The sequence below is a fragment of the Apium graveolens genome, chromosome 8 (genome assembly GCF_009905375.1).
Source record: "Apium graveolens cultivar Ventura chromosome 8, ASM990537v1, whole genome shotgun sequence".
Classification (NCBI taxonomy): Eukaryota; Viridiplantae; Streptophyta; class Magnoliopsida; order Apiales; family Apiaceae; genus Apium; species Apium graveolens.
In genome coordinates, this window is record NC_133654.1 from 66883106 (window position 1) to 66955194 (window position 72089).

Sequence of the window (72089 nt, forward strand, 5' to 3'; positions counted from 1 at the left end):
TAGTCTAGTAAAAGTTGCTTCATCTAAAGGTTTAGTAAAAATGTCAGCTAACTGTTTTTCTGTTGAAACAAAAATAAGCTCAGTGGTACCATTTGCAGCATGTTCTCTAATAAAATGGTACCTTAATTCAATGTACTTTGTTCTAGAATGATTAACTGGATTAGCCACTATAGATATAGCATTAGTATTATCATACATGATTGGAATTTTGTGTAACACTAGGCCATAATCCATTAGCTGATTTCTAATCCAAAGCACTTGAGCACAACAAGTTCCAGCATCTATGTATTCAGCCTCAGCTGTGGAAGTTGACACAAATTGTTATTTCTTGCTATAACAGGATACAAGTCTTTATCCAAAGAATTGACAGCTTCCACTAGTACTCTTTCTGTCCACCCTGCATCCAGCAAAATCTGCATCTGTGTATCCAACAGCTTTAAAACCTGTTCCCTTAGGATACCATTATCCCAAGTTTGGAGTCCCATTTAGGTATCTGAAAATTCTCTTCACAACCATCAAATCTGATTCCTGTGGATTGGCTTGAAATCTTGCACACAGACATGTTGCAAACATAATGTCTGGTCTACAAGCAGTTAAATACATCAAAGATCCAATCATTCATTTATAACCTGAAATGTCTATGCTTTTTCCTTTCTTATCTTAATCCAACTTAGTAGCTGTAGACAAAGGTGTAGATACAGGTGAACAATCAACCATACCAAACTTCTTCAATAAATCCTTGACATACTTGGTTTGGCTGATAATAGAGTATATATTTATATATATATTAAAGGATTTTATTCACATATTTATATTGTTATATCATTAATTGGATATTATTAATTAGAGTTTATTGTTTTATGACAGGAAATAAAGAATTCCCAACTTTATATGGAATTGGGCTTGTTTGGACTTAAATCATAAAGAAATTCGGATTTATTGGGCTGCACGCACATACATCAATGTTTGGGTCGTAACTTGAGTTCTAGATATCAGAATTGGGCGATCTTACAGCCCATGCGAAGCTAACAGAATTATCTACGGTTTAGAAGTGGTTCAACATCAAGATCCAACTGGAGAAGCCCAGAATCAGGCCTGGAAGACAGCCTACGAATTTTACATCAGAATCCAATTAATTTTGGGAAAAGCATTAAAACTCTTTTATATATATTAAGTTTTATATATTGTATAGAGGACCATAACATATTGTATTAGAGAATAGAATAGAGATATCCGTTATTCTTGAGAGAGAAGGGAGAGAGGCAGCTAGAGAGCGAGATTGGGAGAAGGAGCGAAGGAATTCATCCGGATTTTAAAGGAACTCTTCAAGTAGTATTCTCTGTATTCAAATTCTTAATTCATATTTGTGGTTTTAATATATATTTGTTTTCTTCATATATCATGAGTAGCTAATCCCTTAATCCAAGAGTTGGGTAGTATTCTTTGACTTGTTGTGTTTATTTAGTTGTATTGTGATTTTCTTATGATTGTTAATCTGTCATTGAGGGCTTAACATAATTGAGGGAGTCGCGAACCTTTGATTGTATCTATAGAAATTATAACGAATCGGGAGAGGAGTTTTAATTCTAGTACATAATATGATAGACACAATTTAAGTATTGGATCAGGAGATTAATATGCAAATTATGAAACATGTAATCCTTGGTTTTTAATAGTCTATAATTGTAATTTGCATGACCATGGGAGTAGCGTTCAATGAATAGTTTTAGGCACTATAATCTACCTTGGGATAGGATTTTATAAACATCAGAAGGATTGTTTTTAACAAAACAAGAACGCAAATTAGACATTCATGATAGCCATTGAAGAACCCTTATTCTTGGATTGTTTCTTTCATATATCTTATATAACTTTTATTTGTTTATTAGATTAAATTAGTGGATAGTTAAAACACCCATAAAATTATTCTCCACACTTCTGAACTGTAAGAGATAAAAGACTTGAAATTGGTGTTGATATTAGTCCTTCCCCACACTTAGTATTTTGCACGTCCTCCTGCAAACTAATATAATATATTAGTAACTAGTACCACTTTCGTAAGGTGATCACGGTTGCATTTGGCATATGCAACAAGCCATTTAAACCCCAAGGTAGCCCTAGTGGACGAGTAAGGTCTCGTGAGGGCCTATAGTGAATGTACCCACAAAATTTTATCTAACCCATGTAATATGCAACTACATAAATGCAACTAAATATCTAAAATGCAAAGATCTCAACTATAATAGTTTATGTCAAGTCAGCAATAACTCTCAGCTCATGCAACAAGTTTAGACATATCAAGCTCACACACAATATCACAACATAGTTAACACAAGTACAGAGTGTGCATATGTGCTTAGCTTAACAAAATGCTCTCTAATGAACCAAGAACAAAGACAGACAAGTTTCAACATGACACGTCATATGAGTTAATAGCCCCAAGTTGAGTATTAGAATAGATATTAAACACTTCGTTACTTAGAACTAGCCATCGTTCAAGTTTAGCAAGGAATTTTCATGTCTTTCTTTATTACTATAAAACTACAACTATATGTACATACGATATTTTTTTACTGCTAAGTGAGTTACGACCGCCATAAGACTTTACAAGCTCGGTCTAAGGTTGGGTGGCTCCTCATTATAAGTGAGTTACGACCTCCATTAGACTTTGCCAACCATATTATACACACATATATTTAATGGTTAATTAACTATGCAATGGTCGAGATCCCTAAAGATTTATGCACTAATACCCATGTAGCGAGTGTTGGGTCAGCAATCCCAAACCATAAAAGGCTTCAGGTTACTAGGCACAAAGTCCCCTAAGACTTAATTACTCGAGTATTAATGAGCTCAACCTAGTCAATTATACCACTTTTTTGCGTGTTATTTATTACTACTCTCATACATATATATATATATATTATTTTATTTTTTAAAGACATTTACACCCCATAGCTTCCCCCAAACTTAAGCATTTACGTACTAAGCTCAAAAGGGAATAGTCAAAATTCTAATCACCAACAAGCGGCTACCCCTCAAGATATAAACATATCCAAGTCTCAGTTTAAGAGCGTAATAATAGTGTGATAAGAAATAAGCTCTGCACAAGTGAAACTACGCATGTAATATCTTTGACATGTGATCATAGCAAGACTTAGTCAAAAATAAGCTACATAAAGTATCATCATAGATCACCAACTTGGACTACTACTAATTTGAGATCGTGCTATGATATGAAATACAATGCAATGCAACTAGCATACAATGTCACTATATGATATAATACAATCTATATGATTTCTTTTATGTATAATGCAACTACTGAAAACACATCCTCATACTTAAATGAGTCAATATCTTCATGACATGCTAAACTAATAATTCTACAATATAAAAGAATGAAAGAAATAATCCCCCTATATATATGCTTGAAGTGTCTGATCCATGTCCAGCTCGATTGAGTCTATGCAAACTCGTAGCGCTTCTTTTGTTGATGTAGTTATGTTGCATGAGCATGCTAATAAACTGCACGAGCATGCCAATCCAGCGCGTGATCATGCCAATAGCATGCATGACCATGCTAAACCCTTAAAAACAAGTCGTGGGTTTCTTTTCCAGTTGCATGGTCATGCTGATGAAATTGTTGAGCATACTAAACCTCCAAAAAGAAGCCGTGAGTTTTTTTTCTACTGCATGAACATGCCAAAAATCTGCATGATCATGCCATTTTCTTAAAAATCAGCCGAGAGGTATAGGTTGTGCTGCATGACCATGTTGACATCCTGCATGATCATGTTGTTTGTCCATTCTTGTCCAAAATCATTCTAAACGCCTGAATCACTTCAAACAAACACATTAAAGCACCATGTGGGAGAAAAAAAAACAAAATCTAACTAAATATTATAATCTTGGGTTGCCTCCCAAGCATCGCTTTTTTTTAATGTCATTAGCTTGACTTGTACATACAACTAGCATTATCAATGTGGTGAAAAAGCAAATAAATGCACATATCTACGAATCAGTATTAACATTATGACGTGCAAATATATCTTAGATCCATAAAAATATAAGAGACTTTTTATGATCCACACTTTCTCAAGAGACTCAGAATAATCAAAGTAGCTAGAAAAGTCGTCAGAATAATCATCATAAGTACGACTCATAAACTCCTTCCAAATTGGATCCCTGTATTCCAAAGCAAGACTTTCAATTTCATCAATCTTAAATCCATCCTCAATTTTAATTGGACACTCATCAATTTTTATCTCGTCTACCAATTTATTAAGCTTAACAACATTCTCTAAATTTGGTAGAATTTCAATTGCATCCAAATTATCGTTATCACACATGGGACTCTCATTAACTAAATAAGTAGACTCATCAGACACAAAATTATCATCAATTGCTAAACAAGAATCATGGATCGTTGGAAAATTGACACAAGGAGGAACTTGAAGACAACCATCATGCATCACAAGTTGAACTTCCTTAATAAAGCTATTCCTTTTAGCATTCTTCTCGTACCAACCTATTGATTCTACTTCACATGGAATATCACCTTTATCAGCAATCTCAAAATTTGAGTCATCAAAGTGTTTAAGAAGTCCCAAAGAAAGTAACGAAGGATTAGAATGACTCAAACTTTCATCAACACCATTGCATACATATAAATCATCATGGTATTGATTATCAAAAGAATATGAAAAATCTGTGCTAGGAGGGTATGGAGCATAATATGAGTTGTAACAATCGAACGAGTTCACCTGATATGCATTAAAATTCTGAAAAGAATTAAAATTTTGATATCGTTCTTGATTGTTAATGAAGTCTTGAGCGTTATCCCAGCCAAAATTGTTGTACATGTTGTCTCCCAAACTCAAAATTGTACGTTGTCTACCTCAAAGAACCTGTAGACACACCAAAGAAAAACAAAAAGAAGGAAAAAAACTATATACGAAGATAAAATCCAAACTACAAGAAACAATTAACTCAAAATCAATATTGCTGCCTTCCCCGGCAGCGGCGCCAATTTGTTGAAGTGTATTTTTAGAAGTTCGTTCTCAGGAAAGGACTAATATCAACACCAATTTTAACTCTTTTATCTCTTACAGTTCAAAAGTGTGGAGAATAATTTTATGGGTGTTTTAACTATCCACTAATTTAATCTAATAAACAAATAAAAGTTATATAAGATATATGAAAGAAACAATCCAAGAATAAGGGTTCTTCAATGGCTATCATGAATGTCTAATTTGTGTTCTTGTTTTGTTAAAAACAATCCTTCTGATGTTTATAAAATCCTCTCCCAAGGTAGATTATAGTGCCTACAACTATCCATTGAATGCCACTCCCATGGTCATGCAAAGTACAATTATAGACTATTAAAAACCAAGGATTGCATGTTTCACAATTTGCTTATTAATCTTCTGATCCAATACTTAAATTGTGTCTATCATATCATGTACTAGAATTAAAACTCCTCTCCCGATTCGTTATAATTCCTATAGATACAATCAAAGGTTCGCGACTCCCTCAATTGTGAAGCCCTCAATGACAGATTAACAATCACAAGAAAATCACAATACAACTAAATAAACACAACAAGCCAAAACATACTACCCAACTCTTGGATTAAGGGTTTAGCTACTCATGATATATGAAGAAAACAAATATATATTAAAACCACAAATCATGAGTTAAGAATTTGAATACAGAGACTACAACTTGAAGAGTTCCTTTGAAATCCGGACGAATCCCTTCGCTCCTTCTCCCAATCTCGCTCTCTAGCTGCCTCTCTCCCTTCTCTCTCAAGAATAACGGATATCTCTATTATATTCTCTAATACAATATGTTATGGTCCTCTATACAATATATAAAACCTAATATATATATAAGAGTTTTAATGCTTTTTTCAAAATTAATTAGATTCTGATGTAAAATTCATAGGCTGTCTTCCAGGCCTGATTTTGGGCTTCTCCAGTTGGATTCTTGATGTTGGACCACTTCTAAACCGATTATCTATTAGCTTCGCATGGGATATAAGATCGCTCAATTCTGATATCTAGAACTCAAGTTACGGCCCAAACATTGATGTATGTGCGTGCAGCACAATAAATCCGAATTTCCTTATGATTTAAGTCCAAATAAGCCCAATTCCATATAAAGTTGGGAATTCTTTATTTCCTGTCATAAAACAATAAACTCTAATTAATAATATCCAATTAATGATATAATGATATAAATATGAGAATAAAATCCTTTAAAATATATATAAATATATACTCTATCAGCTGATGAAAATTTCATCACTTCTTTGACTGACTTGAAGTCTAAGAAAGTAACTTAGTTCTCCCATCATACGCATTTCATATTCACTATGCATGAGTTTTTAGAATCTTTGACATAGCTTTTTATTAGTAGAACCAAAAATGATATCATCCACATAGATCTGAACTAGGATCATATCATCATCATGCTGCTTGTAGAAGAGAGTATTATCTATTGTTTCTCTAGTAAATCCATATTTGAGCAAAAATTCTGACAGAGTGTCATACCATGCTCTAGGTGCTTGCTTTAATCCATATAGAGACTTGAGTAGCTTGTACACAAAGTTTGGAAATTCTGGATCTTCAAAGCCAGGTGGCTGTTGCACATAAACTTTTTCTTCCAACTCATCATTAAGGAATACACTCTTCATATCCATTCGATAGACCTTAAAATTTAAGTGTGAAGCAAATGCAAGAAAGATTCTTATTGCTCCAAGTCTTGCAACTAGAGCAAACGTTTCATCATAATCAATTCCTTCCTCCTATGAGTAGCCTTTTGTAACCAACCTTACTTTGTTTCTGGTGATAATTCCATTTTCATCCATTTTGTTCCTGAACACCTATTTTATTCCCATTACACTTTTGTTCTTTGATACAAGAACCAACTCCCAAACTTTGTTTCTTTCAAACTGATTTAGCTCCTCTTGCATAGCAGATATCCAATCAAGATCAAGTAGAGTTTCCTCAGTTTTCTTAGGCTCAAATTGTGAAAGAAAACATGCATGAAGACATTCATTTGCAGTTGCACTTCTTGTCCTCACTCCAACAGTTGGATCATCAATAATTGCTTCTCTTGTGTGACCCCTATCCCATTTTCTGGTGTGAGTTTGTTGACTTGAGTTTTCTGTATTTTCTTCACCATTGGCATGACTTGCAGAATCTTATCCTCTTTCTCCCCCTGAGTTTGTGCTATCAAGTTCAGGTGTTTGAGATGAGCTTCCATTTTCATGATTCACTTGTTCAGTTGACTCTTCATCCATTCTGTGATTTGTGTTGACTTCAGCTTCATCCTCAGAATCATTATCAGTGTTGAGATTTTCAAATTCAGGGCCTCGGCTTCATTTTCATCAAGGCATTTCAAGCCTGGACACTTGTCATCATCAAAAGTCACATATTTGTTTTCCATAATTTTCTTCTGTTCAAGCACATAGACTTTGTAGGCAATTCTCTCCAATTAATATCCCATAAAAATTGCTTCAAACACTTTAGAGTTAAATTTTCCCACATGTTCAGAGTTGTATTTTAAAACATAACACTTGCTTCTAAACACATAAAAATGCTTCACATTAGACTTTCTTTTAGATAAGATTGAGTAGGGTGATTTGCCAAGATTCTTGTTAATGAGATAACTGTTTTGAGTATAGCATGCAGTGTTGACAACTTCTTCCCAAAAACATGTTGGCAGTTTGGCATCTTACGGTATTGTTCTAGCAACCTCCACTAATGTTCTATTTTTCTTTTCAACAACACCATTCTGTTGAGGTGTCCTAGCTGCTGAGAATTCTTGAACAATAACCTTGTCTTTGCGGAATTCAGTTAAAGTTGCAATTCTGAATTGTGTGTCATTATCACTCCCCAATCTTTTCACATAATTCTGATCTTCAGCCTGCTTCTCAATCTTTTTGATGTGTTCAAGTATGATATGTGGAGTTTCATCCTTAGAGTGAATAAATTCTACTCATGTATATCTTGAGTAGTCATCCACCATCATAAGTGCGTATTTCTTTCTTGAAATTGACAAGACATTAATTGATTCAAATAAGTCCATGTGAATAAGTTGTAAAGGTGCACTTATAGAATTCACAGTTTTACTCTTGTGACTTGATTTCTTCATTTTTTTCCTTTTTGACAAGCCTTACAGACTTCATTTTGAGCAAACTCCAGATTTGGCATGTCTCTCATTAACTCCTTTTTGACTAGAGTATTGATTGCCATGTAGTTTAAGTGAGAAAGCTTTTTATACCACAGCTTTCTTTGTTCTTTAGATGCCTTGGTGTAGAAGCAACAAATTCCATCCTCATTTGCTGAGTCCAGGAATGCAACAAATAAGCTTCCTTTCCTTGCTCCTTTCAAAGAAGTTTCACCAGTCTTTTTGCTGATAATCAGACATTCGCCTTTATCAAATAAAATATTGAATCCTTTATCTGTAAATTGGCTGACACTCAGGAGATTCACCTCAAGACCAGCTACCAGTGCTACATATTCAATAACAACATTTCTAGAAACTATCTTGCCATACCCATTGTGAAACCTTTGTTGTTGTATCCAAAAGTCACTAATGGGTCAGCCATTTCCTTAAATTATGATAGCATGGCAATATCACCTGTCATATATCTTGAGCATCCACTGTCTATGATACATATGACCTTTTTCACTTTGCCCTGCACACAGTGAGGATTAAGTGTGTTTAGCAACCCAAGCAGTGTTGGGTACTTCTTCTTATTAACATATTTGGTAGAAGTGGAATTTGATGATTTAGAAATAATAGAGTTCATTGATTTATGTGCATTTTCCTTCTTAGCTGAGGACTCAATATTGATTTCCTTAAGATTTACTCTCGGCTTGTGGTAACTTATCATTACTTTCATATTGTAAGTTATGCAATCAAAGTTATCACAGAATGAGTAGAGATCATTAGCTTTTGCTTCATTATACTTGCATGCTTTCAATCTTGGCTCACTAACAGCCTTTTTACAAAGGTGAGTTAGATGATTTGTAGAGCCACATTTCTGACACTGTTTTCTAGGAGCATCTGTAAAAAATGCAAAGTTATTGCTTTTGTTTATTCCAACCTTCCCATTTCTGTTTTTCTTCTTCTTTCCTGCATTCTCAGTCTTAACTTCCTTGATTGGTTTCTTGGGAGTTTGGTTTACCATGGGCTTCATCTCAGTTTTAGAAGTTGGAGTTGTTTCTATGCATTTCCTCTCATTATGCTCATCAATAAGTTCTTGCTTTATGATCAACTTCTCTTCACTGAAATTTACTTCACATGATTTGAACAGTGGTGAATCAACCTTTCTCAACATAGTTGGGACATCTTCATTTACCGTTGCCTTTCTGTAATATATAAGTGACGATGTCAAAGATTACTGAAGATGACAACATCATCAGTGTTCCTGATTAAAGTGTGAAGCAAAGCTAAATGGACATCTAATCTAAGGAGAATAATAAACTATTACATTTCATAATCTTTTAAACTTGGGGTTAGTCTTATTAACATGCATGAATTTGTGTTAAGCAATCTTCTCACAAATTGGAGGAGATTGTTGTATAAGACTTGCATGTACTTTAACAAGACTAAGACAATTTGTCAATCCTAAGTAAGTTGTATTGTTATCTTAACTTGTATTTTATACTTGTAACATTTAAAGTCTGTAAAAATGCAAAGGAGCAGACTGGAGTCTTTTTCCTGAAACAGTATCAAGCCTAAGGATTCCATCTGGAAGAAGATCAAGAAGATCATGCCTCAGAAGAATTTTGAAGAAACTTGGAGTTGAATAAATCTGTTTGGATAAAAATACTCTAAGTCAAGATCTCTACAAGTCACAGATTTAGTGTTATAGAGAAGTCATTCGAGAACTCCAAATGACTTATCGAGAAGTCAGGAAAGCTACTAGAGAACTCAGAGAGATATCGACAAGTCAAGAAGACATGAAGATTGAAGATATCGACAAGACATTTCTTCACTAGAGAACTCAGAGTTATCGACAAGTCTATATTCATTAGAGAACTCTGAGTTATCGATAAGTCAAAGTCCACCAGAAAACTCAGAGATATCGATAAGTCAAAATTCACTAGAGAACTCTAAGTTATCGACAAGATAAAGTGAAGACATGATGCTGAGAGATCTCGACAAGCTAAAGTTTTATTCGAGAACTCAGAGACCTGTATAAGTCAAATTCACTAGAGCATTAGAGATCTCGATAAATCATTATACTTATCGAGATGTCAAGATCTCTATATGCCTAATTGGAGATCTCGAGTAAAATTCTCAAAGTACAAAATCACAGACCAGTTCAATATTCAAGATTAACAATCAACAAACAATCCAAACAGCTGGATTGACAAGTCTACAAAAAGCAGCTTGAAGAATGTGCAAGACCAATGGTGAAGATTAACTGACAGAGGAAGATTAAAATTATCACAGGATGTTAAAGATATGCTAAGCCAGAAATGAAAGATCTACTTTTCTATAAATAGAAATGACAAGTGACAGTTTAGAAAAACTAATAGCATGTCTTATTGTACACTGTGTAAACCAGCAGTTAACTGAATTATAAAGTTAACACTGATCCTTAGTCAGCAGTAACAATCTAGATAGAAAATCTTGTAACACTCTCAAGGAGAAACTAAGCTATTTATCAACAAAGAGCCTAGAAATTTTGTAGTAAAACATTCTTAATTTTAGTATAAATTTTAGTGAGTTTTGAAGATTTTTGTTCTTTATTTTCTGCAAGCTTAATTTCTGCATGAACACATTTTACTACAAAATTTAATTTACTTTATTCAACCATAAACATTCAAAAAAGCCCAAAAACAGTAAAACACCTTCACCCCCCCTCTGTGTGTTATTCATTTCCTAACAAGTGGTATCAGAGCAAAATCTGAAAGTAAATAGATTCAAGATCTTGGAAGAATGAATACACAGAAAACCAGTAGCATCAAAATTCCTACCTTTGATAAAGCTAACTACACTCTTTGGAAAAAGAAAATGATGTTGTTTATCAGGATGGTCAATCCACTCTACATTCAGATCCTCAAGAATGGGCCCTTCACTCCTATGGTTAGAGTTGAGGAATCTACAGATGGAGATATGGTTATTCCAGCTCATTATGCTCCCAAGGACCCTGCAGAATACTCTGAGCCTGAGAAAGAGAAAGTCTCCCTGGATAGTGGCTTGCAGTTAATCTTAATTGAGTCACTTGACAATGTAATGTATAACAACATTGTCAACTGTGACACTGCAAAACAGATCTGGGAAAAGATAGAGATATTCTGTGAGGGAACTGAAGAAGTTAGGTCAAATCAAAGAAGAATACTGATTTCACAGTATGAGGGTTTTATGGAAAAGCCAAAGGAATGTATAACAAATGTGTTTAAAAGGTTTAACAAGTTGATAAATGATTTGCAACTTCATGACAAATATTATGAAGCTGAAGAAGTGAACCTGAAGTTCTTGCTTACTCTCCCTGATCATTTGGAACAGAAAATCTCAGCAATCAGGGAAGGGAGAGACTTGAGTAGAATAACACTGGAAGTTTTGTATGGAATTCTTAAAACATATGAACTTGAAATGATTCGGAGAAAATCATTGAGATCTGGCCAATGACATGTTGTAGATGGCTCAAGTGCTTCAATTGTTAATGAAAGCTAAACATACTGATGAGCCAAGATCTCAAATTTCAGTTGCCTCAACAAGTGAGCAAAGAACAAATGATTCACATGAACAAGTCATTCTGGAATTGGAAAAAGATGATTTCTACACTCTTGAAGAACTGGATGAGCTAGATCAGTCAATGGCTTATTTGGCTAGAAAATTCTCTAACATTAGCAAGAATGGCTACAAAACTGGATCTGTTGACAATCTAAGATAAGGTGCTTCAATTGTGATGAACTAGGCCACTTTGCAACAGAATGCAGGAAACCCAAGAAAGAAAAGAAGGATAAAGCTTATCTTGAACTTGAAGCAAAGTATGAAGCTCTTCTGAAGAAACAGCAAAGCAAAGCTTATATTGCAGAGGGTAAAAGTTGGGATGACTCTGAAAATGATGAAGATGAAGAATTTGGAAATTATGCACTCATGGCCTTTGAGCAAGGAGAATCATCATCGTCTAAATTACAGGTTCAAACTCTTATCACCATTGATTTAAATGTTAATCAATATAAGGGAACTGTTGAAAAAATGAGCACATAAATATTTCACATCCACACAAGCATGGTTGCTGCTAATGAAGAAGTTAGCAGATTAACAAAGATAAATGAGAAGCTTGAAAGTGAGAAGCAAGAAACTGAATTGTTGTTGGTGGAGCTTGAAGCTTTAAAACAAGAAAAGGCATATCTAAAGAACAAGCTCAAGTGTGCAAATGAAATTGAAGCAGTGCTAAGGGAGAAGCTGGAAAAGAATGAAGTGAAGCTGAAATCTTTCAGAAATGCATCTGAACTGGTTGGACAGTACCATGAGAAAAACAAGTCATATGCAAACATTGCTATTGGTCTTGACTATAATGCTTTAATTGACAAAAAGAAGACTGTAGGTGACAAAGGGAAAGCAAAGAAAACTGAAAATACTCCAAACTTCTTTAAAGAGGTTAATGCACCTATATTCAAAGCATGTGAAGTCAACTTTAGTGAAGAAGAATTGATTATCAAGCAAGAAATTGCTGATGAGGATAAAGAGAAGAAAATTGAAGAATCAGTTCAGTCTTCCAATACTGAAGGGAAGCTCATGGACAAATAAAGTCCCAAGACTCCTGTTAAAGAAACCAAAACTGAAGATGCAAGAAAGAAAAAGAAAAATAGAAATGGAAAAATAGGGATAAACAAAAGCAACAATTTTGCTTATATTGCAGATGCTCCAAGAAAGAAATGTGAAAAATGTGGCTCTGTGAATCACCTAACTCACATTTGTAAAAAGGCAGTTAGCAAGCCAACTGAAGGAGCCTACAAATACAATGAAGCAAATACAAATGATCCTTATTCATTCTGTGACAAGTTTGATTGCATCTCTTGCAACTTGAAAGTGATAAAGAGTTGCCACAAAGTGAGAGTAGACCTTAAAGAGACAAAAATTGGGTCTACATCAGATAGGAAAAATGCACAACATTCCTTGAACTCTATTTTATCTGAAACTACTCATTCTACTTCTACTAAATTAGTTAACAAAAAGAAAGTACCCAACACTGCTTGGGTTGCTAAACACACTTAAAACACATTGTGTGTAGGGCAAAGTGAAGAAAGTCATCTGGATCATAGACAGTGCATGTTCCAGACATATGACAGGTGATAAAGCCCTGCTATCACAGTTTGAGGAGAAAGATGGCCCTTTGGTGACCTTTGGAGACAACAGCAAAGGATTCACAATGGGATATGGCAAGATTGTTTCTGAAAATGTTCTCATTGATGATGTAGCACTGGTAGCTGGTCTTGAAGTGAATCTTCTCAGTGTTAGCCAATTTGCAGACAAAGGCTTTGAAGTTTTATTCAACAAAGATGAATGCACTTTTATCAGCAAGGAAACTGGTGAAGTTGCTCTGAAAGGAGCAAGGAAAGGAAGCTTGTTTGTTGCAGACTTGGACTCAACAAATAATAATGGCATTTGTTGCTTCCACACCAAGGCATCAGAAGAACAAAGCAAGCTTTAGCATAAAAAGCAATCTCACTTGAATTTCAAGGCAATTAACACCTTGGTCAAAAAGGAGTTGGTAAAAGACATGCCTAAACTGGAGTTTGCTCAAGTTGAAGTTTGTGAAGCTTGTTAGAAAGGAAAAATGAAAAGATCAAGTCACAAGTCAAAAAATGTGAATTCTATAAAACTCATTTGCAACTAATTCATATGGACTTGTTTGGGTCAGTAAATGTCTTATCTATTTCAAGGAACAAATATGCACTTGTGATGGTGGATGATTTCTCAAAATACACTTGGGTAGAGTTCATGTACTCTAAAGATGAAACTCCACACATCATAATTGAGCACATCAAGAAGATAAAAAAATAAGCTGAAGATTACAATTGTGTAAAAAGATTGAGAAGTGATAATGGAACAGAATTCAGAAATGCTACATTAAGTGAATTCTGCAAAAGCAAAGGCATTATTCAAGAATTCTCAGCTGCTAGAATACCTCAACAAAATGGAGTAGTTGAAAGAAAGAACGGATCATTAGTTGAAGCTGCTAGAATAATGCTCAAGATGCCAAGCTGCCAACAAGTTTCTGGGAAGAGGCTGTTAACATTGCATGTTATACTCAAAACAAATATCTCATTAAGAAAGCTCATGGAAAATCACCTTACTCAATCATGTATAAAAGAAAGCCTACTGTAAAGCATCTTCATGTGTTTGGAAGCAAGTATTATATTTTGAAAGACAACTCTGAATATGTGGGAAAATTTGACTCAAAGGTTTTTGATGCAATTTTTCTAGGATATTCATTGGAGAGAACAGCCTACAAGGTTTATGTGATTGATCAAAAGAAGATTATGGAAAGCACATATGTGACTTTTGATGATGACAAGTGTCCAGGCTTGGAATTCCTTGATGATAATGAAGCTGAAGCCCTTGCATTTGAAAACCTCAATATTGATAGTGATTCTGATGGAGAAGATGAAGTTGATACACAACAGATGATAAATGAAGAGACTACTGAACAAGAAAATCATGGAAATGAAAGCTCATCTCAAACACCTGAATTTGACAACACAAACTCAGGGGGAGAAAGAGGAGAAGGATCTAGCAGTCATACCAATAATGAAGAAAATGATGAAGGTACAAGTCAACAAACTCATACAAGGAAGTGGGACATAAGTCACACTAGAGAAGTAATTATTGGTGATCCTACTGCTGGTGTGAGAACTAGAAGTACAACTGCTAATGAGTGCCTACATGCATGCTTTCTGTCTCAAGTAGAGCCTAAGAAAACGGAAGAAGCTCTAATAGATCCTGATTGGATATCTGCAATACAAGAGGAGCTTTATCAGTTTGGAAGGAACAAAGTTTGGAAGTTAGTTCCTGCACCAAAGAATAGAAGCATTATTGAAACAAAATAGGTGTTCGAGAATAAAATGGATGAAGATGGTATAGTTACCAGAAACAAAGCAAGGTTAGTTGCAAAAGGCTACTCACAAGAAGAAGGAATTGATTATGATGAAACTTTTGCTCCAGTTGCAAGACTTGAAGCAAAAAGAATCTTTCTAGCATTTGCTGCACATTCAAATTTTAAAGTGTATCAAATGGATGTCAAGAGTGCCTTTCTGAATGGTGAGCTAGAAGAAGAAGTTTATGTGCAACAACCACCTGGCTTTGAAGATCCAGAATTTCCAAATTTTGTGTACAAGTTACTCAAGGCTCTATTTGGACTCAAACAGGCACCTAGAGCTTGGTATGACACACTGTTAGATTTTCTACTGAAGCATGGTTTTACTAGACGTACCATAGACAAGACTCTCTTCTACAAGAAATATGGTGAATATATGATCCTAGTTCAGATTTATGTGGATGATATTATCTTTGGTTCTACTAATGAAAAGCTTTTCCAAAGATTCTCCAAGCTTATGCAATGTGAATATGAAATGAGTATGATGGGAGAATTGAGTTACTTCCTTGGACTTCAAGTCAATCAAAGAAGTGATGGTATCTTCATCGGCCAAACTAAGTATGTCAAGGGTCTATTGAAAAAGTTTGGTATGGTTGCTTGTTCACCTGCATCTACGCCTATGTCTACTGCAACAAAGTTGGATGAAGATAAAAAGGGCAAAAGTGTAGATATCTCAAGCTATAGAGGGATGATTGGATCATTGCTTTATTTAACAGCAAGTAGACCAGACATCATGTTTGTAACATGTCTATGTGCAAAATTTCAAGCCAATACAAAAGAATCACATTTGATGGCTGCAAAGAGGATTTTCAGATATTTGAAGGGAACTCCAAACTTGGGATTATGGTATCCTAAGGGAACTGGTTTTGAAGCTGTTGGTTACACAGATGCAAATTTTGCTGGATGCAGGGTTGACAGGAAGAGTACTGGTGGAACCTGTCAATTTCTTGGACAAAGACTTGAATCCCAGTACAACAAGAAGCAACGATAGGTATCAACTTCTATAGCAAAGGCTGAATACATAGTTGCAGGAAGTTATTGTGCTCAAGTGCTTTGGATTATAAATTAGCTAATGGATTATGGCCTAGTGTTACACATAATTCCTATTATGTGTGACAATACTAGTGCTATATCCATAGTAGCTAATCCAGTTAATCATTCTACGACAAAGCACATTGGTGTAAGGTACCATTTTATTAGAGAACATGCTACAAATGGTATCATTGAGCTCATTTTTGTTCCAACAGAAAAATAATTAGCTGACATTTTTACTAAATCTTTGGATGAAGCAACTTTCACTAGACTTGTAGGTGAAATTGGAATGCTTAATTCTTCATCCTAAGGGAAGAACTCAGCTAATATTTTGCAGCAGATTAATCTCCAGTAAATCAAAATTAATTTGATTTAAATGGAAATTAATCGAAATATGAACTATAAATATTTCAGAAATCTCTGCATATTTATTTTTCAAAATTCTAAATTCAACTTGGAATTTTTCAAATTCTAAGTAAACTGCCCAATTGTTAATTTACATCCTTAATATGTAAAATTAACACAAGGCAGAATTACAAAAATTAAAAGTATATAGAGAACTGAGTTCTCGATAAGTCTAATTGACTTCTCGACAAGTCATTTTAGGACATCTCGAGTGAGTTCTCGACAAGACAATTTACTGACTTCTCGAGTAACTTCTCGAGTGACTTCTCGATAAGTCCTTGTAGAGTTCTCTAGTAGTGTTAATTCACAGAGTTCTCTACAAGTACAATTTTTGACTTATCAATAACTCAGAACTGAAATAATTTAATAATAATTATTTTGGTAAAATACTTTTAGAAAATTTATTCTAATTTTATTTTGAATTTATTCAAATAAAAGTTGGAATTAATTCAGTCCATTTTTGGACAAACTGGGTATTTATTTGACATCTCGATAAGTTAATTTTTAGTTCTCTATAAGAGTAATTTAAAATGACTTCTCGATATGTATTTCAATTCTGAAAAATGACTTCTCGATAAGCAAACTCCAAACGTCTATTTTTGAGTTCTCGACAAGTCATCTGCTTTTACTATAAATACCCAGACTTCTCGTACATATTTTAACTTGGAATTTTTCAAAATTCTAAGTAAACTGTATATTTATTAATTCATATCCTAAATATATGAAGTTAATAAATAACAGATCAAAAGAAGCAAAAAGTATGAAAAACTGGAATAATTTAATTCATAAATTATGTTCAGCGAAATACTTTTGACATAAAATATGTTCTAATTTTATATTGATTAAAATTCAGAACTTATCAGTCCTTTTTGCACAAACTGAGTATTTATAAGACATTTCGATAAGCTTATTTTACTTCTCTAATAAAGAACTTAAAATAACTTCTTGAATATGCTAACAATGTTCAAATTGACTTCTCAAATAAATCCCAATGCGTATTTCAAATTTTTTATTAAGTCATTTATTTTTTCTATATATACTCAGACTTATTGATACATTTACGTGCTTACGTGCATATTTTTGATCAAATATGGAATATGTTAGTCTAATGTAAGTAGACTAGTATATTATATGTGATGTTTTGAGAATACTGATAATAAATAAATTTATTTGACTATGTGCTAATTATGTGTTTTGAATTTATTCAAAATCAATCTTTCTCAGTACGGAGTATTTGATTTAATTAGTGAGCTAGTGGAATATCTTTTGCTGCTAGGAAGGGTTACTTTTTGTGTAAGTGTTCTTGAGTACTTGCTTGGGGAATAGTTAATCTAGAAAGGCAAGTCACTTTTAACTGCCTAGGTAAGCGTAAAGTGTGTTTGTATGATTATAACACTTATTAACCGGGCAACTCAAGTGTCTCTTGGTTTCTTTTCTCCTTCTATAAATTCAAATCCTTCTCTCTTCAATATTCATCACTACTTTTTCTCTCAACAAACATCCTAACTCCAAACCCTCATATTATTCAAATCTCTCAAATGGCTGCTCCTGTATTCTTCAAGCTAAACAATGGCGTTTATCAACCAACCTTTCATTTGGCTAATAACAGGGTCTACTATGACCCTGTTGGGCTTCGTGTCCGCATCAGAGGGATAGTCTGTAGTCCTTTTGATGTTCCCATTGAAGTTTTTGAAGAACTTTCTTGGGATGATCAAATAAATTTTCTATTTTTCGAGGGTGAAGTCTCGTTCGAATAGGAGATACGTGCTTTGGAGGCTGAGCAGGAACGCCTTACTGCTGTAGAGCTGCAAGAGAGAATCATTTCTCTTGCACACTCCATGTCTGGAGCGTACCAATGCAAGGCGAGGATGATTGAAGCAGAGAAGAAGCAGAAACTAGAGTAGTTAGGATTAGGGTTTAATTGTTAGAATCTAAATCATCCTGTACTCTATTTCTATATTAATGAAAATCTTTCATCTTCCCTATTTCAAAGTTGTTTGTTCCTTGTTTGCTATGTGTTTATAATTTAACTGATTATCATCTTTCCTGTAATACTGCATGAAACTGAAAATCTTACATTGCATGTGTCAAAGTAAACATCATAAAGTTACATATGTTCAATGCAGTACAGTTTAAACACAATCTCTTCAAGATAACAGGAAACTCAGACAAATCACTCGAAGCAGGTATAACACATTTGGTTTCAACTGATGCATCAGACATATCAACGGATAAGTAAAGTAGAATGTTACACAAAATCATTCTTGATTTTGGTTTAAATTCCTTAACTTTTGTATCTAAACATCTTTGAAAATCAATTTTTTGCAAAATTCTCTGAATTTGCCTATAATTGCAAGAAACTTGTTAATTACAAGATTCCTGAGATCTATGGATCACTCAACAGGCATTTGTGCTAAGCTGCAGATAATACATCTTTCACAACTAAACTGCAGTTCACCCAAGCACAACAACATAAACACAAACTCAAACACAAACCCACTCAGGTGACTCTCGAAAGGAACCTGTTTTACAAAGGATAGAAACCTCATAAAATGTTCTTCCTATGTTTTGTTGTTTGAGAAGAGAAGGATGTTATAAGCCAAGATCCTCATGCTTATCTAAAACCTACAGAATTCATAAAGGGGATACTTGTGCTTACTAAATCAGAACCGCTACATGACTAGAACAACCATTCATGTACAAGATGCTTACAAAGGCTATTCTGATTCATCTACAAAGAAAGTACCAGAACTTCATAATACTGGTTTTCACAGAAGCTCATCAACCCTGTTATGTTAGACTTCAGGAAGATTTGCCAAGAAAAACTGTCAGAAGTTCCTACAACAGCAAAACTAAAAGAGAGTGAAGGAGATTACTCTTGGACATGTAGATGAGACTATCAAAATATTTTCACTTCCTAGATCATGCACACAAGAACCTATGTCTTAATGGGGCATAGCAGCACCATCATTTCTTGATCTATGTTCCATAAGAACCTATACTTCATATAGTATAGCAGACAAGGAAGAATCTTTTGATAAACATGACAAAACTGCACAGCAAATAGTGTTAACAAAAGCTCAGAATTCAGACAGTGGAGTAGAGTACACAAGAACCTGGATGTCAAAGTCATACAACAACTCTTGAATCTCCAGCCACACAAAAACCATTACCTCAAAATGGTGATGAAGGCAAAATCACTGAGAACACTGTGAGAACAGTTAAAACTAATGAAAGATGCAGCTACATACTAATGTTAAATTAATCAGTTGCTTCTTCAGAATCCCACAAGGTATGAAATGCATACTCACTCTTCTGATGAAATGAGTATGATTAGACCTATATGGATCACCCCTAATCATATGATCACAAAAAACTCTTCTCATCCACCTCTTATTTATGTAGGTCAAACAACATTTGATCCTTTCATGTGAGGATGAGAGAAAAGTGAGAGAAAAATAGAAAATAAGAGAGGTAGGATCCTTCCTAGCAAAAGGAGAGGTAGATGAGTGTCTGGATTTAGTAATCCTTGTGAGGAACTCTGACTCTTAAAAGTCATGAGACTGGTGCAGGGAGAAGTAGTGAGACTACTTTAAAAGAACAGAGAGTTTAGGACTTTTGTTACTGAAAGACATTTTCTGCAGGTCTAAGTAAAGTCTCATATCCTACTTGTTGAACTCATCACTACAGAAATCACTGAAGCTTGAAGCTGCAGATATTGTTCTAAATGGACAATGACAAAAGCTTGAACAATGTGCATCTAGCTGAATCTTTCCACCTAGTGATAATGTCAAAAAGGGGGAGAGTAAATCTAAATGCAAGAACAGCTGTTAGATGTTGCCAGACAATAATACTCTCTTCTTGATAGGGGGGAGAAGAGTAAATCTAAATGCACTGGTGGTACAAACTTTACAAGGGTAAATCGAGTAAATATCTATACAATGTTGATGCAGACAATATTGAAGACATGTATAGAAGTAAAGTTTGTTAAACTCACAGAAGAAGACAAAATGGGGAGATTGACTTCTGCATTTAGTTAGAGTTTTGACATTATCAATCAGAACTTGTGCATAACTTCATAATGAACAAGTTGGGGGAGATTGTAATATATAAGTGATGATGTCAAAGATTACTGAAAATGACAACATCATTAGTGTTCCTGATCAAAGTGTGAAGCAAAGCTAAATGGACATCTGATCTAAGGAGAATAATGAACTATTACATTTTATAATCTTTTAAACTTGGGGTTAGTCTTGTTAATAGGAATGAATTTGTGTTAAGCAATCTTCTCACAAATTGGGGGAGATTGTTGTATAAGACATCCCTGTACTTTAACAAGGCTAAGACAATTTGTCAATCCTAAGTAAGTTGTATTGTTATCTTAATTTGTATTTTGTACTTGTAATATTTAAAGTCTGTAAAAATGCAAAGGAGTAAACTGGAGTCTTTTTCCTGAAACAGTATCAAGCCTAAGGATTCTATCTGGAAGAAGATCAAGAAGTTCATGCCTCAGAAGAATTTTGAAGAATCTTGGTGTTGAATAAATCTGTTTGGATAAAAGTACTCTAAGTCAAGATCTCTACAAGTCACAGATTTAGTGTTAAAGAGAAGTCATTCGAGAACTCCAAATGACTTATCGAGAAGTCAGGAAAGCTACTAGAGAACTCAGAGAGATATCAACAAGTCAAGAAGACATGAAGGTTGGAGATATCGACAAGACATTTCTTCACTAGAGAACTCAGAGTTATCGACAAGTCTACATTCATTAGAGAACTCTGAGTTATCGATAAGTCAAAGTCCACTAGAGAACTCAGAGATATCGATAAGTCAAAATTTACTAGAGAACTCTAAGTTGTCGACAAGAAAAAGTGAAGACATGATGCTGAGAGATCTCGACAAGCTAAAGTTTCATTCGAAAACTCAGAGACCTCTATAAGTCAAATTCACTAGAGCATTAGAGATCTCGATTAGTCATTATACTTATCGAGATGTCAAGATCTCTATATGCCTAATTGGAGATCTCGAGTAAAATTCTTAAAGTACAAAATCACAGACCAGTTCAATATTCAAGATTAACAATCAACAAACAATCCAAACAGCTGGATTGACAAGTCTAGAAAAACAGCTTGAAGAATGTGCAAGACCAATGGTGAAGATTAACTGACAGAGGAAGATTAAAATTATCACAGGATACTAAAGATATGCTAAGCCGAAAATGGAAGATCTACTTTTCTATAAATAGAAATGACAAGTGACAGTTTAGAAAAGCTAATAGCATGTCTTATTGTACACTGTGTAAACCATCAGTTAACTAAATTATAAAGTTAACACTGGTCCTTCAGTCAGCAGTAAAAATCTAGATAAAAAATCTTGTAACACTCTCAAGGAGAAGCTAAGCTCTTTATCAACAAAGAGCCTAGAAATTTTGTAGCAAAACATTCTTAATTTTAATATAAAATTAAGTGAGTTTTGAAGATTTGTGTTCTTTATTTTCTGCAAGCTTAATTTCTGCATGAATACATTTTACTACAAGATTTAATTTACTTTGTTCAACCATAAACATTCAAGAAAATCCTAAAAAAAGTAAAACACATTCACCTCCCCCCTCTGTGTGTTATTCATTTTCTAACATTTTCCCTTGTCACCTTCAACTTTCTTGTTGTTGTTCAAGGCATCATAATCCAAGCCAATAGCTATGTTAGCACATGGCTTGTTCTTATCATGGTACTGACCAACTAGCTGGGGCGCATTTCTGAATGATTTCATTTTTACCTCATTCTTCTCTATCTTTTCTCTTAACACAGCTTATATTTCACTGGCACACTTGAGCTTGTTCTTTAGATATTCATTTTCTTGCTTGATTGTCTCAAGCTCCACAAGCAATAGCTCAAAATTTTGTTTCTCACTCTCAAGCTTCTCATTAGGTTTTGATAACCTACTGACCTCTTCAGTAGCTGATACCATGCTAGTATGAATGTGGAACATTTCTATGCTCATCTTTTCAACAGTCTCCTTATATTGACTTTCATTTAAATCAAAAGTGGTAAGAGTTGGTACCTGTGTTTTTATGAGGATGACTCTCCTTGATCCAAAGCCATGAGTGCATAGTTTTCTACTTCCTCATCATCATCATTATCTGAATCATCCCAACTTTTTCCTTCTACAATATAAGCTTTAGCCTGTTGCTTTCTTAGAAGAGCCTCATACTTTGCCTCCAATTCAAGATAGGCCTTGTCCTTTTTCACTTTCTTTGGCTTCCTGCATTTTGTAGCAAAATGGCCCAATTCATCACAATTGAAGCACCTGATCTTTGACATGTCAACATATCCTATTTTTTAGCCATTTTTGCTTCCAGAGTTGTACTGTGCCTTTGCCTTCCAGCTGTTGTCCTTGTTGGATGTTTATCCCTTATTTTTGAAAAACTTTGGCTTCTTTACTCTAATGTTAGAGAATTTTCTTGTTAAGTAAGCCATGGACTGATCTAACTCATCCAGTTCATCCAAGGTATAAAATTCATCCTCTTTAAGTTCAAGAATAACTTGCTTCTGTGGTTCCTTGTTCTTTTGTTCATTAATTGAAGCAACCGGAATCTGGATTTCTAGTTCATCATCAGATGATTGGCTGTCATTAACAACTAGTGCACTTGATCCATCAACAATGTGCCCCTGACCAGCTCTTAAAGATTTTCTTTGGATCATTTCCAATTCATAGGTTTTTAGAATACCATATAAAACCTCCAGTGTCATTCTGCTCAAGTCTCTCCCTTCTCTTATAGCTGAAATCTTCTGTTCTAGATGGTCAGGATGGATGAGCAAAACTTCAAGTTAACCTCCTCAGCTTCATAGTATTTGTCATGAAGCTGCAAGTCATTAATCGGCTTGTTGAATCTTTCAAAGACATCAATTATACTTTTTTTAGGTTTAGCCATGAAACCCTCATACTGAGATACCAAGATCCTCCTTTGATTTGACCTAATTTCCTCTGTTCCCTCACATAGAATTTCTATTTTCTCCCAGATCTGTTTGGTTGTGTCATGGTTGATAATGTTATTGTACATTACATTATCAAGTGACTCTATCAGAATTAGTTGCAAGCTACGATCCAGAGACTTTTTCTTTCTCAATCTCAGAGTACTTTGAGGGATCTTTAGGAGCATAATGAGCTGGGATAACCATATCTCCATCTGTAGATTACTCAACTCTTTCCATGGGAGTGAAAGGGCCATTCTTGAGAATCTGAACATATAATGGGTTGGCCATCTTCATAAACAACAACATCTTCTTTTTCCATAATATATAGTTGGCTCTATCAAAGGCTGGTATCTTGATACTGCTTAGCTTCTGTGTATTCATTCTTCCAAGATTTTTAATCTGTTTGCTTTCAGATTTTGCTCTGATACCACTTGTTAGGTAATGTGTACAACATAGGGGGTGAATGTGCTCTGGATATTTTTAAGGCTTTTTAAATGTTTGTTAATTGGTTAACAAAGCTAATTAAAAATGCAGTAATATTATGTTAGCTGAAATAAAACAGTACACACAATATTTCAAAACCCACTTAATTTTGTATTTAAATCAAGCTAGTGTTTTTCTACAAATCCTGGGTTCTTTGTAAGTAAAGAACTCAGCTTCTTCCTTGAGAGAGTTACAAGAAAAACTAGATCTGTTTGATACTCTTTAAAAGCAAAGGACCCTTATTTACTTTATAGATTAGCAAACACAGTATGCAATACGATGTACTAAACCCTACTTTAAGTTATCTATAAAGCTTTCCATTTCTGGCTTAGTGTATCTTTGCAAATCCTGTAGATCTGTGACTTTCCTTTGTCCTTTGATCTTGTACTCTTCAAACTGCTTTTGTAGAATTTTCAATCTAAGTGATTAGATTGTTTGTTGATTGATAATCTTTAATATTCAACTTGTCTGCATTTTGTACTTGAGGTTCATATCGAGATCTCCAGTTTGATCTATAGAGAACTGACATCTCGATAAGTATAATGACTTATCGAGATCTCTTAGTTCTCTATGAGTGTCTTTGACTTGTCGAAGTCTCTGAGTTCTCTATAAGTAAACTTGGCTTGTCGAGGTCTCCAAATTTCTGCATGTAGAAATGACTTGTCGATATCTCTGAGATCTCTATAAGCATTTTGACTTGTCAATATCTTTGAGATCTCTAATGAAAAAATTGACTTGGCGATATCTCCAATCTTCACATCTTCATTTTGACTTGTCGATATCCCTGAGTTCTCTAATGCAGAAATGACTTGTCGATATCTCTGAGATCTCTAATGAGAAAATTGACTTTTCGATATCTCCAATTTTCACATCTTCATTTTGACTTGTCGATATCTCTGAGTTCTCTAATGCATAAATGACTTTTCGATATCTCAGAGATCTCTATAAACATTTTGACTTGTAGATATCTCTGAGATCTCTAATGATAATTTGACTTGTCGATATCTCCAATCTTTATGTCTTCATTTGGCTTGTCAATATCTCTGAGACTTCTCTATAAGCTATTTGGGACTTCTCGATAAGTCATTCTGGAGTTCTCAAATGATTTCTCTATATGACTTGATATGTGACTTGTAGATATCTTGACTTAGAACATTTTTCCCAAAACAGATTTATTCAACTTCAAGATTCTTCATAATTTCTCTTAGGCATGATCTTATTCCAGAGTTTATTTTTAGGCTTGAGACTGTTTACAGAAAAATACTCCAGTCTGATCTTCAACATTTTTACAGACTTAAGTAATACAATACAAAATACAAATTTAGATTACCATACAACTAATTCTTAGGGCTGTCAATTTGACTTAATCTTGTTATGGTACAGGCAGGTATTGCACAACAAGCAGTGTCACATGTTACCATCTTTCCTGTTTAGTAATGACGTTTTGCACACTCATAATGAATGCCTTTTCCAAGTCTTCACCAAAAATGTTAAAGGCAATTTTGCGCACAGTTTTACAAGTGCAAATTCTTTCTTTTAGCTGTCAAGATTTTCATATTCAACAATATTGAAATCTCTCTAAGTAAAACAGAAGTTGAGTTGTAATTTCACAAACCCAGGTTGTAGCAACATTCTTGACTTACTCTAACTATTAACTTTTGAGTATTTATTTGTCTTGGTTTATTTCATTCTATAAGATTAATACATGCACAGACACAAAAATCAAACATTTTGATAACTTAGTAAAAACACGTTAAACAAAATTTAAGAGTGCAAGAATTCTGTATCCAAGTTATTTTAACACTCAATATCTAATAATATTCTACCTATCAATTGAGTCAACATGACTAACGTTATTCTACATTATCAACTGTTATTTTGGAATATTTGAATATGTTATAAAATGTATTGTTCATTGATAAATTCACACTCATCAAATACCTTATAAGAATGATATTTATATCCGTTGAACAATTACATAATTTAACTTGTATAAAAATATTCTAAATGTTGTGTTATCATCAAAACACATAATTCGTAATATTGTCTGTTACTTTTTCCATTGCATAGTTCTTATCAGCATATTGAGAGTCTATTTTTTTCTTAATAACAACAAGCTCTTGGTTGTATCAAATATTTGATAATGCATTAAATCTCTTCTATATATAATAGGAGAACAAGGGGATAATTTTAGTGAGATTTTTTATTCTTAGTGAAATGAAAGATTTGCCCATGTATCTCCTATAATAAAAAAATGTTGTTGGTGAGAATCGAACACCGTTCTATCCAATAATCCTCTCACTACAATACAACTATAATGCTATGTCTTTTATGTAAGCACTTAATATGTGTGTGTCGCTATAGAGTTAAATTTCAGTTTATTATTGCAATTCATTAAATAATATTTTATAGTCATATTTTTTATTACATATATATTGATTTAGTTAGCTATATATTTCTAAATAATTAAAGTTGCAATTAAGATAATGATTTTGGTCAATATTTAACAAATAAAGATAGTCATTATATAAAAAAATATAAATAAATTAAGATATAACACGTATTCAGTAAACAATGTAATATGTTTTTAAGTAAATGTCTTATTAAAATCTACGATAGTATATATAAGAATTAATTAACAATGTCAAATATTCGCGTTCACACTGATATGAAAAATAAATAAGTTTTTTATGCGTGTTTATTTAATTAAATTTATATAGTTCGAAAGTATATGTTATATATATTTTTAAAAAAATAGAATGCTAATTTTTTAGTAATTTAACCAAATTGACAGTAATAAATTATATAACTTAACAATTACGGGATGAATGGAGTAGTGTTAGATGTGCACATAATTCAAAAATTAATTCGATTTTTAATTTAGACTGTGTTTTTGGCTTATTTCGAACATAGCATCGAAATCTACTCTATCTTAAAAAAACACAAAATTTGAATCTTTTTCACAAATATATCAAATCTCGGTCGAATTAAAGTTCATTTTCAATTAACATGTTTAAATTATTTATTAATTGGATCGATGAGAAAATCATATCAATGAAATAAGGTGTTTGTATCAATTTACATCCACGTGGATTAATTTGTCCGAGACCTTTATAGGACGAGGTTAATAAATAATATATATCAAAATTGTAAGATTGATTTATTGTAATTTTTCGTGGACTTGACCCGATTATCGTACGATCAGGTAATACTATGGGCATTGTACTCGACCAATTTTTTTTCTATTTTCACTTTGTTTAAACAAAATATACAGTAATATTATAATTTAAACTATATGTATGTAATTTTTAAATACAGGTAAATGCGAAAGAGCAAATTTAATATTCTAATTTACATTTCATACAATTTCAAAATAAAGATGTTAATTTGTTTTAGAATTAAAAAAATATAGCAATTAAGTAATTTTGAAAACGTATTGACTTTACTGATTTTAGATAGTACCCTAATTATAAAAAAATGTAAAACATAATTTTTTTAATATAATCAAAATTATATATAAATTTAAAAGTCTTTGAATGAAACACTGAAATTCTTGCCATTGTTTGTACGGAACTGTTTCATGTTATTATAAAATTATTTTCATATTCAAAATTATAATGTATGAATGAAACTTGTATACACACTAAAATTTATGATTTGATTTATTTTATGTTAAAAATAAAAAGTGATTATATTGATCATATAAATTATCGTATTCTTTTATAATAACTTAAAGTATAAGAATTTAAGTACTAATATTTATGAATATTTTATTGATTTATAATAGCATGGCACATCAAACCAATATATATGATTATTGAATATGTATACGAAAAAAGGTGGGAATCATGCACAAAAAAATGACAATGACTAAAATAAGAATACATTAGTCTCTATAGTAAAAATAATATATAGCATAACACCAACTGTATCACACACAATAACATATTCTAAAATACATATCTCATATACAAATAATAGTAGATATGTATATATTTGTTAACTAAACCCCATTGTAAATAATTTAACAATATTATAATGACACTTCAACACGAAAAATTTATGATTAGACTAAGACATCTTCTACATCAAATACAAAATCACATTACACTCAAATATATGAACTACACAAATTTGAATAAAAATAACTTATTTGACTTAGAGATCATGTACAAACAAAATATTTGTTATCACCGGAATCATCAAGTCTACAAAAAAAATGGTAACACAATAAATCATCAATTTAGAGTCTAAATATTCATTGAACATAAACTATCTATATGCAGTGCTATTTTTTGTATATTTTTTTAATGAAATAAATTAATGTGATAAAAAAGTCTATACAAGTGTACGAGGTAAGCGAGAAACAAACTGCGCCGCAATACCTCGTTGAATTACAAATCATATCTTAAGAAAAACATATTCACTCGAGCCTGCAGTCATAACATTTTTATTCATGATCTTTTGCACTCAACTAAGAAACTCAACATCATCATATGCCAATATTTCAAATATGTCAAAAGCAAAAGGCATGGACACGTGTTGATTATTTTTGCATGCCTGATCATGTTTACGCACCTTTGTCTCAGCTGCTTTTGTAGTCGTTTGACCAACTACAAATGGTTAATTCCCAAATTCACTCAAAGGAAAAACTCCCGTAGTCCATTCCCGAACGATACATTTTTAATTAAATTATTAGGTATTTACTTTATTTATTAATTTTAAAAAAAAAATCAGGAACTTTATACGTCGAATTTCGATATATTGTTAGGCCCGTGTCTCGCACGAGGTATTATGCTAGTTAAACATAGTTGACCATAATACCTGTACACACATCCGATCTGCATTTTCAAATTTTGTCAACCCTGCGTGACTTTTGATTTTAATAAGGAGTCGTTTGGTTTGTCAAATTCTAGAATGAGTTATGAGTTTCAGTAATTATAACCTCATACATGACATTTGGTTTAGAATAAAATGATACCCATTACTCAAACCCCAAAGTATGAGTTTTTCGTACTATGGGTATGAGAATCAACTTCAATTATATTATTTTAATTTTAATTTAAATAATTAAGTATAAATGTTTAAAATCAAAATAAAACCATGAACCAAAAATATTTTAAAATTAATATATTTAATTAAATAAAAATAATTGACTTAATATTTTAAATTAAAAATGTTCATTCAAACAATCAACCAAACACATAATATCATATGTGATACCTTATCCTCGTATTACTATAACCCGATTGTTGATTACAATCCGACACCATATTTTTAAACAAACGACCCGTAAATAAACTTAAATTTTAAAAGACCGAATATAAATTAATGATTCAATCTATAGTGCATAACCTTTTATTTTTGGATAATGATAAGTGATCCGAATTTGTTTCTAAAATATTTCCCGAATAACGTGACATTTGTCAAGTTTTTAATTTGTGGACACATAAATTATGAACAATTATTTTAGAAAAATTATGAAATCATCATTTGAGAACAATTTTAATAAAATTTTGGGGACACTCCATTTTCTAATAAATCTTATTAAAAAATGGGGATGAAATCTGGGCCAACTTACAATTTTGGGTGTCGGAATTATTTTTGGCAGGGTCCTAGTTTTGAGTGAGAAGTTAAATCGAGACCCAAAGAAAATGTGACACACACCATAGTAGTAGTAGAGTGTTGCATCATGCCCAATGAGACACCAATAAATCCAGGTTGGACTTCAAAAGAATAAAAGATACCCTCCCTCCCTCCCTCCCAGTCATCACAGGGGTATATGCACCCAAAATATAACAGCCCAGCACTCACACACACACACACACACTTATAGTATTTCTTTCTTTGAATTTCCTTCACATGCCTTTCTCAACCTCACCACCATATCTACTGTAAAGACACATACATACACACACACGTATATATATATATATATATATCAATCAACCCCTCGATCCCCATTTGTATATACAATCATCATCCTCTGTATCTTTTCATAGACCCCATTCTTTAATTTATCATTAATCATGCCATCAGGTGCAAAGAAAAGAAAAGCTGCCAAGAAGAAAAAGCTTCAACAAAACCCACACTCTCATGGTATGTATGTGTTTATTTACACACACTTTATGTCTGTTTCTTGCCTTTTTTTATTTTTATTGGAGCCCCCCATGTTTATTTGTTACTTACTTTTGATCTGTCTCTATAATTCACTTGGTGGGTATCTTTTGTTTCTTTGTATTAGTTTATGGGTGGTTGCGTTTTACTCTATTTGTTTGATTTTAGGACATGGGTATAAGTTGTTTTGCTTGTTTGGATTGGTTTTGGTAGAGTTTTGTACTGTTTGTTTGTTTAGTGTTTGTTTGATTGTTTAAAGTTTGCAACTTTATTAATTTTTGATTGGTGATTTGGGTTTAAGGGTAGGTGTTGGTTTGAATAGGGTTTTGTATTGTTTGTGTGTTTAGTGTTTGTTTTGGTGGTTTGTAAAGTTTGCAACTTTATTAATTCTTGATTGGTGATTTGGGTTCGAGGGTATTTGTTGGTTTGGTTTGAATTACTGAGTTTTGAATTTTTGTGATGGATCAAATTATGGTAGGGGAAGATGTGAAACAGTTTGATGAGAAGGAGAGTGATGGTGGGGAGGTTAGTTCTCCTGCTTCTCGGGATGAGTCTGCACATTCGTTTGGGAAGGTAGAGGAGGTTGATTTGGGGAAGAGTGAAGATGGTTCGTCTGCTCAGGTAGTTGTTCCTGAGAGTGGTTCTTTGGGTAAAGGGGATGCGCCGGAAGTTGGTAGAAAGGAAGAAGGCGGTGTTCAGATTGAGTGGGAGTTGAAGTTGGAGGACGATTGCAAAAGCAAGAATATAAGTATTGAATCTGCGGAAAAGGTGCATGGTGGAGGGTCGTCAAGCAGCGAAAGTAGTAGCAGTAGTAGTTCGGACAATGAATCTCGTGATGTTGAAGACAATAATGCTGTTGTTGAAACTGGACTGGTTGTTGATACAGTTGAACCTGTTCAAACTGGACTGGTTGTCGGTACAGTTGAGCCTGTTGAAACTGGACAGGTTGTTGAGTCAATTGAGCTTGTTGAAACTTTGGCTGATGTTGTAAGTCAAGTAATCGAAAAAGTTGAAGTAGAAGAATCTGATAATAAAATAATTGAAACTGGTTCTTCTATTAAGCTTGATGATTCTATATCAGCCATTGTAAATCAAGTCAGTGATAGCATCCCGTCGAGAGAGACTGAAAATTTAGTTGCTGAAGCTGTTCAAGTTGTTGATTTAGCCAAGCCGACTGATTGTTCCTCGGAATTGGTATATGAGGTGAATGATACTGTTCAGAATGGAGAGACTCGTAACGGGGATGTTGAAACTGCCCCTTTGGTAAAATCAGAAAAGGACTCGGTGGAAGACACATTTGAAATTGAGAATGCTTTAACGGAAAATTATATTACTTCGCATCCTGTTGAACTGGATCTGCCTGGAGAGAAAGAGATACTTAAGTTGGATAATATAAATGCCGATTCCCCACAACTGGTGGATTCAGGATCGGAGAATAAGGAACTTACAACATCAGGAAAAGCAGTAACATTTTCGGATGCAAAGGATTCTGCTACTGAAGTGCAGGAAGACAAACTAGAGCTATCATACAATTCTTTTGTTGGCCCTACAAGTAACGGTGCAGTGCCTGTTCCAGATTATCAGAATCCTGAAAACTCTAGTAATCAGGTATTGACTCCTATCCCCAGAACATGCTCTTTTTTCTTTCCTTTTTTACATGAAAGGCCAACGGTCCAAATATCAGTTACTGTCCTTGTAGCTAAAATCTCAAGCCCATGAAATCATTGTATATCTTCTTTCTTTTTCTTTTTTCAGCTTTCCGTAACTTCTACACCGCAAGCAGTTCAGAAGGCTTCCATAAAGAGTTGCTGTGGATTATTTGAGTTGTTCACAAGCTCTGACAGATAATTTCAGGTAACTAGATTTTTATATGTATGTGTTTCTGAACCAAGCTTCTACTGTACTCATATGATATATCACTGCCTCCTTAGTTACTACTCGGTAGCTTTTCTTAACTAGGAGGCAGACAGACTGATGAAGGACATAAGTCCAAAACGATGATTTTAGAAATATAAACAAGAGCAAGATAAGCTTGGGCGGATTAACTGCATAAAATCTAAGCATCGCAAGGGTTTCCCAACCATAGGAGGGAGAAATAAAGATGATCGCAACACATGAACAAAAGACCAATTTAATACTCGATAATATCTCAATAATCTAGTCTAATATGATATGCGGGGATTACATCATTATTTATGGATATTGGAAATTTGGAATACCTGATGAAATGACCTAATGGACTAAGGTCGGTTAACAATTGGTATAAACAAGCGACATGCTAAATACTTTTAAGTTTTAACCCCGCTTATTAAAGCACTAATTTTTCTACCAAATATAATAAAACTATTTATTAATAAATAAAAACAAAAGATCCTTTTTATATTTATTCTCATGAGTCATGCCTCATCACAGACGTTGCACCATGTGAGATTCTTAGATGTGGCCACTGATTATTTTACTCAGAGGGAGTTCATCTCCCGTACTTTAGAATAGCTCTGCCACTAATCATTATATAACCTGAACATGAACAGTAGCACAAATTACTTTGTTGTTAAGATTTGACTGAAGAAGAGACGGGAAAATAGAGAGCATTGAGTAGAAAGATGGATGTACAGATCACCATAGATTATGTGCTCCTCCATGTAGTTTTAAGTTGGGGAAGAAGATAACTTGGTGGCAACGAAAGGAAAGATCAGTACTGAACTTCTGATTACAGTTTACTACGAGCTAGTAACTAGTTAATTGTTCGCTATGATGAGCCAAGACCTTCTGTGTTGGAGAAAAATGAACCTTTTTGCTTAAATAGTCATGGCCCTGTTTGGAAGTTAGCTTTTTGACAAAAGAATAGCTTTTTGAATCAAATTAGAGGTTTGACCAAATGAAACCTCTAATATTAGTGTTTGGCAGTTAACTTTTTGAAATAGCTTTTTGGGAGCTGCTTGTAGGAGCTTTTTGAGGTATATAATACAAAAAACTAATTGAAATATCTATTTACCAAATAGTTTTAATCTAAACAACTAAATTCAATTAGCTAGTCAAAACAGCTATTTCAAACCGCTACAACCAACACCTAATTGCCAAACAGGGCCAATGTTATTTTCTCTTATTTAAATTATCCTTATCAAATGATTGTTGGATCTCGGTACGGTATAAGTCCATGCGGGATCAAAACTTAGCTTGTTGTTAGACTGTCACAGTGTGAAATTAAATCAAAAAGTCATGTTTTACTAAGCATTTAACAGATCGGTGATGAGAGCCAACTTTCTGAAATTAATACATGGGTAAAGAATGGAGTCATCTATAATTTAAGTTTTAAAAGCAACTATTCCGTATAACTTTTTGTGGGGTAGGACCAAAACGATCTCGTTGCTATTGGAATAATGGATACTTGTTAACTTAGTTTTATCATAGAACTGTATCATGTACGTTGATCGCTACCCCTGTTAACCAACTACAATATAACTTCTGTCAATTATGAAAAATATTTGGGGATATGTGCATTCAACTTGGGCATAAATCGTTCTTTACTTTAGTCTGATTTGACCATTTATATATTGGCATTGTTAATGAATGTTGCATAACATTGTTTGTTTTTTAATGCAGAAAGAGAGGATAGAAGTGCTGGACTGTAGAATGCAAAGCATGGATCCTAGAAGTTTTTTTGCAACCTTTCTTCCCAAAAATAATTGCAGGAGCCTGACCATGCAAAAGTAATTAGGTTCTTAATTTCTTGGTCGGTTTACACAGTCCTTTTTATTTTCTTTTTATTTTTTCGGTTCTATACAGTGAGTTTCCCCTGTTCCCTTTTCTTTCTTCAATGGTTTCTGTACAAACTATATTTAGTCAACTGGGAGAATTTGGTTTGAGTGTTGAAGATGGTTTTTGAGGATTAGTCTTATATTTTGATATACTCTATAAATTTTAAGATGATATTTGATGTATTAAAATTGGTTGATGTCTACATTGAATCTCTCAGTAATGTTACCAGTTGTGGTTCTTGTTTGGTTGATAGCAATACAAATGTATAACTATGTGAAGTATTTATATTATGGACTCAAACACAGATCTAAATGCTTATTTTAATCCTAAGCAACGTAGCTTCATCATATTCAGCCAATAACGTGTTTCTTGCTTAAAATGCCAAGTTGCTAAAAGATGAACCCTTAATAGTTTGAACTTTAAAGTCTACATGTGATTGAGAAGGAAGTCTAGTTTAGATTGTGTTCATCAACAAAATGATAGTATGAACTGGTCTGGAACCTAGTCCCTGTAGGGAGTAATATATCCAGACAAGCAGGGGAACGTCACCTTGATGGATCCTTTATTACAAATATTTCCTAACATCTAGGACCCAACGAATAATTAGGTTAGATATACATATGTTTTAGTGAGTCGTTCATTTTTCATATACCTCCTGGATTTTGAATCGGTTGCAGTACACCAGAAATGTGCATATATATTCACATCAACACACATACGTAGACACACACACAAGGAGCTGATAGAAGTTTTTATGAAGAAGCTGTTATGCATGATCAATTCGACACAACTGGTAAATAAAAATTACATCTCACAAATCAGAAACAAACGGCCAGAACTTTGGCTAAATCTTTACACAACAAAGAGCAGGAGTACATAAAAAAAGAGAGTAAAGTATAGGCGCAAACAATCCATAAAATAAAAGAAATCTTGATTCAACCCTCTTGTTTATCTCCTTGTTGCAGCAGAATGGATGGCAGCTATGTATAGGATTTGAGTAGCGGAAAGAATTATGATGAACGCTTCCATTGTTCTCTGCATTAAAATTTGCAACCAGTTATTCGTATGTTTTGTCAGATACTTATACTAGCTGTTACAATTACCTAACAGAATGATAAATCTGTGACTTTACTGAACAAGAAATATTATCTTTTCACTTACTAGGCGGGCATTTCTAACGTCCAACTCAATTTCTTTGCTGGCAAAGCTACACAAACGATGGTACATTGATTAAAACAAATTTAAAGTTGTATGTTCATATCTTAAAAGTGTGCTCGGGTGTGTGTTTTTAAAACGTAGACTGAAGTATTACCCCATGGCAAGGACAGTAAGAGCCCAAGAAATTGTAGCAGCAGAAGCAGCTGAAGGCAAGCTATCGTGATTCCAGAACCGGACATGATTGAATCCGGAGATAACAGATGCTACCCCAACAACACCGGCTAGCAAAGAAAACGTTACGAAGAAACCAGTTGCAGCATTTCCCATAGGGAAATAAATTGGTGAAAAATGAGCTGGAAGATCAAATCCTGGACCTGTTAAGCGCAAATAATGTGGTTAGCATACTAATCAAGCAGCCCTCTGTGTGTGTGTGCTCGATGTTAAAGATATACCTATGATGAAACCATGATCAATAGCTCTGTTCATTGCCCATCCGCCAATGCCTAAAATTATAACGAACATGCAGAAGTTGAGGACTAAAAGAAGCGTCGCAACAGGTTTCATCTGTTCCCCTGCCATTTCACGATACTGCTGAGAATCTTGAAAGTTTGTAGTAAAGAATTAGAGGATAATGTATGAGGATGTAGAAGTACCAATGCATGTTATGCGTGTAGGAGTTCATCTTATATATGGTCTGTATTGGCTATGATACAATGTTTTTGATTCCTTCCTTGTGTTTGCAGGGGCTGTAAAGACATGGATGATGCTTCAAATTGAGGGCAAGACAATGTAGGGATACCATAACAGATACTTTATTGTAAATTATCTTTCCTTTTCTTTTCTTAACTTGATGGTACATGCTTTGTTGGGGCTATGAACTACTTCACCGATTGGTTCTTTCTTGCGGGAAGGTCTATATTCTTTGCCAACAGGAAACAAGTTGATGTATCTGTTGTTTACTTTATAAATTATCTTTCCTGTTCTTGACGATAGAATCTCACAACTGTTATGACAACTGTTTGGATGCATTTCAATGGGTGAATATAGTTCTATGACTTGCTGTTTCAAGCAAAGATTACTACCTGACTTGCGAGTTCAATATATTCCCTTGGATAGTCACCTCTCTGAATGACAACGAGTTCGAAAACAGAGCTTAGTTGCATTGAACCAAGTTCAATATAGTTTTGACTTGTGATTTTTAAGATATAAAGCCTCTAGGTAGTTTGCATTGCACGCAATGTATTCGTAGGTACAATATTGTACAACGCACATTTTTAACCAGAGAAATACCTTCACACAAAACATACCTCTTGGCCCTAAAATGATAGTAGCATCTATTGAAACAAAAGCATTTTTGCAGAGCAAGATAAAAAGGCAAATCATTACTTAAACATTTTAGTGTCAAGTCTTCTAGTTCCTTCTAAAGTATTTACAAAGAAATGAACATCTCAGATGCTCTCAAGAATATCAGCCCGCCATGATATATTTGCATTTTAATAAAGAAACAAAAGCATAATAGAACAAGCTAATCCATGAACATCCCCAAAACTGAGTCAAAACAAAGCTCAAATATTTAAGAGTACACAAGCATAGGTTGTTTGTTTTGAAGTGAAACCAACAATGTTTTCCAACTGAAGCTACCAAAAATTTAACATAATTAGAGAATCTTTTCAAAAGCATCAAGATAAATGATAAAGTTCACTACTAGTAAAAGTAATGCTGAACTTCTTAGGGCGTCACACTCATTCATCTTCCTGGCTACGGAGCCTAGCAAGCTTGTTGGTAACCACAATATCAAGTTGGGCAGCTCTCTCAACAATTTCCTTCCTCTTTTTGGTTGATACATTATGGGCAATCTCTGCACAGTATTTTCTGCAAAACATAGTAGAACACAGTAAATTAAAAGGGTAAATGGCTAGTAACAAAAAAAACTTGATTAAACACATGCAACACTTTACCTGTTGTGCATCATCAAGAGTTCAAGATCCTTAGAGTTGTGTACAACAAACTTCTTGAAACCATTAGGAAGATAGTGACGGGTCTTCTTGTCTGAGCCATAACCGATATTAGGCATCAGTGTGACTCCCTTAAACTTCCTCCTAACACGGGAGTCAATACCCTTTGGCCTACGCCAGTTTGGCTGTCATAAGATAAATAATCAAGTTAATATTGAATGCAACACAACATATTAGCATACAAAATACCCTGTTAAGAAACCATAAACTAGGCTTTATAATACTGTAGCAAGAATTAGTGTAGAAAGTAAAATATCCAGAAAACATCATATGTGTACATGGCCTGAAAAACGAAAAGCCTATACGTAAGAAATAACTGTACACATTATATTTCACCAAAGCAAAAGACCCAACACCAATATCTTGTACGAGTACATTATAAAAAAGACAAACCAACCAAAAGAAATATATAAATATACTGATCTATGCAGTCTCAGTCGAAAGATGGTGAATTGTTTATGATAATCACTGACAATCAGGATAATATACAATCTTCATCATAGACTGCAAGACCAACAAAATACAACCATTCGGTAATATAACTAACCACTGCATATTAACTAACTAAATCAAAACAATTAAACGAAAGAATCGGAGATCAGATGGTAGTGCATGTTTATAATCATCATATAAATGCAGATTATATGGATAGGTATCCTCACATCTCCTCAAAAATTCCACATTCAACTTGTGCTAGTTAAAAAAATCTTGGGGCAGATTTTAATTAAACAATTAAAATAAAAAAACATATTCTAATTTAAGTAATCAGATATTGAAAAAAATGTCTATCACCATATTACATCAAGAGATGCAAGTTAGACTGGGGTGACAATACTACTCATCATATTCCTTGCCAAAACAATGCCAAATAGTTAACCACGAGGCATTTTCTCATTCTAGTACAAATAACAAACTAAACTTAAATAAACAACAAATAAACACTAAACATTTAAGTCTGCATATATAAATCAAGCTCAAAAGAGTCGAAAACAAATTATAATTCATTAATAAAAACACACTCATATCTTTAGCTACAAATTCAAACTACAAATAATTAGAGCAAATTTTTAAAATACATATATCAATTTCATTTTAACTAAATCAAATACCGTAAGTATTATAATCAAAAGTTAATCTAACAAACAATACATACAGGATCTAACAAACATATATCATTTCAAAAAATAATAAAATTACACAAACATTGAACAGAATAACCTCTAGATTAATCACAATTAAAAATAAAATAAAAAAACTAAATAAATCAATTAAAAAAGAGGTGAATAAAAGAAGAACCTTGACGGTGACGAGACGGTCGCTCCATGGCCTCTTGAACTTCTTGACTCTCTTCTTGACGATCTTCTTCGTCAACATTGGAACCGCCATGACTCTACTTTCACTCTCTTACCTGTTGATTATAACAACAAAATGAAGAGTGAGAAATTATAGATACAGATATTTTGTGTGTATAGTTATAGAGAGATAGAGTTGCGTGGAAGCATACCTAGGGTTTACAGCGGCTGAGAGGAATTAGAGGGCTTTGGATGATTTTATAAAGCACCAGGCCTTATTTTGTAGTGTAGGGTTTTGTTTTTGTTATCGTTTTTAGTTTTCTGGGCTTTTAGTTTGGGCTTTCTTTGGGCTCTTGTTTTGGGTTGATAAGACTGTCCTCGATTCATAAAACAATGGTTAATCTGAACCATATTTTCTCAACGATTAGATAGATGAATGAGTAAATAATCTGAATCATGAATCAACGATGTTGTTTGATAAATGTAACAAATCAAACCTCCTGAATGCCAAATTTTTATTTATTTTATTATTAATATCAGCTTTATGACTTATTTTTTAAATTTAATTATTTTTTATCAAAAAATATATTACTTTTCAAAACATAATGAATTAATTTTTTTTTGATATATAAATATTGTCATTCAAATTGTTTTAACGAGAACTTTTTTGGTGGATTATCTGTTTCATACATTAAGATTTTATTATATTAACGTCCGGAGGTAATTTGCGTATCTTTTGGTTAGATGATGAATTTTGTGAATGAAAAATATACTCTTATTATATTTCGAAATGAGAATAAGGATCCTAAGGTAGAGCTCAGGATTTTTTTCAGAGGTAGTGATTAATTTGTGCATAGTATATACATTACCTAATTATGTACTTTGCTAATTTTAAAATAATAAATAAATATTTCATAATCAATATCTAAATCTATATTTTTACGTGTCTTAATTATGATCTCAGGAAAATAATTGTTTCTACGAACTCATAATGGTCGTTTTCGGTTTGAGTAATTCAATTTCAAATGCTAGTGGTCACGGTGTTGCGTGACGGAATTGCAAATAATCATGTACACGGGCTTAAATTAATTCACGAGCTATTATTTTTTTGGTGTCATTTAGCTCATAAAATGCATGTCAAGTATTATTTGGTGCCGGTCTTTTTTTTGAAGAAAGAGATACTTCATTAAATCATCAAGTTTCCGACAATATTGTCTCCAACAAAAAGTCTAGAGGAGATGGAAATATCCCGAAACTATTTAATTCACAAGGAACTCTAGCCATGTTATAAGCTACCTTGTTAGCTACGTTTCTAATAAAACTAAGAGAGAATCGTTATTACACTTCAAAATTTCCACACACTACTGCACTATATCACCAACCTCAAAGAGGTTCAGAGGTTCTCTCGACCATGTTGCATTGCTTGGATACTAAGAAGTGAATCACTCTTAACAACTACCTTACCAGGTACAGTATCTCTGGCCCATAGTAATGCTTCGATGATGCATGTAAGCTCTGCTTCCAAGTCCGAAAATGCTCCAACTCCCTTCATAACTTTCCCTAATTCATGCTGGCCTAGATGGTTTCTAAGAACCATACCCATGGAGAATGAGTTCTGTCCTACCACAATAGCAGCATCGACATTAATTTTAAAACTTCTAGCTTCTTGAGACTGTCATCTTCGATGATTCAGTTGTCTGCTCCCATTTTCATTTGTTGCATCAGGTGATCTTTTGTTAGCTGTTTGCCAGTCCAGAATTTGCTTCTTACTCCAGACCATAATCGCTTTCGGGGTCATAGTTTTGCCTTCAAAGATACTTTTGTTCCTTATGAACCAAATACCCCACAGAACTTGTGAAATTTTTATAAGCTCCCATTTAGACCCCTATGTTAATTTTTGTAGGAGCCAATCATGACTGCTTTCTATGTCCCAATCATCAATATTAATACCAACTTATTGCCAGTAACTTTTCGCAAAAGGGCATTCAAAAAATAAGTGTCGTAGATGTTCGACTTCCCCAGTGCACATATTACAAATTATTGAGGTTAGCACACCCCTTCCTCTTAATAAGTTTGTAACTGGCAGGGTATTGCGGCAAAATCTCCATAGGAACACTCTGATTTTATGGGGGATTTCCAATTTTCAGAGAACACTCCAACCTTTAGATTGTTGAACTTCTGCCATAGTTGCTTGATTCTGACACCACTGATAATACCCAGATTTCACCGTATACTTTCCATTCTTTGAATGGAGCCGGGCCACCCTGTTTCTAGTACCTCCCTGCGGAATTCGGGTTCTTAGAATAACATCAATATCCTCGCTGCTAAGATACATTCGTAACTTATTTTCATCCCATTCCTTGGTATGTTTATGGAAGAAATCACATACTCTCAACTGCATGGCCTCATCAGACGTTTGATTTTTATCCACACAAAAATCTTGCTTCGATCTCAACCATTTGTCACTGTCAATATTAATATCTTTTCCATCACCTACTACCCATCTCAAACCTTTCTTTATCTCTTCTTTTGCCTCCCAAATCCCATACCAAGTGTAGCCAACGCCATCTCTTCTTTACGCTTGAAGAAAATGATTATCTGGGTAGTATTTAGCTTTTAGAACTCTAGATTTTAACGAATACCATGAATATCTCTCAATCCCAGACCTCCATTGTTCTTCAACATACACATTTTATTCCACCCAACCATCGAATACCTTTCCTGCTGGAGGAGCTAGATTGCCACCAAAAACCATTCATCACTCATTAAATTTCCTGACATAGTGATTTAGACAGCATAAAGCATGACATTGCATAACTTGGTATAGATTGAATCACATTCTTTAACATAACTAGCTTGCCTGCTCTAGAGAGAAGTCTAGAGCTCCATCCTTCGATTCTTTGAATCACCTTCTCTTTTAAATATCTAAACAATGTTTTCTTCGATCTTCCAATTAGAGAGGGAAGTTGTAAGTATTTACTATCTCCAATGTCTTTGTAAACACCTATAACATCTTTGATCTCACCTTGCTTATCTCTCCTTACGTTCGAACTAAAGAAAATGGTAGATTTTTGATAGTTGATAGCTTGGCCAGAGTAGCTCTCATAGTCAATTAACAAGGACTTCACTGCTAATGCTTCTTCTTTGGTTGCTTTGAAAAAAAGAAAGTTGTCATCAACAAATAATAAATGGGTTATTGCTGGTGCAGAACTACAGATATGATACCCATTTGTTGTGCAAGACATGCCTGTAAATTAACAAGACTAAGACAATTTGTCAACCCTAAGTAAGTTGTATTGTTATCTTAATTTATATTTTGTACTTGTAACACATAAAGTTTATAAAAATGGCAAAGGAGCAGACTGAAGTCTTTTTCTATAAACAGTGTCAAGCCTAAGAATTCTATCTGGAAGACGATTAAGAAGATCTTGCCTCAGAAGAATTATGAAGAAGCTTGGAGTAGAATAAATCTGTTTTAGAAAAAATATTCTAAGTCAAGATCTCTACAAGTCACAAATTTGGTGTTATAGAGAAGTCATTCGAGAACTCCAGAATGACTTATAGAGAACTCAGGAAAGCTTATAGAGAACTCAGAGATATCGACAAGCCAAATTGAAGACATGAAGATTGGAGATATCGACAAGTCATTTCTTTACTAGAGAACTCAGAGTTATCGACAAGTCAACATTCATTAGAGAACTCTGAGTTATCGATAAGTCAAATTCCACTAGAAAACTCAGAGATATCGATAAGTCAAAATTCACTAGAGAACTCTGAGATATCGACAAGTCAAGAAGTCACTAGAGAACTCAGAGATATCGATAAGTCAACGTGAAGATATAAAGACTAGAGATCTCGACAAGTCAAATTCTCTTATAGAGAACTGAGAGACCTCTACAAGCCAAATTATCTATAGAGTACTAGAGATCTCGTTAAGCCAATATACTTATCGAGATGTCAAGTTCTTTATAGTCCAAACCGGAGATCTCGAGGTAAAATCTCAAAGTACAAAATTGCAGATCAGTTCAATATCCAGGATTAACAATCAACAAACAATCCAACCAGCTGGATTGACAAGTCTACAAAAAGCATCTTGAAGAGAGTGCAAGATCAATGGTGAAGATTAACTGACAGAGGAATATCAAAGTTAACACAGTGTGCAAAGATATGCTAAGCCAGAAATGGAAGATATACTTTTCCTAAAATGGAAATGACAAGTGACAGTTTACCAAAGTAAAAAGTATGTCTTATTATACACTGTGTAAACCAGAAGTTAACTGAGTTATAAAGTTAACACTGGTCCTTTGTTTAGTAGTAACAATTAAGAAAGAAATTCTGGTAACTCTCTCGAGTAGAAGCTAAGCTCTTTATCAACAAAGAGTGTTAGTCGCTAAACACGCGCTAATAATATACGCAAGTATACGAGTTCGCAAGTAGTATAGAATCTTTTCTAGTTCGTTCCCACAGAGACTGGATTTGGTTGACTAATTAAATTATACACTTATACACCGATGATATGGTTATTATTCAATGCTAAGACGAATAACAAATTGAGGTTGTTTATAACTAAGAATTAAACTAACAATTATAACTAACAGGATAAGATTGACTGAATTAATATATATGACAAACATGGGATTCTAACTTCATTAAATACTTTATTCATTAGTCTTATTATTCTCAACCTTAGCATGCAATGGTGATGACACTAATCAGATAACACGAAACTAATAACCGCCAACTTTCGTTGCACGATTACCATACTACCAGACATCCACAAAAGAGATATAAGCTGAATAAACACCAATAATATTGAGACCCTATATGTCTATAGAATTTGACAACATAACGGTTTAAGTACAAGTTATCTATCTTGATTACATAGGGCAAGTAAGATGGTTAAAATTACCTACGAATCATGCATAACAATACATGAACCTATGCTAGCATGGCAAGTTCTAAATCCTTAAATTCTCTTTCGCTTCATTAAGAATTAACACACTATCTTATAAGTTCGCGACGCTCATAAGACGAATACGCACAACCAATACTAGGCTATCATACAATCACCACATACTAAGGCATCAAAAAAATTTAACTAAAAAAATCCATAAATAAATCCGCTAGAACCCCACGATAACGATTAGCCCATAATCGGACTCATCATCAGCGTGGGTTCCGATGAAAGCATGGTATAACAAATGTAGTCCTTATAACGAATAAACAAACCAAGTATAAAACAAGATTAAGGTTCACAAATAAGAAAACTAGCATCCAAGTTACAACTTAGAACAAAGATTCACAAGTAAAAACAAGATCTTCTTCGTCTTCGTTGAATTATGCTAAACGGTCTTCTTACGGCTCTCCTTGATATGTCTTTGGCTTGATATATTATTAAAAATGACCTAAAGTTGTTTATATAGCAGCCCCATGCAGTTTAGAATTTTTTCTCTCAGAAACCAAGTGGAAACAGGATTCTGCCATCCCGACACGGCGCGGGCGCGCGCTTGATCAGCGCGGGCGCGCTAGCTTTCTGTACTTTGGGCGCGGGCGCGCGCTTGATCAACGCGGGCGCGCTGGGCTTCTGCCAGAAATCAAATTCTTCATTTTTCTTGCAGATTTGAGCTGGCTTTCAATGAGCTTTTATTCCAACACCACCTTGACACCAAATTAGCACCAAAACAATGTTAATTCACCTGATTACCTAGATAATGCCTGAAATGCAAAAATATTAGAAAACACATTAAAACACTTAACAACTTGAGTACAAATGCATCAATTTAAAGCTTATTAGAGCATAATAAAGTGTCATAAATGCCACTCAACATACCCCCAAACTTGAATCGATGCTTGCAACTCAACATTATAAAGTACCAAATGGACAAGTGAAAGTAGTTTTCTCCTGATCCTCTGGAGCGATACAAATCTGATTGTAACCCGAATAGCCATCCAGAAGACAGTAGTACTCGTGACCAGCTAACCTGTCGAGCATCTGGTCAATGAAAGGCAGAGGGAAGTGATCCTTCCTAGTGGCCTTATTCAGTTTCCTGTAGTCCATACAAACTCTCCATCCCGTGACTGTTCGAGTAGGAATGAGCTCATTCTTCTCATTTGCTACCACAGTAATACCACCTTTCTTTGGCACACATTGAACTGGGCTCACCCATGAACTGTCAGAAATAGGATAGATGATCCCTGCATCTAACCATTTAAGAATTTCTTTCTTCACTACTTCCTTCATGATCGGATTAAGTCTTCGTTGCTGCTCAACCGTAGGCTTACTACCTTCCTCTAACAGAATTTTATGTATACAATAAGAAGGGCTGATTCCCTTGATATCTGCTATAGTCCAGCCAATTGCCGATTTGAACTCTCTTAGAATCCTCATAAGCTTTTCCTCATCACTACTTGAAAGGTCAGATGCGATAATAACAGGAAAAGTAGATGCATCACCTAAAAATGCATACATCAAATGCTCAGGTAAAGGCTTAAGCTCAGGAGTGGGAGCTTCCTCAATATATGGCTTGAGGCGTTGATGAGCTTTGTTCAATTCCTCTATTTCAAGAGATTCAAGAGGCATATCAATCTTCCTTTTCCAGGGAGAAGCATTAAAATATTACAATTGTTCTTCACCTTCGTCATCTTCACTATCGGAATTTCCCAATTAGGCTTTCTCTAAGGCATCCGACCTTAGTAATTGATCAAGTTCTGAAGTAACCACAGAATCAACCAACTCCACTTTTAGGCACTCCTCATTTTCCGTAGGAAATTTCATAGCATTGAACACATTAAAAGTTACATCCTGATCCAGCACTCGCATTGTGAGCTCACCCTTCTGCACATCTATCAAGGTTCGGCCAGTTGCCAAGAAAGGTCTTCCCAAGATTATGGGGATCTTCTTATCCTCCTCGAAATCAAGAATTACGAAATCAGCCGGGAAGATGAGTTTATCAACCTTGACCAAGACATCCTCCACAATACCTCGCGGATATGTAATAGAACGGTCGGCCAACGATAAGGTCATATAAGTCGGTTTTGGATCAGGCAAGTCTAACTGCTTGAATATTGACAAAGGCATCAGATTGATGCTAGCTCCCAAGTCACATAAGCATCTATCAAAAGACACTTTTCCAATAGTACACGGAATAGTGAAGCTTCCTGGATCTTTAAGCTTCGGAGGCAACTTCTGTTGCAGCACAGCGCTGCATTCCTCCGTGAGAGTGACACTCTCTAAATCATCTAGCTTCACTTTCCGAGAGAGAATACCTTTCATAAACTTTGCATAACTAGGCATCTGCTCAAGAGCCTCATCAAAAGGTATGTTGATATGAAGTTTCTTGAACACCTCCAGAAACTTCTCAAATTGCTTGTCCAGCTTTTTCTTCTACAGCCGCTTAGGAAAAGGCGGTGGAGGATAGATCTGTTTCTCCCCTGTATTACCCTCAGGAGGAGTGTGCTCAATAGTAGTCTTCCTTGGTTCCGCTTCTTCATCTGGCTGCTATACTTCTTTCTCAGCCCCAGCTTCTTCAGTTAACTCTTGAGTTTGTTCGGGATTCGCAACCTTTCTAGACCTCAAAGTGATTGTCTTTACCTGCTCCTTAGCTTACTTCCTTCCTGGCACTTCAGTGTCACTAGGCAATGTACCAGGTTGACGATTTAACAAGGCATTGGCAATTTGTCCAATTTGGTTTTCCAAGGTCTTGATAGAAACAACTTGGCTCTTGCACATAAGCTTCAACTCCTCTAATTCAGATTTCTCATTAGCTTGTTACAGCTGGAGTTGTTGTCTTGGTGCATATTACGGTTGCTGAAAACCTTAGGGGTTGTATTGCTTAGCTGGATACTGTTGATAAGGCTGTTGAACTGCATTCTGAGCGTTACTCCAGCTGAAATTAGGATGATTACGGTTGTTAGGATGATAGGTGGCTGGCACAGGTTGCTGTGATCGCTGAAAATTGCTCACGAACTGAGATGATTCACTAGAAATAGCACACTGATCAGTCTCATGGGCACCAACACAAGCTCACAGACACTAGCAATTTGATTAACTCCATAATTAGCCAAAGAGTCCACCTTCATCGTCAAAGCCTTAAGTTGGGCAGCTATAACAGTTGCTGCATCCAACTCCAGAATTTCTGCTACTTTTCCCTGAGTCAGTCTCTGGGAAGGATTCTGGTACTCATTAGCAGCCATCAGTACAATAAGTTCATAAGCTTCATCGTAGCTTTTAGCCCACAAGGCTCCTCATGATGCTGCATCAAGTATTGGTCTAGAAGTAGCACCCAATCCATTGTAGAAACAATTTATAATCATCCAATCAGGCATGCCATGATGTGGGCACTTCCTTAGCATCTCTTTATATCGATCCCAAGCCTCACACAGAGATTCTCCAGTTTGCTGAACAAACTGAGTAAGAGCATTCCTGATTGCAGCAGTCCTCGCCATATGAAAGAATTTAGTGAGGAACTTTTGAGCAAGATCTTCCCATTTAGTGATAGACCCTGGTGGTAGAGAATGTAACCAGCACTTAGCTTTATCCCTCAGAGAGAATGTGAAGAGTCGCAGCTTGATAGCATCTTCAGTCACACCATTGAACTTGAAAGTGTCGCAGATCTCGATGAAATCCCTGATGTGCATGTTGGGGTCTTCAGTAGGAGAACCCCCAAACTGAATTGAATTCTGTATCATCTGAATCGTGCCTTCTTTGATCTCAAAAGTGTTAGCCGAGATGGCTGGTCTGATGATGCTTGACTGAATGTCATTGATCTTAGGCTGAGAATAGTCCATCAAAGCCTTAAGATTTTCTGCTTGATCGCCTATCTCTACTAAAGCTGGTTCTTCGACTTTCTTTTCTTCTTCTACCTTTTCTTCTTCTTCAAAGACTTCCCTTCGAACCACTACAGCTTCTTCCTCGGCTTGATCCAGATTTCTCTTACGAGACCGAGAACGCGTAAGCATACACGCTCGCTAGGGTACCTGAAATAAGACAAGGGAACAGATATGTAACAATGTTCGAGTCAATGAACTTTAACGACCACTGATGACAAACACATAAACTAAAAAAATAATCAACACTGCAGTCCCCGACAGCGGTGCCAAAAACTTGTTAGTCGCTAAACACGCACTAATAATACACACAAGTATACGAGTTCGCAAATAGTATAAAATCTTTTCTAGTTCGTTCCCACAGAGACTGGCTTTGGTTGACTAATTAATTTATGCACTTATACACCAATGATATGGTTATTATTCAATGCTAAGACGAATAACAAATTGAGGTTGTTAATAACTAAGAATTAAACTAACAATTATAACTAAGAGGATAAGATTGACTGAATTAATATATATGACAAACATGGGATTCTAACTTCATTAAATACTTCATTATTAGTCTTATTGTTCTCAACCTTAGTATGCAACGGTGATGACACTAATCAGATAACACGAAACTGATAACCGACAACTTTCGTTGCACGATTACCATACTACCAGACATCCACAAAAGAGATAGAAGCTGAATAGACATCAATTATATTGAGACCCTATATGTCTATAGAATTTGAAAACATAACGGTTTAAGCACAAGTTATCTATCTTGATTACATAGGGCAAGTAAGATGGTTAAAATTACCTACGAATCATGCATAATAATACATGAACCTATGCTAGCATGGCAAGTTCTAAATCCTTAAATTCACTTTCGCTTCATTAAGAATTAACACACTATCTTATAAGTTCGCGATGCTCATAAGACGAATACGCACAACTAATACTAGGCTATCATACAATCACCACATACTAAGGCATCAAAACAATTTAACTAAAGGAATCCATAAATAAGTCCGCTAGAACCCCACGATAACGATTAGCCCATAATCGGACTCATCATCAACGTCGGTTCCGATGAAAGCATGGTATAGCAAACGTAGTCTTTATAACGAATAAACAAACCAAGTATAAAACAAGATTAAGGTTCACAAATGAGAAAACTAGCATCCAAGTTACAACTTAGAACAAAGATTCACAAGTAAAAACAAGATCTTCTTCGTCTTCGTTGAATTGTGCTAAACGGTCTTCTTACGGCTCTCCTTGATATGTCTCTGGCTTGATATATTATTAAAAATGACCTAAAGTTTTCTAAAAAAAAATGACCTAAAGTTGTTTATATAGCAGCCGCATGCAGTGTAGAATTCTTTCTCTCAGAAACCAAGTAGAAACAGGATTCTGCCATCCCGACAAAGCGCGGCCGCGTGCTGGATCGGCGCGAGCACGGAAGATCAGCGCGGGCGCGCTGGGCTTCTGCTAGAAATCAACTTCTTCATTTTTCTTGCAGATTTGAGCTGGCTTTCAACGAGCTTTTATTCTAACACCACCTTGACACCAAATTAGCACCAAAATAATGCTAATTCACCTGATTACCTAAATAATGCCTGAAATGTAAAAATACTAGAAAACATATTAAAACACTTAACAACTTGAGTAGAAATGCATCAATTCAAATCTTATTAGAGCATAATAAAGTGTCATAAATGCCACTCAACAAAGAGCCTAGAAATTTTGTAGCAAAACATTCTTAATTTTAATATAAAATTAAGTGAGTTTTGAAAGATCTGTGTTCTTCATTTTTGCATGTTTAATTTCTGAAGTAACACATTTTCACTACAAGATTTAATTTACTTTGTTCAACCATAAAAATTTCAAGAAAAACTTAAAAACAGTAAAACGCATTCACCCCCCCTCTATGTATTATTCATTTCCTAACAAGTGGTATCAGAGCAAAATCTGAAAGTAAACAGATTCAAGATCTTAGAAGAATGAATACACAGAAAATCAGTAGCATTAAAATTCCTACATTTGACAAAGCTAACTACACTCTTCGGAAAAAGAAAATATTGCTGTTTATCAGGATGGCCAATCCACTCTATATTCAGATTCTTAAAAATGGGCCATTCACTCCTATTGTTAGAGTTGAAGAATCAACAGATGGTGATATGGTCATTCCAGCTCATTATGCTCCAAAAGACCCTTCTGAGTACACTGAGCTTGAAAAGGAGAAATTTTCCCTGGATAGTGGCCTGCAACTGATATTGATAGAGTCACTTGACAGTATAATGTACAACAACATAGTCAACTGTGACACTGCTAAGCAAATCTGGGAAAAGATTGAGATACTCTGTGAGGGAACTGAGGAAGTTAGATCTAATCAAAGAAGGATAATGATTTCACAGTATGAGGATTTCATGGCCAAGCCAAAAGAAAGTATAACTGATGTGTTTGAAAGGTTTAACAAGCTGATAAATGACTTGCAGCTCCATGACAAATACTATGAAGTTGAAGAAGTGAACTTGAAGTTCTTGCTTACTCTCCCTGATCATTTGGAACAGAAAATCTCAGCAATTAGGGAAGGGAGAGATTTGAGCAAAATAATACTGGAATTCTATATGGAATTCTCAAAACATATGAACTAGAAATGATTCAAAGGAAATCATTGAGATCTGGTCAAGGACATGTAGTAGATGGCTCAAGTGCTTTAATTGTCAATGAAAGCCAAACATCTAATGATGAGCCAAAATCTCAAACTCCGGTTGCCTTACCAAGTGAGCAAAGAACAAATGATTCACATGAACAAGTCATTCTGGAATTGGAAGAAGATGAGTTCTGCACACTTGATGAACTGGATGAGCTAGATCAGTCAATGGCCTATCTGGAAAGAAAGTTCTTTAATATTAGAGTAAATAAGCCAAGATTCTTTAAGGGTAAAGGACAGTCTTTCAACAAAGACAGTAGCTGGAAAGGAAAGGGGAAGTACACCTCTGATAGCAAGAATGGTTACAAAACTGGATCTATTGACAGATCTAAGATAAGGTGCTACAACTGTGATGAGTTAGGCCATTTTGCTACAGAATGCAGGAAACCCAAGAAAGCAAAGAAAGATAAAGCTTATCTTGAACTGGAAGCAAAGTATGAAGCTCTTCTGAAGAAACAACAAAGTAAAGCTTATATTGTAGAAGGAAAAAATTGGGATGATTCTGATAATGATGAAGATGAGGAAGTTGGAAACTATGCTTTAATGGCCTTGGAGCGAGGATAATCATCCTCATCAAAATCACAGGTACCAACTCTCACTACCATTGATTTAAATGTGAGTCAATATAAGGAAACTGTAGAAAAGATGAGCACAGAAATGTTTCACATACATACAAGTATGGTTGCTGCTAATGAAGAAGTTAGCAGATTGACAAAGATAAATGAGAAGCTTGAAAGTGAGAAACAAGAAGCTGAATTGTTGTTGGTAGAGCTTGAAACTGTAAGATAAGAAAATGCATATATGAAGAACAAGTTCAAGTGAAACTGAAGCAGTGCTAAGGGAGAAGCTGGAAAAGAATGAAGTTAAGTTGAAATCCTTCAAGAATGCATATGAGTTAATTGGACAATACCATGAGAAAAACAAACCATTTGCAAATATTGCTATTGGTCTTGACTATGATGCCTTGAACAACAAGAAGAAAGAGATAGGTGACAAGGGAAAAACAACAGTTAATGAAAATGTTCCAGCTATGCTGAAAAAGGTTGTATCATCCATGTTCAAGGCATGTGAAGTCAACTTCAGTGAAGAAGAGTTGATTATCAAGCAAGAAATTGCTGATGAAGATAAAGAAAAGAAAAATGCAGAAACAGCTCCATCTTCCAAAGCTGAAGAGAAGCTCATGGACAAACAAAGTTCCAAGACACCTGTCAAAGAGACCAAGACTGAAGATGCAAGGAAGAAGAAGAAAAATAGAAATGGGAAAATTGGGATAAACAAAAGCAATAATTTTGCTTATGTTGCAAATGCTCCAAGAAAGAAGTGTGAAAAATGTGGCTCTGTAAATCATCTAACTCACCTTTGTAAAAAGGTTGTTAGCAAGCCAACTGAAGGAGTATGAAGTACAATGAAGCATATGCAAATGATCCCTACTCATTCTGTGACAAGTTTGACTGTATCCCTTGCAACTTGAAAGTGATGAATAGTTGCCACAAACTGAGAGTAAGTCTAAAAGAAATAAAAATTGGGTCTACATCAGATGGGGAAAATGCACAACAGTCATTGAATTCTATTTTATCTGAAACAACTCATTCTACTTCTGTTAAATCAGTTAACAAGAAGAAAGTACCCAACACTGCTTGGGTTGTTAAACACACTTAAAACTCATTGTGTGCAGGGCAAAGTGAAGAAAGTCATATGGATCATTGACAGTGGGTGTTCCAGATATATGACAGGTGATAAGGCCTTGTTATCACAGTTTGAGGAGAAGGTTGACCCTTTAGTGACCTTTGGAGACAACAACAAAGGATTCACAATGGGATATGGCAAGATTGTTTCTGGAAATGTTGTCATTGATGATGTAGCACTGGTAGCTGGTCTTGAAGTGAATCTTCTCAGTGTTAGCCAATTTGCAGACAAAGGCTTTGAAGTATTATTCAATAAAGAAGAATGTACTTTTATCAGCAAGAAAACTGGTGAAGTTGCTCTGAAAGGAGCAAGGAAAGGAAGCTTGTTTGTTGCAGACTTGGACTCAACAAATAAGGATGGAATTTTTTGCTTCTACACCAAGGCATCAGAACAACAAAGCAAGTTGTAGCATAATTAACTGTCTCACTTGAATTTCAAGGAAATTAACACCTTGAGCAAAAAGGAGTTAGTAAGAGATATGCCTAAACTGGAGTTTGCTCAAGTTGAAGTTTGTGACGCTTGTCAAAAAGGAAAAATGAAAAGATCAAGTCACAAGTCAAAAACTGTAATTCTATAAGTGCACCATTGCAACTCATTCACATGGATTTGTTTGGACCAGTAAATGTCTTATCAATTTCAAGAAACAAATATGCACTTGTGATGGTGGATGATTTCTCAAGATACACTTGGGTAGAGTTCATGCACTTTAAAGATGAAACTCCACACATCATAATTGAGCACATCAAGAAGATAGAAAAATAGGCTGAATATCAAAATTGTGTGAAAAGATTGAGAAGTGATAATGGAACAGAATTCAGGAATGCAACATTGAGTGAATTCTGCAAAAACAAAGGGATTGTTCAAGAATTCTCAGCAGCTAGAACACCTCAACAAAATGGAGTTGTTGAAAGGAAGAACAGAACATTAGTTAAAGCTACTAGAACAATGCTGTAAGATGCCAAGTTGCCAACAAGTTTTTGGGAAGAAGCTGTTAACACTTCATGCTACACTCAAAATAGATATCTCATTAACAAGACACATGGCAAATCACCCTACTCAATCATGTCTAAGAGAAAGCCTACTGTGAAGCATCTTCATGTGTTTGGAAGCAAGTGTTACATATTGAAAGACAACTCTGAATATATGGGAAAATTTGACTCAAAGGTTTTTGAAGCAATTTTTCTGGGATATTCATTGGAAAGAACAGCCTACAAAGTTTATGTGATTGATCAGAAGAAGATTATGGAAAGGACAGATGTGACCTTTGATGATGACAAGTGTCCAGGCTTGGAATGCCTTGATGTTAATGAAGCTAAAGCCCTTGCATTTGAAAACCTCAACATTGATAGTGATTCTGATGGGGAAGATGAAGTTGATGCACAACGGATGATAAATGGAGAGACTACTCAACAGGAAAATCATGGAAATGGAAGCTCATGTCAAACACCTGAATTTGATAGCACAAACTCAGGGGGAGAAAGAGAAGAAGGATCTAGCAGTCATACCAATAATGAAGAAAATAATGAAGGCACAAGTCAACAAACTCATACAAGAAAGTGGGAGAGAAGTCACATTAAAGAAGCAATTATTGGTGATCCTATTGCTGGTGTGAGGACTAGAAGTGCAACTGCTAATGAGTGCCTACATGCATGCTTTCTGTCTCAAGTAGAGCCTAAGAAAATTGATGAAGCTCTACTGGATCTTAATTGGATATCTGCCATGCAGGAAGAGCTGAATCAGTTTGAAAGAAACAAAGTTTGGGAATTGGTTCCTGCACCAAAGAATATAAGTATAATTAGAACAAAATGGGTGTTCAGGAACAAGATGGATGAAAATGGTGTAGTTACCACAAACAAGGCAAGGTTGGTTGCAAAAGGCTACTCACAAGAAGAAGGAATTGATTATGATGAAACTTTTTCTCCAGTTGCAAGACTTGAAGCAATAAGTGTATCAAATTGATGCCAAAAGTGCCTTCCTAATAGGGCTGTCAAATGAATAATTCGGATAAGGATATGCCAATATATGTATCCGCATCCATAATCATCTGATTCGAATACGGATAATATCCGTTTTATTTCGGATACGGATAATATCCGCTTTTTCTCGGATGCGAATGCGGATATTTCAGACGAATATCAGATTTTTTGAATTTTTTGTTGCCCCTACCATTTTGACGATGATTATAGAACATTTTCTATGATTAAATACAAATAACATATTTATATATGTATAAAGTATGTGTACAATTATATAAAATTTGTATAAACGTATTATTTAATGCATTTACACACACTATAAACTAAAAAAATAAGTTTTAAATTATATATAATTATATATTTATATAATTTAAATATCATATATGTATTTAGTTTCGGATTTGAATATTCCGAATTCGGAAACGGATAATATCCGCTTTTTCGGATTCGGATAATATCCATTTTTTCTCGGATACGGATGCGGATTTTTCGGACGAATATCGGATTTTTTGAATTTTTTTGACACCCCTACTTCCTAAATGGTGAGCTAGAAGAAGAAATTTATGTTCAACAGGCACCTGGCTTTGAAGATCATGAATTTCCAAATTTTATGTACAAGTTACTCATGGCTCTATATGGACTGAAACATGCACCTAGAGCTTGGTATGATACACTGTCAGAATTCCTACTCAAACATGGTTTTACTAGAGGTACTATAGACAAGACTCTCTTTTACAAGAAACATGGTGAAGATATGATCCTAGTTCAGATCTATGTGAATGATATCATCTTTGGTTCTACAAATGAGAAGTTGTGCCAAAGATCTATGTGAAATGAGTATGATGGGGGAACTGAGTTACTTCCTTGGACTTCAAGTTAGTCAAAGAAGTGATGGGATCTTCATCAGCCAAACTAAATATGTCAAGGATTTATTGAAAAAGTTTGGTATCGTTGATTGGTCACCTATATCTACACCCATGTCTACTGCAACAAAGTTGGATGAAGATAAAAAGGGCAAGAGTGTAGATATCTCAAGCTATAGAGGGATGATTGGATCATTGCTTTACTTAACTGCAAGTAGACCAGACATCATGTTTGCTACATATCTATGTGCAAGATTTCAAACCAATCTAAAAGAATCACATTTGATGGCTGTAGAGAGGATTTTCAAATACTTAAAGGGGAATCCAAACTTGGGATTGTGGTATCCTTAAGGAACTGGTTTTGAAGCTGTTGGTTACACAGATGCAGATTTTGCTGGATGCAGGGTTGACAGAAATAGCACTAGTGGAAGCTGTCAATTTCTTGGTCAAAGACTTGTATCCTGGTATAGCAAGAAACAACAATTTGTATCAACTTCTACAACAGAGGCTTAATATATAGCTACAGGAAGTTGTTGTGCTCAAGTGCTTTGGATTAGAAATCAACTAATGGATTATGGCCTAATGTTACACAAAATACCTATCATGTGTGACAATACTAGTGCTATATCTATAGTGGCTAATCCAGTTAATCATTCTAGAACAAAGCACATTGATGTAAGGTACCATTTTATTAGAGATCATGCTGCAAATGGTACCATTGAGCTCATTTTTGTTCCAACAGAAAAACAATTAGCTGACATTTTCACTAAACCTTTGGATGAAGCAACTTTCACTAGACTTGTAGGTGAAATTGGAATGCTTAACTCTTCATCCTAAAGCAAGAACTCAGCTAATATTTTGCAGCAGATTAATTTCTAATAAATCAGCCTTTGTTTAATTTAATTGGAAATTAACTGAATATGAATTATAAATATTTCAGAAATCTCTGCATATTTATTTTTCAAAATTCAAATTTTAACTTGGAATTTTTCTAATTCTAAGTAAACTGATCAGTTGTTATTTTACATATTTTAATATGTAAAATTAACACAAGGCAGAATTACAATGTTCAAAAGTATATAGAGAACTGAGTTCTCAATAAGTGTAATTGACTTCTCGACAAGTCATTTTAAGACTTCTCGAATGAGTTCTCGATAAGTCAATTTACTGACTTCTCGAGTGACTTCTCGATAGGCTTAAATGTGACTTATCGATAAGTCCTTGTAGAGTTCTCTAGTGTTAATTCACAGAGTTCTCTACAAGTATAACTTTTAGACTTATCAATAACTCAGAACTGAAATAATTTAATTTCATAAATTATTTTGGTAAAATACTCGTGGCAAATTTATTCTAATTTTATTTTGAATATATTCAAATAAAAGTTGGGATTAATTCAGTCCATTTTTGGACAAACTGGGTATTTATTTGACATCTCGATAAGTCAATTTTTAGTTCTCTATAAGAGTAATTTAAAATGACTTCTCGATATGTTTTTCATTTCTTAAAATGACTTCTCGATAGGCTAATTTCAAACATCTATTTTTGAGTTCTCGACAAGTCATTTGCTTTTACTATAAATACCCAGACATCTCGATACATATACTTACTTACAACTTTCGAGAGGTTTAAGACTTACCCTTACCCAATGTCTGACATGAGGTCAAATGTACAAACTAGCACAACTATGATCCCTGAACCTGTGAAAGTACAAACACAGGAACACCCACAGGGATCTTCCCAAGCTGAAACCATTCTTTCAAAACCTGTAGAAGCTAGGAAACCAACCACCTCATCTTCTCAAAAGGATGAGGTGAGTAAAAAGAAGAGAAATGGGGCAACTTTAACTGTTATTACTGAGAGTGGTGAGGATCAACATGAAACTGAGTCACCCTTGGTCAAGAGATCAAAGAGAAGTAAGAAATCTGAGCTGACCACTCAAGCCACCTCTGTATCCTCCCAACAGGATGCAGTTATAAAACTGGGGACTAAACAGACTCTAGATGCATCCTCTCAACAGGGTGTATCTATTGAAAAGAGCATTCACCCCAATGCACCATGTAAAGAGTCTGCACAGCCTGCACATGAAGCAATTCAAGTGTACGGTAGGAGAAATAAGGATGGCACACACTGTGAGGGAACATCTTTTGAAGCTCCCTCATCCATTCAGGGGGAACTGCCAACACTCACATCTGAGCAACACTCTCTAATCCCTCAAATTTCTTCCCCACCTACAGCACTTGAACCTAATTCTCAAGTGCAAGCTAACTCAAGTGACTTGGTTCAAGAAACCTTGCTCGCCACCCAGAAACTTCATTTAGATGGTGAGAGGCTATTAGCTGGGGTAGACCTTGATGACACCATCAAAACCATGGGGGATTCATCAGTTTTTACTGAAGACCCCATGGAAACTCTAAATGCACCTTCATGTGCAAATCAGTCTTTACAGACTGTAAGGTTTGAGGGTAGTACTCCTGAGGGGGAGCTATGTAAATCCTCTCCAATTCAATTGGAGGTTCCTTATGTAGGAACAACTCCCCTCAAAACCCTAGCAGAAATTGCCTTGGCAGTTGATGCTAGGAGTATAATTGCCAATGATCCTGTCATAGGGGAGGCAAGTATAGCACATTCAGGTGACAGTGTGATGCAAGACACACAAGGGTTTGAGACTGGTGCACATGGCAGTAACCCAGTCAAATCCCCTCCAATTCAATTGGAGGTTCCCACAACTAGTGTGGAACAACAACTAGCCATAACCACAGAGCAATCTGTGAGTAAAACTGTGACTTCAGTCACATGTGGTTTTGATGCTCAACCCTCTACCTCTCAATCACACCTCATCTTTCAATGGCTCCAAGACACTGAAAATCAACCATCCACAATTGAAGATCTTAGAGTTGATCAACTTGGAGGACTGGCTCAAATCTCACAACAGCTACTCACATCCAACATGTCCAATCAAGATTACCAAGCTATCATGCTCTCCTACCAGGCTGATATGGAAGACAATCAAGCAAAAATTGTAGATGAAGCTGGTCAGGATGCTAACTGTGATGCTTGGTTGGACAATGATTTCATAATTGAGATAGATGTTTTGTTAGCAAAATTCAGGGAAGAGTACATTACTATCTTGGGAAGCAATGCCAGATCACTCACTCCCTAAGAAGTTTATGATGCCATCAATGAGGTATACAAGGCTCAAGTCAAGGCTTTCCACAATTTTGGAAAAGCTCTACAAAAATGGTCAGCAAGACAAGATTATGAAGATGGTCAGAGAAATGATGGACCAAATCATCCCTTCACAAACTGAGATCAAAAACCAATTTAAGATCTTCTCACAGCAAATGTCTAGATATGATCTCAGTGGGATTGATAAGAGTGTAAATCAACTCAAGGGATCATTTGTGGCCTTGCACAAAGTTGTTCAGGATCATATCACTAACTCCAATGACACAAGGTTGAAGCTGAATAAAATGCACACTACAAGATACACTCCTTCACCTTTGCTCATAGATGAAATTCAGAAATTTGTGCAAGCCACCTTTGGCCAATCTACTGCTCTCTCTGCTCCAAGCTCTTCCTCCACAGATATTCAAGCACTCAAGGATCAAGTAGCTTCTTTGGAAAACTCCAATGCTTGTCTCAGCACTCAAGTTCAAGCTTTGACTTCTCTAGTTAAAAGCCAACAGACAGACATCAAGACCCTGGTGGACTCTCACAAGCACCTCCAAATGCAAAACTTTGTTGCTTTGGGAGCCGTCATGGGCAAGCTCAACATGCTTCTTCCATCTCTTCCAGAATAGATAAGGCCTGAAATTCCTACTCCCCTTCTCATGCCTGCCAACACGACTAAGGGGGAGATAGAGGCTAGGCTGACACAATCCAGATCATCTCAACAAGTACAGGGTTCTAGAAAAAATTTAAATTAAGAAGTAGATCTTGACATGGAGAGACTTATTAGGGCTGCTGAGGGACCAAGTCTGAGCAGAGAATTTGATGAATTGCTCAAGGCCCTAAAAGCTTCTCTCAATGATAATCACTTCTCATATAAAAAGACCCTGGATAAGACAATAAATTTCTTAAGGGTGATCATGGTGAATCAAGACAATTTTCTACAAAAGAGGATTGTGGTCAATATCAATGACTCAGGGATAGACATATATATGCAGGTGTCCCTCAATTACCTTATCTCAAGGAGGGCATCTGAGTTGGACATTATGATCAACAAAGTCAGAGTTGTGACTCAGGAAGACACCATGCTGCTAACTGAATTGAAGAATGCTCAAGTAGCTGCTTTTCATGAAGCATACCTTCAGCCAAACAAGGGTATACCATACATCTGTCCAAACACTAAAAACTTCAAGCATTTTCGAATCCCTAAGCAATGTGTCATGGCCAACAAGAAGCTTATCATGATTCTGGAAACTGACTTAAAGTCAAAGAAGAATAAAAATAATGATGATGTAGAGCTGATAAAGCTGTTGAGGAGATACTTGAATGATGCTGAAGCCAACTTGCCTAAAACTCAAATCAACAAGGATAATATGGATGATGATGAGCAGAAGAAAGATGATCAAAATCCTTCTGGCTCAAATCCATGTCAATCCACTAAACCATCTGGAAGCAAGTGTGGAGAAAAGAAAAAGGAGGATGATAAGAAGAATGAAGATAAAAAGAAGGCAAGTGAGAGAAGGAGCAAAAGAAGACATGATGGCTCAGAACCACACCAAACCCTAAAAATCCAAACAGCTCTAACTCAACCTTTGGCCAAAACTTCTGTATCAACAACCTCAATCAACAAACCACTATCAACCTTAAAGCCTAAATTTCTATTCAAGCAAACTGCTAATTCTTTCCTAAAAATTCCAATCACCACAAGCCAGACAAGTCTCAAGAAAATCACAACTTTGCCTTTAGCCAAACCTTCACTAAAAGTCAATCTCAAATCTATTGGAAGAAAGCCTAAGAAAGCTAAGCTTGCAAAGAAAGGAGAAGTCACTGAAAGGGCCATCTGGAACTGTTTCAAGCAATCTGACTTTATACCTTTGAATTGGTGCATCTCAGATGAAGATCATTTTCAATAACTTGCTGAGGAAATAGTCAGAGTCTGGGTTGTATCTATTAGGGAAGTTAGAATTTTCTATGAAGATGGGTCCTTTAAGAGGATAATAAGTTTAATGCCCTTGGGGGAGATTGTAGTGCAAGACATGCCTGTACATTGACAAGACTAAGACAATTTGTCAACCCTAAGTAAGTTGTATTGTTATCTTAATTTATATTTTGTACTTGTAACACTTAAAGTCTGTAAAAATGTCAAAGGAGCAGACTGGAGTCTTTTTCTATAAACAGTGTCAAGCCTAAGAATTCTATCTGGAAGCAGATCAAGAAGATCATGCCTCAGAAGAATTATGAAGAAGCTTGGAGTTGAATAAATCTGTTTTTGGAAAAGTATTCTAAGTCAAGATCTCTACAAGTCACAAATTTGGTGTTATAGAGAAGTCATTCGAGAACTCCAGAATGACTTATAGAGAACTCAGGAAAGCTTATAGAGAACTCAGAGATATTGACACGTCAAATTGAAGACATGAAGATTGGAGATATCGACAAGTCATTTCTTTACTAGAGAACTCAGAGTTATCGACAAGTCAACATTCATTAGAGAAATCTGAGTTATCGATAAGTCAAATTCCACTAGAGAACTCAGAGATATCGATAAGTCAAAATTCACTAGAGAACTCTGAGATATCGACAAGTCAAATTTGACTAGAGAACTCTGAGATATCGACAAGTCAAGAAGTCACTAGAGAACTCAGAGATATAGATAAGTCAAAGTGAAGATATAAAGACTAGAGATCTCGACAAGTCAAATTCTCTTATAGAGAACTGGGAGACCTCTACAAGCCAAATTAACTATAGAGTACTAGAGATCTCGATAAACCAATATACTTATCGAGATGTCAAGTTCTTTATAGTCCGAACTGGAGATCTCGAGGTAAAATCTCAAAGTACAAAATTGCAGATCAGTTCAATATCCAAGATTAACAATCAACAAACAATCCAACCAGCTGGATTGACAAGTCTACAAAAAGCAGCTTGAAGAGAGTGCAAGATCAATGGTGAAGATTAACTGACAGAGAAAGATCAAAGTTAACACAGTGTGCAAAGATATGCTAAGCCAGAAATGAAAGATATACTTTTCCTAAAATGAAAATGACAAGTGACAGTTTACCAAAGTAAAAAGTATGTCTTATTATACAATGTGTAAACCAGAAGTTAACTGAGTTATAAATTTAACACTGGTCCTTTGTTTAGTAGTAACAATTAAGAAAGAAATTCTTGTAACTCTCTCGAGTAGAAGCTAAGCTTTTTATCAACAAAGAGCCTAGAAATTTTGTAGCAAAACATTCTTAATTTTAATATAAAATTAAGTGAGTTTTGAAAGATCTGTGTTCTTCATTTTTGCATGTTTAATTTCTGAAGTAACACATTTTTACTACAAGATTTAATTTACTTTGTTCAACCATAAAAAGTTCAATAAAAACCTAAAAACAGTAAAACACATTCACCCCCCTCTGTGTGTTATTGATTTACTAACAAGTGGTATCAGAGTAAAATCTGAAAGTAAACAAATTCAAGATCTTAGAAGAATGAATACACAGAAAATCAGTAGCATCAAAATTCCTACATTTGACAAAGCTAACTACACTCTTTGGAAAAAGAAAATGTTGCTGTTTATCAGGATGGCCAATCCACTCTATATTCAGATTCTTAAAAATGGGCCCTTCACTCCTATGGTTAGAGTTGAAGAATCAACAGATGGTGATATGGTCATTCTAGCTCATTATGCTCCAAAAGACTCTTCTGAGTACACTGAGCCTGAAAAGGAGAAAGTTTCCCTGGATAGTGGCCTGTAACTGATATTGATAGAGTCACTTGACAATGTAATGTACAACAACATAGTCAACTGTGACACTGCTAAGCAAATCTGGGAAAAGATTGAGATACTCTGTAAGGGAACTGAGGAAGTTAGATCTAATCAAAGAAGGATACTGATTTCACAGTAAGAGGGTTTCATGGCCAAGATAAAAAGGAAGTATAACTGATGTGTTTGAAAGGTTTAACAAGATGATAAATGACTTGCAGCTCCATGACAATAACTATGAAGCTGAAGAAGTGAACTTGAAGTTCTTGCTTACTCTCCCTGATCATTTGGAACAGAAAATCTCAGTAATCAGGGAAGGGAGAGATTTGAGCAGAATAACACTGGAAGTTCTATATAGAATTCTCAAAACATAAGAATAGAAATGATTCAAAGGAAATCATTGAGATCTGGTCAAGGACATGTAGTAGATGGCTCAAGTGCTTTAATTGTCAATGAAATCCAAACATCTAATGATGAGCCAAAATCTCAAACTCCAGTTGCCTCACCAAGTGAGCAAAGAAAAAATGATTCACAGGAACAAGTCATTCTGGAATTGGAAGAAGATGAGTTCTACACTCTTGATGAACTGCATGAGCTAGATCAGTCAATGGCCTATCTGGCAAGAAAGTTCTCTAACATTAGAGTAAAGAATCAATTCTTTAAGGGTAAAGGACAGTCTTTCAACAAAGACAGCAGCTGGAAAGGAAAGGGGAAGTACACTTTTGATAGCAAGAATGCACCATATTATTTTATCCTTGAAGATAAAATAAGTAACAGTGGATACACAGAGCATTACCCATTGAATCCATTTTTCTGAAAACCCCATGTCACCATTCGGTAACGAAGATAGTCCCAATTTACTCTATCTTATGCTTTACTTATATCCAGCTTTAGGACCACCACACCAACTTGACCAGTATGCCTTCTTTTCATATAATGCAATTGCTCAAATGCCACCATTACATTATCTGTAATATTTCTACCCGGGACAAATGCCGACTGCTCCTCCGAGATGATTTCTGGGAGAATTTTCTGCAACATATTTGCTAAAAATTTAGCAATTGTCTTATAAAGCACGTCAAATAGTGCAATTGGCCTGAGGTCTACTGGGGTCTCCATATTTTCTTTTTTCAGAATCAACACTAAGGTGGTATCATTTACTTCAGGTGAGAAATTGATCTATGTTAACCATTGCATGCAACACTTAATACTTCTTTCCAAGTAGCTACCAGAAGTTCTGAAAGAAGGCCGGATTGAGTCCATCTAGGCCACTAGCCTTATCAGGATGTATGTTCTTTACATCTTGAGTGAACTCTGAGAAAGACAAGTCCTTCGTTAATAAATCATTTTGACTTTTAGAAATTCTTGTGGCAGAGTCCTCATTCACAGGGTGGGTACAGTTGTCTGAGCTTTTAAACACCTGACTAAAATAATTTTCCATGAGTTGGCACATACCTTCGTGACTTGACACCACCACCCCATCTTCTGTTTTAAGATTAGCAATGTGGTTTAATTTTTTCCTGTTCGAAGCTGTTGCATGGAAGAATTTGGAGTTAGTATCTCCTTCTTTTAGCCAAAACTCCTTTGCTCTTTGTTGCCAATACGTTTTTTCATGAATTAGTAGTTCATGCAGTTTATTTTTCTCCTCAAAATACATCTGAACCCCATCATCATCTTCTATATCCTTAAGGTCATCAATAATCTTCTTCTGCCTCACGATTTTATCTCTGAATTTATAAAAAAAATTCTCTGCCCCATTGAGCCATATATTTTGAAATTTCTACTAACTTCGGGAGAAGATGCATAGCTGGAAGATGCTGCCAATAGTTCGAGATTTCAGAATAAAAATAGGCTCCTTCAACCATGTATTCTCGAAATGAAAACAGAAGTTCTTTTTTGATATGGATGTATACAGCAAGTCAAATTTGATAGGATCGTGATCAGAGATTGTGACATGAAAAAATGTAAGTGTGCATAATGGGAATTTGCTCCACCACGAGTCATTTGCAAAGCACCTATCTAGCCTTTCTTGAACCCAACTGGACGTTCCTTTGCTCTTTTACCATGTATATTCTCCACTTGTAAGCTCCACTTTTATAAGAGAGCTATCCTCCACTGCACTTCGTAACCCTTCCAACAGATTATATGGATGTCCATGCTTTCCTTTTTTGTCACTGCTATAAAGTAAGTCATTGAAACCCCCCCACACACGTACCAAGGCATTTGTGAAACTGAAGAAAGGTGTCGTAAAAGATCCCATGAAGCTTGTCTCCTCTCCCTTTCCGGAAATCCATAAAAACATATTAACCTCCAATCCACTCCTGACCTTTCATGGATTTGGACATCAATGTGATTAGCATAAAAAATAGAACAGTTTAGCTTATTACTCCAAAAACTTGCTAAACCTCCTCCCCTACCCTGCTTGTCTACTGAATAAAAATTTACAAAACCATTTTATGGCGTCTGAGATGCAACCTTATTACTTTCTGCTAGAGTCTCAGATAAAAATAGTAAATCGGGCTTGTGAGATTTTTTCATCTCCTTCAACACACGAACTGTACAAGATGAGCCCACACCTCGACAGTTCCAGGCTATGGCATTCATTTTGAATGGTTGGCTTGCTTAGCAAGCTCAACCGAAATAATTTAATTAGACATCGGTAAATCTCCATTGGAAATACCAGAGTCCTTAAGCTGTTGCACTGTCTGGTTACCAGATGACTGGCGTAGTAAATCAATCTTCATATGGCCCATCTCACTAGTCATACCCCTCCTACGTTTTCGGTCCTCCAGCTGTGTTAGGTCTTTAATATAACTGTAGAGGGGGGTGAATACAGTTTATGTAGACAAATCGAAATAAGTACTCAGCAGAATAAACAGTTTTGTATAGATTAATAAAAACTGATTACAAACTAATCTCTTAAAGGATGAACAAATATCATTGAGAGTTGCTAGGTTACCCAAAAAGATATATCAATACGCGACAGATAAAGTGTTAACCTAATCAATGCTTATATACTGCAGAGCTACACAATTAATAAGAAATCCTATTCTATTACAATAACGAATCCTAAAAATATCCTTATTTTGATTGCTACAAGAAGTAAATTCCTTCACCGACTTGTATTCTGCAAATCCTTTCCTTCTTCGATATTTCCTGACTTTCAGCTGAAGTGACTAAATACTGATGTCAATTACTGATCAGCAAATGCTGATGACGTCACCTCCTGCTAATCAAATACTGATAATAAACTTTGATACTTTATAAGCTGATATAATCAATTTCATCTAACAATCTCCCCCAACTTGTGCATTATGAAATATGTACAAGTTCTAAATTGATGATGTCAAAACTATCTAAATGCAAAAAATACAAATGAATATATACTCTTACAATCAGTGTCTTCATACTTTATCTTCAATCTTAAACTTCAGTACTGTCAGTAGCTTCATCAAGGAATTTCTTGAGTAGTTGACCTTCAAGCACATTCACATACATTTCCATTCTCCGCTTGATATCCTTGAGCTCCTCTATTGATTCATCATTCTGATAAACAGCAGCTCTGAGGTCATGTAGATTAGATTCTCCAAGTGCGAAATTATCCAGTTCCAGAAATCCAATTTTCTTTCCATCAGGAATGAAAGTAAGAACTTCTCTTCCTAAAGATTTAAGCACTTTGGCTCCTCCAGCAGGCATATCAACAGAATGTCCAGATTCATGAATATACTTTGGAATGTAATTAGACTTGTATGTCATTCCTCTCTGCTTCATGTGTACTAAGTTCTTCAAAAATTCAGACCATCTAGCAGTAGTAAAGTTGGTTACCTTGAGTAAAGTAGTGATAAATTCCAACTCTTGCCATGATTTTTCTTCAATTTCTCTTGAGTAAGCCTCAACTTTCTTCAAGACTCCAGAAAGTAAATCAGTTTTTCTCCAACTAGATCATTCACAATCTGTACTGATATAATTTTCTGCAAATCTTCAAGCTTTGTATTATCCCTAATTCCTGTCAGATTTTCAGGTTCCCTTAGAATCAAAACATCAGCAACATAAGTTTAAGCATTTGGAAGTCCCAAGCCACTTCTTCTACCAGCTCTTCTAGACTGAGAATTCCCATTTTAGATCTTATTTATAGTCTCAGAAGAATCTCTTACTGGTGCAGGTGTAACACCCCCAGATCCGGGGTCGGGGATCCGGGTCGTCACGGTCTTTCTTTCCACAATATCACTTCACTTAATTAATAATAAATAACTTTATGCTGTGACCCCACACTAACACACACCACAACCCGTTATAGTCTCAGAGATGAAATTTAAATAAGTACAAGTCTTTGAATCCACAATTTAAAAGTTATTACAACCCAAAATGATTACTTGATAAATTTACAGTTAATTGCCATTATCTGCCACAAGTTATAATTATACATAATTGATTCTCAAAAGTAGATGGTCTGATCTACAATAGATCTACCTCTGCAGCTATAGCAGCTACAACATCAACGGGAAGACGCGGGACGCTTCCCACGCGCTTGCGCTGGGTCTGCTGGAGTCTGGCCATCTTTCCTAACTGTTGTTGTGTGATGAAGAAATAAAGCAAGGGTGAGCAGCAAGCCCACCAAAATAATATGTATAATGATTTACAATATATGAGCCTACTCATAATACTCATGAAAGTCTTGGTCAAAAGAAATGAACCAAGTTTGATATCTTAATGCGATGAAGTCGCAAAATATTCAGTATATATACATATATACTTTTCAAAATATTGGAAGTCCTCTTCCATGCATAATATACACAAAGCCCCAGTGTATAACTGTATAAAAAAAATATCGTTGCAAGGTGATCTCATATATCTAACCTTGTCTCAACGTTTTTCTGAAAATCTTTGTCATTCATAAGACAATTATTAATTAGATATAAGTTTAAAAGATGAGGTTACCAAATACCCCAATATACTTATATCTTTCCCAATACTACTTGAACTACCACCGTTCAAGTTATAATCAGTTTCAAAAGTTCATCACATAGATGAGACTACAAGACAAGATTTGAATAGATTCAATCTTTGAAATATTATTGAATGAAATAAAGTTACGAGATACTTTATTTAGTCCCGATATATATATATATATCCACATATATATATATCTCTTAAACATTTCCTGGAACCTCTGTTATGTAAAGTATGAACAGAGTTTGAAACATCCAATGAATTTTGGAAAGGAAAAGAATTTTGGCATAAACCCGATATCTCGCTGATCAGGCAAAGATACCAATAAGTAACCTTTTCTACTGTAGATGGATGAATTTCTCACCGGTCATCACCCTGGCCGCATTAGGACCTCGCGCTAGACCGTACCCCGGCCCCTCACGCGTTGATGGACTGCCACCCAGCCACTTACACAATAATAGACCGTACCCCGGCCTGTCGCTTATGCCGACTCAATGAGATGGCTTACTTCCCGAACGTTGGGCAAGTAATCAATTCATTTACCAAATCTGCAACCTCGTTGCGAATATAAAATACACCACAGAGCCGGATTCCCCAGGTTTTGAGCGAGTATTTAAATCCCCTTTAAAAAGGAAGATCTTAAATATAAAAATGAGTTTTGGGATCCGCTCTGACTTTTAAAAATCATTTTGAAGACTCGAAAACACTTTAAAGAGTGTTTGGAGTAAGGCTGATTTAATGAAGTAAATCAGTCCCCAGAATATTAAAAAATATCTGAATATTATTAATTAAATAATATTCCCATAAAGAATAATCTTTATAGAAATAATTGAAGTAGAAGTATTAAAACTTATACTTGAAATAAACATTAAATAACCAAAGATATACTTATATGAAAGTATTATCTTTATTTGAATAATTGAAAATAAGTTTGATTATTAACACCTTACTCTTTAATAAAATAAAGAATATATTTCAGCAAATAATCGGAGTCATAGATCCTCAAATGAATATTCAAATAATATTCATTAAATAATATAAACTGAGTCATAAGCCTTCGAATGAATATTCAAATAATATTCAATAAATAATATAAAAGAGTCATAAGCCCTCGAATGAATATTCAAATAATATTCAGATAAATAAATAAAAGGAGTCATACGCCTTCGAATAATATTCAAAATAATATTTAATAATAAAATAAAGTTTCAAGTTATCGAATAAACCTTATTCGATTAATAGTTTAGAAAACTATAACCATACATATATATAAATATATATATATATAAATATCCATATCCATATATATAAAATCTACTCGGGATCCTCGACTCCCGGTTTTTGAAAATATTTTCACCTTTGGGTCCCTATACTAAGGGTATATGCAAGATACCGCTATCCTCTAGCATAGGTATTATCAACTGAACCAACAGATATATATTTCAAGAATATGAAACAGGCATGCATATATACCATATCACATGCTACAATATATCGCAAGAATTTGCTAAATAACCAACATGCATCTATCGCAAGATAATGCATATACAAGTGTATACATCACAACAACAGTATAACGGATAGAATACTTGCCTGAGTGCTCCCGGATAGACTTACGCTTAGAGTGGGTCCGATAACCTATGAACAACAACATAAGTCGGAATTAAACCCCGGTCGCTTAAGAAACTAGACTTTAACCATTTAGAGTCCTAATGTTCGCTTTCGCGCTTAACGGTTTACTTAAGTCGCTCGAGTACTCTCGGCTCCACCATTTTTAATAAATTAACCATTAAGGGTTTTATGGCGATTCTTTCGCGAGTACCTTACCAACTACCTAATCCACCTTACATAATTGTTTCATACTCCAATTAGTCCTTTAAGGTCTTTAACCAAGGTTTCAAAGTAAGGCGAGGGGAAATGTTTCGTTCGCGAAACGCCGTTACTTAAAACGGTCGTTTTTCCTAAACCGTACATCGGAATCAAACGAACTACATATCAAAACGAAGCTCGTAACATGAGCTATCTAAACATGGCAGTGGTCATAATCTAGCAGGGGGTTCTCGGGTCCTAATGTTATGCACAAAAACAGTCCAAAGAAAATCGGACATTACGACGGCTATGTTTACGTGATTTCCCAAAATTTTACCAACCAATTCAACCACCAATCAATCCCAATTCACAACCCAATCAAAACTCCATCCATACTTTATCATAACAGCCCCAACAACTCAACATTAACAATTTATACTATTCTTTATCATGAATTTAAACTACACTTAAGTTCATTAATCAACAACCAAGATTTACAACTCCAAAAACAACCCAAAACCAACTAATCTCTACATACACAACCATCAAGCCTCTCATGAACTATATTACTCATATTATGCTCTTAACATTCAATAACAAATCTTGGTTAAGAGATTATACCTTCCTTGAAGCTTTTAATCCATGAAAGATCCTTGGAATGTCCATGGAAGCCTTAATATATGCTTAAGCTACCTTGACCTTGCAAATAAAATCAAGAATCACAAATTTGTTCTTGAAAGTTACTATTCACCCTAAACTAAAATGATTTGTTTGAGATAGAAAACCTTTGATTCAAGCACTCAAACTACTTGCTCTTCTTAGTTATGAAATATAGGATCCAAAGAAACAAACATTATAATTTTCCATGGAGTATAGCTTGTGTTTTGAATTTCTAATTCACCATTTTGGTGAAAAATTCGAAATGAAGAAGATGAAAAGGGGGGAGAGAGAAGCTTGCTTTGTTTTCTTGATCTTTGTGCATAAAAAGCTTGGTTGATATCCTTTTGTTTTGTTAATTACCTTTTAACCATGGTAAAATTTGTGTGGCTTGAAATCAACCAACAATACCTTCCCTTTGGTCATGCTTATGTCATCCTCCTATGTCATCTTCCCACACTTGTCATCTTCTTGTTGGTGTGGTGACATCATCATCACTAACCTCTTTGATTAGCTCTTAATTACTTGGCTAATGACCGCTGATCTGTTATACGGTTCACTTAACTTTCGTTCTCGTTTATCGTTTGAGGGATCATACCCGGGATCTTATTACTTGGGTTCCCTTAACCTTTCTCAATACATTATATTCCTTTTATGATCCTCTCTTATAATCCTTGAATTTAAATCCTTTTAATCATGTTACCTTATACTCAATTCTTTCCGTATCTAGTGGATTTTCGGGAAAAATCAAAGTGTTCGGAATTGGATTCTGACGATCTTTACATACACTTATATACCATATAGAGTACTAATAAAATCTCAGAATATCCATAACAGAACCCCTACATAGTGTGGCATGAAAAGTTTTCTCATTCAGAAAAAACACTATTCATAAGGGTTTCAAAAATTTCCAAAAATTGGGGTTATTACAGTCTCCCCTCCTTAAAAGGATTCCGTCCCGGAATCAGATAGAAAACAAATGGGGATACTTTCTTAGCATTACACTTTCTAACTCTCGAGTCAATTTTCCACATTGTGGTTCTACCACCAAACTCTGCCTAGTTTGATAATCCTTCTCCTAAGCACTTGTTCCTTTTCACTCTATAACCCTTCCTGGTTGCTCCATATAGGTTACGTCGGGTTGCATATCTATGCGCTCATATGCCCCTATTTGACTGGCATCCGAATTACACTTCCTTAACATTGATACGTGGAACACGTTATGAACTTGCTACATGTTCGGGGTTAGGGCTAGCTTATATGCTAACTTCCCAAACGTCTTAATATATCCAAGGGTCCAACAAATTGTAGACTTAGCTTTCCTTTCTTTCCGAACCTCATCAATCCTTTCCAAGGGATACCTATAACATTACTAGGTCCCCTATTTCATACTCTTTATCCTTTCGTGTCAAATCAATATACTTATCATGTCCATCTGGGGCTACTACCAGCCGTCCTCTGATTAGATCTATCATATCCTTGGTCCTTTGGACTACTGCGGGTCCGAGCATCTTGCGCTCTACAACTTCATCCTAACGTAAGGGAGATCGACATTGTCTTCCCTCAAGGATCTCATAAGGCGACATCTCGATAATGACATATGATCTATTGTCGTAAGATAACTCAATCCGAATTAAGTGATCATTCCAAATTCTTTCAAGTCTATTGCACAGACTCTCATTATAGCTTTTATCATTAGAACTTTTGCTTCTCAATACCCATTCTTTTCCAGTTCGTAATCGCTACTACCTTCCGTTCCTAATATTATACTGGTTATACTTTTGCTTGTTAGCATTCTATAACCTTTTAATAACCACGTCAACCTTAGTATCACGAATGTGTTCCCATTCCGCATACTACCACCACTTTATTACTCCTTTTTTCAGTTGTTTCTATTTCCCAAAGTTTGATCAATCATATAGAAGTAAAGGAATTTGTTGAGAGATCACTATGATCATGAACACTTGTTATATCGCATAGTTAGTACAGAAGGTGGCCAGCCTTTAGTACTTGACAAGCAATTAAACAATAGCTGGTATCCTACTCGGCTTCTATCACACAGATAGATAGTCATTCGGCAATACCTCCCCTTCTGGAAGGGTTGTTCTTCTCAGCTTACATGAAATGAAAAGAAGAGAAAAGAACGAACTGAAGAGAATTGTATATATGTAAAAAATATTTCCATAAAATATCTGGCTTGGAATCTACCTCTGAACTATAGAGGTTTGTCATAGAAGAACAAAACATATATGTATTTATATCAACATCAAGTATTATAGCATCGCATTTCACGTGCCTAAATATTTTCGCTAACCCGTCCATCATTCTATGGACCCATGTCCTTCCTCGAGCTTATACACAATTACCTTTGAAACTCCCTCGGCATCGAAAATCGAATCTGGGATCTCATTCTATACATCATCGTTACTAGAATTCTATGCTTGCACCGCAACCTTCCTCGTATAATAATACGACTCTCTATTGATAAGAAAGAATAATTATTCACTAGGTAGATACTCTACTTAATTAATCTATCAATGATAACTTATACACTACCACGACCCGATGAGTGGTACTCAATCTCAACACCCATTCCAATACAACTCTCACGGTTGTAATCAGCTCAATACTCGCAGAATCATTGCTGCCTTACTATGGTCCACCACTGACCTACTGTCGTCATTCATTTTTCCATAAAATCTTAATATCTAACCATACAGAGTCTATACACGTCGTATCAAATTCTTCTAAGGAGGTAACATAATCACCATTCATGATTCATGGAGTACACTCCTGATCCTGACATACATACATGACATGAAGCATATAAAATTGCAGAAGAGTTTCAATCAAAGCACCGATAGCAGGTTAATGCCATTCTTAATCATACGCCCTAAATAGAGGACTTAAGTCAAAGGTTCGTCTAGTCCTTTTTGAAACATGGTCCTGGCTTATCTCAAGATAGTACCTGCTGAGATAGATAGCCTGCTCATGGCGATTACACGAATTAAACCTTTACCAACTACTATTACGGTTGGGTATTGCACAGTCATCAGAAGGAATGTCAATCTTCCAAACCATAATACAACCTTCATAGCTTTAACCATCATCACTGTATTCCTTTGGCACAAGCGCCTATAATTATCCTCTTACCTTTAAAGTGTCGGCCACCTCTTTGGCCTTTCCTGATAGTAAAATTTCCTTACAGTTAATGTCATTTTAACCACCTCCAAATAAATTTTCTACCTTATTTCAATCACTGCTTTTATGAAGATGTATTCCTTAAAATCTGATGAGTAAAAAAAATATCACCATTTTTCCATAAGTTATTGCT

At 35.0% G+C, this 72089-nt stretch overlaps 3 protein-coding genes and 4 non-coding genes across 7 annotated transcripts; 2 read left to right on the forward strand and 5 right to left on the reverse strand.

Moving 5' to 3' along the window:
* The first annotated feature begins 29783 nt into the window (after window positions 1–29783).
* On the forward strand, window positions 29784–34107 carry LOC141677138 (uncharacterized). Its single transcript, XM_074482901.1, has 4 exons — window positions 29784–30126; window positions 30623–31752; window positions 31900–31998; window positions 33748–34107. The coding sequence occupies exons 1-3, from the start codon at window positions 30057–30059 to the stop codon at window positions 31990–31992; spliced, it is 1293 nt and encodes a 430-aa protein (XP_074339002.1). The 5' UTR covers window positions 29784–30056; the 3' UTR covers window positions 31993–31998; window positions 33748–34107.
* Window positions 34108–34721: 614 nt separating this feature from the next.
* On the reverse strand, window positions 34722–35709 carry LOC141677139 (membrane protein PM19L-like). The gene is made up of 4 exons (XM_074482903.1): window positions 35514–35709; window positions 35216–35435; window positions 35065–35110; window positions 34722–34938 (listed from the first exon to the last, which is right to left on the reverse strand). Exons 1-4 carry the CDS (start codon window positions 35638–35640, stop codon window positions 34852–34854), a joined length of 480 nt encoding a protein of 159 aa, XP_074339004.1. The 5' UTR covers window positions 35641–35709; the 3' UTR covers window positions 34722–34851.
* Window positions 35710–36574: 865 nt separating this feature from the next.
* LOC141678702 (large ribosomal subunit protein eL32z-like) lies at window positions 36575–38703 on the reverse strand. Its single transcript, XM_074485064.1, has 4 exons — window positions 38581–38703; window positions 38373–38484; window positions 37020–37201; window positions 36575–36933 (listed from the first exon to the last, which is right to left on the reverse strand). Exons 2-4 carry the CDS (start codon window positions 38460–38462, stop codon window positions 36804–36806), a joined length of 402 nt encoding a protein of 133 aa, XP_074341165.1. The 5' UTR covers window positions 38463–38484; window positions 38581–38703; the 3' UTR covers window positions 36575–36803.
* On the reverse strand, window positions 37503–37585 carry LOC141681885 (small nucleolar RNA Z196/R39/R59 family). The gene has a single exon (XR_012559304.1). It is a non-coding gene; the product is annotated as a small nucleolar RNA Z196/R39/R59 family (small nucleolar RNA).
* Window positions 37669–37745, reverse strand: LOC141681884 (small nucleolar RNA Z195/SNORD33/SNORD32 family). Its single transcript, XR_012559303.1, has one exon. It is a non-coding gene; the product is annotated as a small nucleolar RNA Z195/SNORD33/SNORD32 family (small nucleolar RNA).
* Window positions 37839–37925, reverse strand: LOC141681900 (small nucleolar RNA U31b). Its single transcript, XR_012559319.1, has one exon. It is a non-coding gene; the product is annotated as a small nucleolar RNA U31b (small nucleolar RNA).
* A 7988-nt stretch (window positions 38704–46691) lies between the features above and the next one.
* On the forward strand, window positions 46692–46798 carry LOC141682084 (small nucleolar RNA R71). The gene has a single exon (XR_012559487.1). It is a non-coding gene; the product is annotated as a small nucleolar RNA R71 (small nucleolar RNA).
* The last annotated feature ends 25291 nt before the right edge of the window (window positions 46799–72089 follow it).

Coding starts and splice junctions, on each gene's coding strand:
- LOC141677138 (XM_074482901.1), top strand. CDS start 30,057: ATGCCATCAGGTGCAAAGAAAAGAAAAGCTGCCAAGAAGAAAAAGCTT. Junction 30,127..30,622: donor ACAAAACCCACACTCTCATG/GTATGTATGTGT, acceptor AAATTATGGTAG/GGGAAGATGTGAAACAGTTT. Junction 31,753..31,899: donor CTGAAAACTCTAGTAATCAG/GTATTGACTCCT, acceptor TTCTTTTTTCAG/CTTTCCGTAACTTCTACACC.
- LOC141677139 (XM_074482903.1), bottom strand. CDS start 35,640: ATGGCAGGGGAACAGATGAAACCTGTTGCGACGCTTCTTTTAGTCCTC. Junction 35,111..35,215: donor CTTACTGTCCTTGCCATGGG/GTAATACTTCAG, acceptor TCGTTTGTGTAG/CTTTGCCAGCAAAGAAATTG. Junction 34,939..35,064: donor ACGTTAGAAATGCCCGCCTA/GTAAGTGAAAAG, acceptor ATTTTAATGCAG/AGAACAATGGAAGCGTTCAT.
- LOC141678702 (XM_074485064.1), bottom strand. CDS start 38,462: ATGGCGGTTCCAATGTTGACGAAGAAGATCGTCAAGAAGAGAGTCAAG. Junction 37,202..38,372: donor ACCGTCTCGTCACCGTCAAG/GTTCTTCTTTTA, acceptor ATCTTATGACAG/CCAAACTGGCGTAGGCCAAA. Junction 36,934..37,019: donor CTCTTGATGATGCACAACAG/GTAAAGTGTTGC, acceptor TATGTTTTGCAG/AAAATACTGTGCAGAGATTG.